The sequence below is a fragment of the Lactuca sativa genome, chromosome 2 (genome assembly GCF_002870075.4).
Source record: "Lactuca sativa cultivar Salinas chromosome 2, Lsat_Salinas_v11, whole genome shotgun sequence".
NCBI lineage: Eukaryota > Viridiplantae > Streptophyta > Magnoliopsida > Asterales > Asteraceae > Lactuca > Lactuca sativa.
In genome coordinates this window covers 198,145,588-198,199,234 of record NC_056624.2, presented here as the reverse complement: position 1 = coordinate 198,199,234, position 53,647 = coordinate 198,145,588, and the positions used below count along the sequence as shown (strand labels likewise).

General features: G+C 33.6%; 6 protein-coding genes and 1 long non-coding RNA gene across 15 annotated transcripts; 2 read left to right on the top strand and 5 right to left on the bottom strand.

Annotated features, from left to right (window-relative positions):
- Positions 1-6,664: 6,664 nt before the first annotated feature.
- On the bottom strand, positions 6,665-8,915 carry LOC111921745 (uncharacterized). Its single transcript, XM_023917322.3, has 5 exons — positions 8,641-8,915; positions 7,487-8,145; positions 7,305-7,404; positions 7,006-7,204; positions 6,665-6,909 (listed from the first exon to the last, which is right to left on the bottom strand). The coding sequence occupies exons 1-4, from the start codon at positions 8,788-8,790 to the stop codon at positions 7,010-7,012; spliced, it is 1,104 nt and encodes a 367-aa protein (XP_023773090.1). The 5' UTR covers positions 8,791-8,915; the 3' UTR covers positions 6,665-6,909; positions 7,006-7,009.
- A 10,227-nt stretch (positions 8,916-19,142) lies between these two features.
- Positions 19,143-22,338, top strand: LOC111921746 (protein PSK SIMULATOR 2). 3 transcript variants are annotated; one of them, XM_023917323.3, is made up of 2 exons: positions 19,143-19,294; positions 20,326-22,338. In XM_023917323.3, exon 2 carries the CDS (start codon positions 20,373-20,375, stop codon positions 22,098-22,100), a length of 1,728 nt encoding a protein of 575 aa, XP_023773091.1. In that variant the 5' UTR covers positions 19,143-19,294; positions 20,326-20,372; the 3' UTR covers positions 22,101-22,338. The 3 variants fall into 3 exon arrangements, with proteins under 3 accessions (XP_023773091.1, XP_052624588.1, XP_023773092.1); XM_052768628.1 differs by having other exon boundaries at positions 19,168-19,294; positions 19,486-22,338; XM_023917324.3 differs by lacking the exon at positions 19,143-19,294 and adding an exon at positions 19,311-19,807.
- A 1,360-nt stretch (positions 22,339-23,698) lies between these two features.
- On the bottom strand, positions 23,699-25,957 carry LOC111921747 (vacuolar protein sorting-associated protein 28 homolog 2). Of its 4 annotated transcripts, none has more exons than XM_023917329.3 (3): positions 25,733-25,957; positions 24,265-24,922; positions 23,699-23,919 (listed from the first exon to the last, which is right to left on the bottom strand). In XM_023917329.3, the coding sequence occupies exon 2, from the start codon at positions 24,903-24,905 to the stop codon at positions 24,276-24,278; it is 630 nt and encodes a 209-aa protein (XP_023773097.1). In that variant the 5' UTR covers positions 24,906-24,922; positions 25,733-25,957; the 3' UTR covers positions 23,699-23,919; positions 24,265-24,275. The 4 variants fall into 4 exon arrangements, with proteins under 4 accessions (XP_023773097.1, XP_023773095.1, XP_023773096.1 ...); XM_023917327.3 differs by having other exon boundaries at positions 25,737-25,957; XM_023917328.3 differs by having other exon boundaries at positions 24,265-24,905; positions 25,733-25,956.
- A 4,162-nt stretch (positions 25,958-30,119) lies between these two features.
- Positions 30,120-30,737, bottom strand: LOC111921732 (uncharacterized). The gene has a single exon (XM_023917310.1). The coding sequence runs from the start codon at positions 30,735-30,737 to the stop codon at positions 30,120-30,122; it is 618 nt and encodes a 205-aa protein (XP_023773078.1).
- Positions 30,738-31,369: 632 nt separating this feature from the next.
- LOC128132108 (uncharacterized) lies at positions 31,370-32,701 on the bottom strand. Its single transcript, XR_008230037.1, has 3 exons — positions 32,539-32,701; positions 32,114-32,182; positions 31,370-31,502 (listed from the first exon to the last, which is right to left on the bottom strand). It is a non-coding gene; the product is annotated as an uncharacterized LOC128132108 (long non-coding RNA).
- Positions 32,702-37,718: 5,017 nt separating this feature from the next.
- LOC111921748 (phosphatidylinositol-3-phosphatase myotubularin-1) lies at positions 37,719-43,066 on the top strand. Its single transcript, XM_023917330.3, has 19 exons — positions 37,719-38,009; positions 38,146-38,205; positions 38,591-38,662; positions 38,904-38,975; positions 39,059-39,128; positions 39,309-39,358; positions 39,444-39,733; positions 39,823-39,896; positions 39,992-40,055; positions 40,171-40,236; positions 40,566-40,665; positions 40,759-40,872; positions 40,961-41,130; positions 41,229-41,313; positions 41,388-41,633; positions 41,738-41,797; positions 41,881-41,945; positions 42,012-42,294; positions 42,369-43,066. The coding sequence occupies exons 1-19, from the start codon at positions 37,902-37,904 to the stop codon at positions 42,855-42,857; spliced, it is 2,538 nt and encodes an 845-aa protein (XP_023773098.2). The 5' UTR covers positions 37,719-37,901; the 3' UTR covers positions 42,858-43,066.
- A 3,876-nt stretch (positions 43,067-46,942) lies between these two features.
- Positions 46,943-53,246, bottom strand: LOC111921750 (trihelix transcription factor ASIL2-like). Of its 4 annotated transcripts, none has more exons than XR_006188425.2 (3): positions 51,642-53,246; positions 51,315-51,383; positions 46,943-48,109 (listed from the first exon to the last, which is right to left on the bottom strand). XR_006188425.2 is itself a non-coding variant. In XM_042899399.2 (2 exons), exon 1 carries the CDS (start codon positions 52,863-52,865, stop codon positions 51,648-51,650), a length of 1,218 nt encoding a protein of 405 aa, XP_042755333.1. In that variant the 5' UTR covers positions 52,866-53,246; the 3' UTR covers positions 50,674-51,383; positions 51,642-51,647. The 4 variants fall into 4 exon arrangements, 2 of the variants coding, with proteins under 2 accessions (XP_042755333.1, XP_042755332.1); XR_006188424.2 differs by having other exon boundaries at positions 51,315-51,365; XM_042899399.2 differs by lacking the exon at positions 46,943-48,109 and having other exon boundaries at positions 50,674-51,383.
- Positions 53,247-53,647: the final 401 nt, after the last annotated feature.

The following is a 53,647-nucleotide window of genomic DNA, read 5'->3' as shown; positions in this document are numbered from 1 at the left end:
TTTTCATTAGGTTTTGGTTTTCAACATTTTGATTTTGATTTTGTTCAATTTTGATTACAAGGTAACAATTTAATTTTGGTTTGGGTTTTGATTTGGTTTGATATTCATTAGCTTCATCCTCTGAAAATTATAGAAGCTAGCACCATTGTTGGAAGATGTCGGAGATGATGGTGGCTACAGGAGACAATCATGGTCATGATTGTTATCAGAGACGATGATGATGAAGATGGGATTTAATCGAAGGGGATGAAGAGTTTTTATTCCAGTTTCTGGTTTTTTTGTGCATATTTTAACATCACTTTTGCTTAACTGGGCTCTGATGTTACATATTTCTTTTGGAACTTTGGTTTTGTTCTTATTGTGGCCGGTGGAGGTGATCGGAGGTTAGTGGTAGTGGTGGCCGGAGGTTGTTTTCGGATGGCTGGACATAAGGAGGGGTAGGGTGGGGTGGGGGGTAAGGTATGGGGATGAGTTTTCATTTTAATATATTTCACTGTTTAAATAAATAACAAATTAATTTAAAAAATAGATGAGGGCAAAGTAGTATTTTTACATATGATAGGGACCAGACGTGCAATAAAAATATAAAATAGGGACGTTCCGAATTAAAAAAAAGTTGTTAAGGACCGAGCACGCAAATTACCTTAAACCATAAGGACCATCCGTGTAATTTACCTTACAAATTATTAAGTTGGTCATTATATATTATATTTTTGTTGTTATTAATCCGACGTCTTGAAAGAAAAGAATGTGGTTCGATTAGATTATTATGTACGAAAAGGAAAATCCACCAAAAATAATTGTTTTGAACAATAAAGACCATGCAACAGATGTGTCGGGAATTAAAATACGATGAAAATTTTAAACATAGTGAAATGATTAATAAACTGTATGTTATTGTTACATGCATATTGAATCGGACCACTATAATTTATTATATTTTCTATGACCATTTAATTCATATACCTTAACATACTATAATGGAGGAACCTATTGGTATGAAAGAATACTTTGTATGCCATAAAAAGCAATAAAAGTAAACCCTATAAATTTAGAATATATATATATATATATATATATATATATATATATATATATATATATATATATATATATATATATATATATATAAAATATAGCATTTAATTTCTTTAATATGACTCGTTCTTTTCCACTATGGTGGGAAAATGGAGGAACCTATAACTACAAGTCTCACAAACGTACACATAAAAACTTGAGTAAAAAGCCTTCATTTCGACACCTATGAAAAACTTTGGACCAAAAGTATTACACCCCGACAAACCCATACTTCAGTTTCACTTCAATTTCACTCTTCCTTGCATGTCGATCGATATATAGTTGACAAGAACCAAATCCAACCATACACATGAAACAAGAGATGACAAAAATAATCAATCATATACCGTTTTTTAAATATTTATTATAAAATAACCATATATTTTTGTTAAAACTAATTTTACAAAAAAAGAGTTTAGGTCATTTTAGTCATTAAAGTTTTCTAGGTCACAAAAATGAATCAATCATATATTTCCCACTAAATTCATTATCCGTTCTTTGGTTCTCAGTCCGCTATGGTCCAGGTCTAGATCGATGCTAATCCCTAATTTATTCTAAAATAATTGATATAACAAGTTTACTTGTAGAGAATATCAAAACAAAAGTATTTTTCAATAAATGATAATAAAAGAATAGAACGTCTTAAATGAAATTTTTAAACAAGGTCAATGACTAATGATAATTTTAATAAAATATTAAGACTAATGTTAAAGGGTATGGAAGTTTTTTTGTCAATAGTAAAATGATGTCATATAAACGTCACACAATCTTTTATAATTTTTGTCACACTTTGTCTATGAATGAGTGTGGTGGTTTTTTTACCAATGATATATTTAGTGGTATTTATGTTAAAAAGAAAAAAATAATTGCAATGACCAATAAGGAAATAAGAAAAGATTTACCATCGAGATTTGTTATCGGTGGAAGTTCACCTATGAGATTTACCACCGACAAGAAAAAAGGTTGGGGTGTGCCGGTGTGGTGTTCACCACCGATAAAAGTTCCACATAGACTTATGCCATCGGTAAAAGCCTCTCACACCATTAAGCCTAAAGTACAATACCTAGAGAAATTTGATAAAGAGTTATAACATTGGATTACGTCATTTTATGTTGATGTTTGCAATAACTACACTTACACCGGCTATAACCTGCGATAGTGACTAATAATTATAATAATAATAATAATAAAGACAAAACTATAAAAATAGTCCATGTAGTTAACCAAATGTCACAAACTTAGTCTCTGTTGATTTTTTTACGAACATGGTCCATGTGGTTTCCAAAACTTGTGTGAATGTCCATTTTTGATGACATTGTTACTGTTCATCCGTTAGTGTGATCGTATTTTGGTTTTTTCAAGTAGTAGGGACGGAGTTTGTACTAACGGTAAACATAGGGACCATTTATGTAAATTTTTTTTCCATATTTTATGTTTATGAGTTTATGGCTTTTTCACCATTTTACTTTTTAAAATATCACTTTGAACATTGAAAAATGTTACTTTCACCCTTCTATTTTCTGAATTTCCGTGTTTAATCTTGTATTATATATAATTTGATTGTCATTAATAACTTTTGTTCGTTAAGCTAAAAAAACTATTTTTGCGTGTTTACTTTTATATATTTGTCGGTATAATTCAAAGTGGTCAACGTTTCAACTTTAATTTAGAACTTTATTTCGTTATTTAAAAAAATACATAGTTTTTTTATAAATTTGTCGGTTTAAATTCAAGTTTGACTACATTTCGACTAGTTCTTTTTTTTTACGTCTTTGTGTTTAGATTTATGTATGTTTCCTGCGTATGAGATGAGTCACATATAATAACTTTCATTTGTTAATTTGAAAAAACACATTATATTCGAGTTTGTCTATGTTTCGACGTAATTTGTTTTTTATTTATACTTTTGTGCTTAATTTTATGTTCATTCATGCGTATCATCCGGGTCAAATATAATAAATTTCGGTCGTTAACTTAAAAAATATATTATATTCAAGTTTGTCTACATTCCGACGTAACTTTTTTTTTACATTTTTTTTACGTATTAGTATAGATTCTACTTCGTCTACATTTCAACATAATTTTCTTTTATGTTTTTGTTCTTATTTTTATGTACGTGTTTTTTTCATTCGTGTTTTTTAACGTCGAAACGTACCTTTTGTCAATACAATCGTCGAAATTCAACTTATAAAATTCAATGCTTATAATTACGTTTTTACCTATTATATGTGAACAACCTCATACGTACGAACATACATAAAAAAGGCACCAAAACATACAAATTTTTTGCATCGAAACATAAAAAAATTCAAATTTATATCGACACTTGCAAAAAAATAAGTAAGATTTTTTTAAGTTAAAAAATACGATTCGCGAACTCGAAGATAATACATTTAAGTTAACGAATGAAACTTATTATATGTGACTCGAATGATACGTAAGAATGTACATAAAGTTAAGCACAAAAATGTATAAAATAAATAAATTATGACGAAACATAGACAAAACTCTAATATAATATATATTTTTTTTAAATTAACAAACAAAAGTTATTACTCACTCCGTCCCAAAATTATTGTCCACAGACAAAAAACACACAGATTAAGAAAAACAATCATTAGTTTTGTCTTTTTGAGTAAAATGACCCTCTTGCCCTTTTCTAAAAACAATGGGAGATGTGTATTTGTAATTATTGATGTTTACTTTATTAAATGTTAAGGGTAATATGGTAAAAATGTATATCTACTTTTGGTAGTGGACAATAATTTTGGGACAAACTAAAATAGTAAGGTGGACAATAAAATTGGGACGGAGGGAGTATATATGATCCGTCTCATATGTAGGAAACATATATAAAGTTAAACACAAAAAGATTTACAAAAACTACGTCGAAACATAGACAAAGTCAAATTTAAACCGACAAGTTTATAAAAAAACCTTGTATTTTTTATAAAAAAAAAAAATATTAGCGAAAAAAGTTCTAAATTAAAGTCGAAACGTTGATCATCTTGAATTATTTCGACGAATATATAAAAATAAACATGTAAAAATAGTTTTTTTAGGTTAACGGACGTTATTAATAATTAATGGCAAACAAATTATATATAATATGAGGTTAAACACGAAATTTTTGAAAATAGAGGGGTGAAAATAACATTTTTAAAAGTTCAAAGTAATATTTTAAAAATTAAATAGTGGAAAAACCACAAACTCATAAATATAAAATATAGAAAAAATTACATGAATGGTCCTTATGGTTTACCCATAGTCATAAACTTAAGTCTGACAACTCTCGACATGACCTGCGACACGACACGAAATAAACGGGTTTGAGTTGAGTTTTTTAACCCGTCAACCCGTTTATTAAACATGTCATATATGAGTATTTCAAAAAATATACAGGTTGACCCGCCAACCTGTTTAGAAGTATACTAAAAAAAATTAGATATTTTTTAAATGTATTAAGTATTATACACTATATAGTTTATATTTTATACTAGGATAGGATACTTAATACCATTGACCATTTGACTTGTGGGTAACCATCAGTTGATTTGCATTGCAAAGCGTTTAGCGTTTGCCCTAATTAATCTCAGTATCTCACAAGAAGGGCGGCATGAATGATTGAATCATTATCAAACGACGTTAACGCCTACGATTAAATTTATTTATGTATGTATTAATATTTTAGTTTGAACATGTTTCCATGAATATTTTTAATTTTCATTTGGATATTTAAGACTTAAGTTTCTAAATTCAGATATATGTGCATCAAGAATTTATTCATGTTTAATTACCAAATTTATTTATGGAATCTGACCCACGAACACACGAACCCAAATCTGACTCACGAACCCGCCAACATGTGAACCTGTATAAATAAGTGGGTTGATGGGTCATATATGGGTTTATGTTCCAAACTCGTCAACATATGACCAGCCAATACATGACATGTATAATTAAATGGGTCGTGTTTGGATTGGTATATGTTGGCTCGCCTACCTGAACACGACACGATTGTCAGGCCTAAATAAACTCAATCCTTCGTACTTGAAAAGACCAAAATACACTCACACTAACGGATGAATAGTAACGGTGTCAGCAAAAGGGGTCATTCACACAAATTTTGGAAACTACAGGGACCATGTTTGGTAAAAAAATTGACAATGACTAAGTTTGTGACATTTGGTAAACCACATGGACCATTTTTATAGTTTTGCTCTAAAAAATAAAGAAAATTTTTCATTAATGGTCACTATGTTTTCCCAAAATATCAAGTTTAGTCCTTAACTTTTTTTTGTCTAGATAGTCCTTATGACTAATACCGTTTATTTTGGTCCGTTATGTTAGAACACATGCAATGCATGTGAGAGAAAAATTGTTTTGTACAAACCAAGGACCATTCATGAAGTTTTAAATAAAGAAAGAAAAAATATTCATAGATAGCTCATGTGGTTTTCCAAAATATCAAGTTTAGTCTCTAATTTTTTTGGTCTCATTTAATATTCGTATGCTTTCAATTTTTGTCTTTAACCTATATAAAAAGACTTATACTCTATTTACTTTCTTTTACATTTTCTTTTATTAAAACTATTTGAAAAAAGAAAATAGAAAAAAACATCGCACCGACCCAATACCCATCTACCCTTTGTCCCATTAGTAGCACAAGTCCATACCAACTTTTCCATCCTCGTCTCTCTCTCTCTCACAATGAACAACCACTCTCGGAGATCGTATCCAAGGTTAATGACTAACAGTAACTTTAATACAATATAATGACTAAAGTAAAAAACACCTAGAGAAATTCGATAACTAATTATAACATTTGATCACATCGTTTCATGTTGATGTCTGCAACACCATCACTTACACCGGCTAAATAACCGGAGAAATCACATCAACCATTTATGAAGATTTTTTATTTATCTATTTAAAACTTCATTAATATGGTCATTTGGTTTGTAAAACATGATTTTGCCCTCCCATGTCTCTGATTTAACGGACCAAAATAGACATTGCTAGCCATAACGACTCTTTATAAAAAGTTTTTAAACCATATAGACAATCATTGAAGCCAAAAAAAATGGTAGAAATTAAACTTAATATTCTAAAAAACCACAGGGTACCATTTATAAAGATTGTCAAAAATAAATATACAAATTTAATGATTAATGACAGCTTAAATAAAATATAACGACTAAACTAAAACACTTGAAAAAGTTGACAAACCCTTACAAAAATAATCACTATAAATATCTGCTTATCAAATAACAAAAAAACGAAAAAATAAATAAATAAATAAATAAAAGGGTGAGACTGATAATGAAATGGCTGGTTACTTTGAGATGCATGTTGAAAAATTAGTTATTTTGAGCATTTTAGTGATTAGCCCTGAAAAAAGCTCAAGCATAAGTGCATAACCAGAACACAGCAACTAAACTATTACCACTTTCCAGTGTTCTAATCGGCAATAAAACTACAAATACAACAGTGACGATTTTGCTTGTCTCACCTGCCTAATGCCTTCTTTTACATTTTAGCAAATATAAAACATTCAAGGTCAAAAATAAAAAAGGATACCCACATGTGAATAAAAAATGAGTAGTTTTGACTTTTGAGAACAATAAAACTCATTGTCCTGCAATTGTGTTACATCTTCTCTCCTAAAAATCACGTTCAATTTCCCTTTTAAAGTATCCTGAGACATTCTTGTGAGAATATCTTTATACACTAATATAAATATAATCACCATTCACCACCTCACCTTTGCTTAAATCATCCTCATCTGTATCTTCCAAATCAATCATACACACAAACCACAGGTTCATTCTCCTGTAACATGTTAGTAATTTTTAATTAGTAAAACTAAATGAACATGATTCAAGACCCAAAATTAAGATGCTATAATAAACAAATCAATGGAAGTACATTGCTATTTCTTGTTGATAAGGGATTCCTCTCGTGACAATCTGCACACTGGAGTTGGCAGAAGACTTGACACATCAGATGAATATGTGTCACTTAGGCAGAAAACCACAGTGTGTGGGTCAACAGAAATATGCTTTTGAATAGATTTGATGCTCTCAAGGTAAGCTCCTTCAGTAGAAGATCCCAATCCATCAATAATCTGTTGTATAATTGCAAAAATTAAAATTAAACCATTGATTAGTTTAATGTTATAAAAAAATAAACAGGTTGAATAATGAATAACAATATAGCAAGCATACCAGAGAACGAACTCCAGAAATATCTATGGCTTCCATGGAAACAAGCTCCACAAGTCTATCTGGTGTGCAAACAAGAAACTCCGGCTCACAAGTTTTTAATCTGTAACATGAACAGAGTTTCAGAAATAAATTCAATCCGAAAAATTAACAGTTTCAAGTTTTATAAAGTTAATGTAATTTACCCGTGAATTTGATGATCTATGGAAGCACCAGGATGTAGACTGACTGTGTGTATTCCAAATTCCTTTAATGGCTTGCATACAGAACGTACCTGTATTGCTTTCTGTTGTGAAGGTACAAGGAATAAAAGGTAAGGGGTGGTGAAAGATACGCCTTCTTTTTCCTTATTTGTAATGGTGTCAACAGCAGTTGATGCTATCCAAGCAACTTGTTCCATTGTACAACTTCCATTTGTTTCCAATACATGTTTGCCACTTGAATAACATCTCCAAAAATCAAAGCCCCATGAGTCAAAGAACAGAGGCTTTCCTGGTTCGAATGCTTCATTGTGATGCATCATATCTTGTATTGTTTTCAAACATGAGATTAAGAATTTTGAAGGGCAGCCTTCATCTTTTGAAATACGTGTGGTGCTAAGTTTCTTGGTGCTTTTTTTATCTGAATCTTTCTCGACCCTTGCCCTTTTCTGTTCCTGGTTTTTTCCATTTGATTGATCATCTTCTTTAGCCTTTCTTTTATTTCCTTTTTCTGACAAATTATCAACTCCCTTTGATGGCTCAACTTTCTTGGTCTTCTTTGTCTTGTCCTTTTTCTTAGAATCGAGATTTGTAGGTTTGTCTAGGAAAGGATCCTCAGGAGTAGGGAGGCTAAAACACATTCCCTGCATCATTGCAACAAAAAGGTGGTAAAAGTGAGGAAAATATCTTCCAGTTAGATCATACTGTTTTAATGTTCAGGTAACCAACGTGTCATATAGATCACAAATCAGAGCTCATGAAAACATAGAGGCAACTACATTTGCATTAAAACTGAGGTTTTAGATGAGGTACACGGTTGCTCGTCATACGTGCTTATATAGCACGCAATAGTGCTACGACTACAAGCTAAAAATTAACTCTTTCAGGTAATTCGGTTTGTTCTTTAAGTAGAAGCATACAGCATAAAATTAGTGTCATATACTGTTTTTCAGCAGGAAATTGATTTGAACTACATAGATGTTCATGTGCTTATGTAGGTCTAAGTAACATACTCCAACAAACAGAGATGAGCAACATAATCTTATAGATTTCCTGACACGGTTTAATTAAATACTCAAAATTATCCACAAAAATTTGATCAACCGTTAGAAATCTTAAGCAAAAACAACTAATTATACCTGACACATTCTGCGTTTGCCGGACTGACGACGCTTTTTTTGTGCGATGATGGCGGCGATGCGATTAGAAACCTTCGATGACTCGCTCCGCAATTTCTTCCTGATCGATTTGTTCTTCTTCTTTATCTTATAATCTTCTCCTGTTGGCATTGTTCAGAGCTAAAAACAAAAATCAATCGAGAAACTGGTTCTGAAAAACGAAGAGCTCGGAAGGGAAGGCGGTTGTGAGCAGTTCTGCTATGCGAGCTTGTAATGGTGCATTGTACTTGGTGGTAGTGGGTAGGTTTGTCATAAGACACGAATCCTATGGGCTGTTTTGATTATTCGTAGGCTTAGAGGGCTGGAATGTATAGTTGGGCCCTTTTATGGGCTTTAATATATCGGTTGACTTGCAAAGTTAGTTGAGATGTTTACTTATTCTAGTTATATTAGTCATTAGATTGCATGAAAGTAAATATAAGAAAACGAACAAGTTTAATCTGAGTGCCTACAAAAGGTCTACGGACTACGAATTGACATCTATTGACAAACATATTTCTAAAAAATGTGATTTATTATTTAGAGGAGTTGGGAACATTATGCCAAGAAATAAGGTGTTGTGGTATTTATTTTCATTAATTTTATGTTTGACATACTAGTTAAAAAATTAGTTAATAGTTAAAAAGTTAATTGTTTTATAAAAAACTAGTTGATAGCTATAAAACTAATTGATAGCTGAAAAGATAGATAATAAACTTTGCCGTTTAGTAAAACTAACTGATAAGCTAGCTAAAAAATATAAACTAACACAAAATGACATTTCAAATAATGTTTTCTATAAATAATTAAGGGATATATTTAAAAAATTTTAAAAATAAAATTAAAAAAGTTCGTCTAAGTAGTTTTTCAAAAGCTAGCTTATAAACTATATTTTGGTTTACCAAACATGATAACTTAAAAAAACTTGAAAAATAAGTTATCTTATCAATTAGTTATGGCGCGCCAAAAACAGTCTAAATAGTTTTGCCTATCGGTGAATGGATCACCTAAATTCTCTATGTTTATAGTCTTATACAATTATGTTATGTTTAATAAACTAGTTGGAAAACTATTTCTAGTTGAAAGGTTGGTATTCTTTGTAACACCTTTTGTATGACAACATGAGTCTATTTAAAAAGTCTTTACTAAAAAAATTCATTGTTTTAGTTTGTGAAAAATGGTCCCAGAGTTTAATTTAAATATTTTCAAGGTTAGAATGCCCCAAATATAAATTTCCAAACATTTAGTGTTTCATAAAAGCATTTCATGTGAGAGTGTCACAACATATATCAAAACAAAGGTTTAAAAAGTCATTACAAACCAAAGGTCTTCTAAATGTCCAAAGCTTATAAATCTTCTAAGCTTATGATAATATCCACGAACCTACAAAAACTTATCAATGTAGTGGGTTAGGCTATAGGGATCCTAATGAGTACAATCTCAAGGTTATACATTATATTGGTAGTGTATGAGTGAACACTTAACTCATACATAACTATACGAACTCGTACCTTGTAAAGTGATGGTTTGAAATGACGTTTTGAATATTAAATGCAATATGAATTGTTAACTTGTGAAATGTATTAATTATTGGGGATTGTAAGAATCAAGTACACAACTAATAGGTAGCACAAAAATCATAACTTGATATACTTAAGTGCACATGCTACCTAAAATCTATGTTTTATTATAGTAGCATACTTTGAAAAACATCATAGAAAGAATTACTGACCTCGTATTCTCATGTTTATGATCTTGTGTGTGCCACTTTGTTGCAAGATGAAGGATCCAGATAAAAACCCCTCTAATGGAATCAAACCCTCACACCAAATAGCAAAAGAAAGTATCCACAAATTAGGGTTATTCAAAAATCACCGACCCTATGAGAGAGGTTGTGATTTTCGGATATGGAGATTAATAGAGAAAGAGTATGGATGATTTTAGGGTGAGTAATAATTGGCTCTAGGGTTTACCATAGTAGTCTATTTATAAGTAACTGTTAGAATCTCAGATTAACACAAAGTTTATGGTTTATCCTTATCTGATTCAAATTTGTCTTATCCCTATCCAAGGAACACCAAAACCGTACATATGATGTCTTCCAGGAGGTTCTGGAATATTCCAATTAATCCCTATGATATATTCAACGTATTTTAATTAATTAAATCATTTTAATTAATTTACCAAAATAATTTCTAGTTAACTTATTAATTCCTTGATAAATCAACACATTATTAATATACATTTCCCTATTTTATTTGGGTCATGAGGCCAACACAAAATGACCCTGCTATTTTTAGAAATATTACCAAAATAGTTAATGACCTTGACACCATTTCCAGCATTAATGACTTAATATTAAATTGGTATGAGTAAGGAGTTAAGTGGAATGAATAAAAAATAAGTGGTTTTGAAATTTCATGAGAAACACACCGCGACTATGATAGGTTCGTGACGTGTCAAAGGAAAAATGTGTCATGACATGAACTCAAAGAACGTAATGCGTAAGGTGTGATTTAAGTTATGTCAGTTGAACAGTGACAATAACATATTTTTGAAGATCGCAACGCGAATGTCTGAGATATGCCACATTTTTTTAAAGTAGGTTGTTGAAAAACCTTTATTACTTTTGGTGTACAAATATCATGGTATGCAGTCACGCTAAAATCGGGTTTTACAAAAACTTTCATAACTTTATTAAAGCTTACAACTCTCTAGTTTTACCACGATACAACACAACTTTCATAATTTCATCATATTACGAACACTTTGAGTATTTATAGCTTTGAAAAATCATAAAGGACAAAACATAAGGAATATAGTTCCTAAACACTACAAAAAAATGACATTTAGGTGTTGTTTGTCTTTTTCTTAGAAAAAATGTCTACAGTCTGCAGACCACATATGCAGTCTGAAAGAAGAAGCCTATTTGTTTTTTAACATCTGTAGGCTGCTAAAATCTAAATAAAATGTTTTTTTTAACTTAAAAGATTTTTTAATACTTTTATGACTTTATTATTGGCGATTAACAAATCGAGATCAACTTTCATGTATTATTGTATAAAAAGTGAAAATAAAATTATACGGATATATATATATATATATATATATATATGTGCGTGTGTGTGTGTGTGTGATAAAAGCCAACAAATTTTGGTCACAAAGTTATTGTAATTAGGGATCAGAGAATTTGACACATAAATTGATAGAAATAAAATTCAATTTTAAATTGAATATTTTCATTTTACTTTTTCAATTAAATCAATTAAAACCCGACTATAAATGTTTTTCACAATAAAATGATGATATGTTGGATTAGGTGTCTAAGCCGATAACTAAATTAGTATAATCTTTAATTATTATCAAAGTCCTTTTAGATTTCCCCCAAACCTAGTAATGAATTGGAATGTTATTTGGAAAGAGAGACTTATTTATTAATTTATTATATAGTTAATAAATTAATTAGAAATAAAAATAAATGATTTATTAATATATTATGAGAATAATATATTAATTAGAAATAGTATTGTTTAATTAATAATTAATCAGAAATTAATTGGACTTAAATTTGGGCTTAATTGGATTAATTAAAAGTGGAAATACTAAAGTTGACAATGTTCAAAAGTTGAACATTGACCAATTCTAGAACATTCCTAGGAGGAGGGATGAAATTCTAGAATGTTATGGGGTTTCTAGATGGTTTCTAAAGCTTTTCTTGACTCTAAAGAAACTTGGATGCCTTAAGGGGAAAAGCAAAAGGGATTAAACTTATCTAAGGAAACTGTCTTGTCCTTAGCCTCCCTATCACTATATAAACCCTCTTGAGGGTTCATAATTTCGTTCATCCCTTCTACAAGAGGTGGACATGAAAATCCTTCATTATCTCCTCTCTCTCCTTTTTAGTCTCCAATTTGCTATGGTTTGGGTGTGAGTCATTAGAGGCACAGGACTTCTGGTGCTTGCTTTCTAAAGCTAGATCAAGAAGGAATAATTGTTTATTTACTACAATAAACATAAGGTAAGTATTTTATAATAACCTTTTACTTATTTTTGAAAATAGCAATGTACTTCTAGGTTTCTTAATATTCAATAGTTGTTTGAAAATCATAGTGAGAACATAGATCATTTAGGGTGAATGTGAACTTGGGGTTTATGTTTTTCTGCCAAAATAAGATTTTCGTAACATATAAAACCCATCATGATACTATATTAAATAATGTTTTATAAAATTTGGCACAAAATATAAGACAATATTAATATTTTTTTCTCATATCTATATAAACAGGTCCAACAACCATTATTATAATTAAATTTTTATTTCTAAAATTGTCACAAAGGTCATGCTTGTGTCGTCGAACTTATTTTCTTGAAGTATTGTAACTTTTTTTCCAAACTGTTTATCATAGATAAAGTTGGAATATATCTAAGTTAAAACAAATATATATATATATATATATATATATATATATATATATATATATATATATGTGTGTGTGTGTGTGTGTTTCTTGAAGGCTAGAATATGTTTGAAGTTGCTAGAAGACTCTGGTTCACATCTGCGCTGAGAAGATGACTCGCAGACCTTTTTTGCTCTGTAGTCTTCAAAAAATAAATAATTAATTAAATAGCCTGTGAAGGCAAATGTATGTGCATGGTATGTGCGGTGCAGACAGAAGATGCTAAAAAGATCTGCATACAAAAAAAATAAACAACACCTTAGTGGCACATATTATGTTTGTGCCACTGTTTGTCGCTCTGCTAAAATTTCATTTATGTACCACCCAAAATTTCTTTCCCACTTAGTTCAACTTCTCATTCCCCTTGTGTTTAATTTATATTCCCACCATATACCTCAAAACCCTTTTCTCTCTAAAACAACCCTACTTCGATGTATATACTCAACCAAAAGCGCAAATCGTTGTTTTTCTCACATATTCTTGAATTCAAGATTGAAGATTCAATCCCATATTTCCAATTAAAAGGCTAATATAGTTAATTTGCAGTTTTTCTCACATATTCTTGAATTCAAGATTGAAGATTCAATCCCATATTTCCAATTAAAAGGCTCTTTTGATGAAAAATATACATCAATTTAATATATGTTTTCATCTAGTCAAGAAGTTATAGCAATTTTGAAATGAGATCTGGAACATTTAACAGCCTAACCTAGCGGTAAGCAAGGTTGTAGAACTCGTTACTTGGTACTTGTTCAGCCGACTACCGATTAGGGAATACTCAGGGAGTACTCGGATTCGGTAATTCATGTAGAAATATTTTTAAAGAAATTATATATGTCAAAATCATAAGTTAAAATCATAAGTTGATTGAAATATATAACAAAATTAGATACATCTGAATACACAAAAACTGAAAAACACATAATGGTCTCATTTCGTGAATAATTACTGAAAATTTAAGATATACAGGTAGTAATAATCACATATGTGTGTTAAATAATAAATCATTAAGTAAATTATGCATATTAGTCACCGAGCTGGCCGATTTTTACAAAACTGTTTAGTTCAATAAGGGGCTAATCGGGGAGTACTCGGGATTCTGTAACTCGCATCGGCAAAGGGCCGAGTAGTGAGTACTCGGATGAGTAATCGGCAAACTCGGTGAAATTTACAACACTGGCGGTAAGATGTAATTTCTTTGCAATTCATATTTGAGTATGTTTATTTGTTGACATTATTTGTGTTGTTTTTATTGATTTTATAGCCTTCATAATCAATATTGTTTTTATAATTACTTTTCTTAGTCAAATTTTGATTGAATTGTTAAATTTTCTAAGGTATGTTCGACCTTAAGGGAGAAGATTGTAGATTTTATGAGTAGACATGATGTGAAAGCGATTAATCGAGTTTTTAGATGTATATTAATCTTTGTTTCTTTGTTTGTGTAAGGAATGTTGAAGCCGAACATATTGCTCCATATTGAAGAATCACTCTTAGGAATCATGATTTAAGAGTGAGGTTGATGTCTTCTTTTTTGTCGGTCGGTTACAACAACAAATAGCTTTCCTTAAGCTTTACAATTCATACTTGGATGTATATATGGTACTCATTAAATGTATTTTTGTTTTTATTAGCTTAATACCTATTAGATGCATTACCCGTTATGCTGGAGGGATATCTATCAATCGTCCGAGTAACTGTCCATGCGAGTTATCTCACTATATCGTGTATTATTATAATATATATCTATGTATGTTAAAACATAGGAGTTAATAGAACAGATCCGATAGTATAGCTTTTATGTGCTTGTATCAGTATAACTTAATGTGTAGTTTCTATGTATGGTTATGTATGTCAGGCGGGGCTTGCCATATAGTTTGTGCGGGGCGCGTTATGTATGTTGGGCAAAGCCATTAGGTAGTTTGGGCTGGGGGGCCCATTATGTACTTTGGGCGGGGCCCATTTGTATGCATGTATATGTATTGTGGTATATGGTATCTTGGGAAACTCACTAAGCATAGCGCTTACCCAGTTGTTATAAATGTTTTCAGGCACTTCATTGGTTCGTGAGAAGGGTAATGTTCGACTGTACACACACGCATTCGCAACATGTTTCCACTAAATGTAATTATACGCTAATATATCAATATCTAAAAATAAAAACTTTTGGTTGAAAATCGGGACGTTACAATTACATTAAAGTAAGCTTGAGTGTAATTTAACTTACAGAAATTTTCTAGACAAAAGTTCGAAAATTACACTGCCGAACTCCGGTCTGCTAGCTACTAGATGTGCTCTCAGGGGCCTCACATCTTCGCCAAAATACCCTAAATACTAAGAAAATTTGGGCTAATGTGGAGAGTATCGAGAGAGATTGTTTAGAGGATGTGTGAAGGAAGAGTGGGCAAGAGATCTGAATTTATAAGCTGATTTTGGGGAAGGCATGCCACGCATAGACAGGACGTGCGTTGCGCCCAAGCTTGGTCGGCAAGGGTACCTCTCAGAAATGGACACATGTCAATCAACTAATGAAGCGACGTGGCAAAATGAGTAGGTGAGGACATAACTTCAAAAATTCATATCTTAGTCATACGAGCTTCGTTTTTTATGTTCTATATATCCACGCGTAGGTATTTCCGAGTACTACAACTTTCATATGACCCCGTTGGCAAATTCTCAGCTGATCTTTATTTTAACAATTTGCAAAGATTACACTACTAATGACCATGTAAAATTCATAACTTTTACATACGGACTCCGTTTTTCGACTGTATTTATATCGTTGGGATCCTATTAACGAGATCTTCAACTCTCGTTTAGATTGTTTCGGATAACAATCAATCGATCTAAAATTCATTTTCTATGTCTGCACTGTTGCACTGAAACTTCAAAAAATCATAACTTTATCATACGAAGTCAGATCTGGACGTTCTCTATATGCATGCTCTCGGTTTTACGATTACTACAAATTTTGTGCTTAGATTCCTTAGAATAATAAGCAACCTATCTACAATTGACTTTTTACGGCACTCGTGGTCGTATCGGGTAGAACGTGAAACTTCAAACAACCATAACTTCTTCGTTCTAAGTCTGATTTGAGCGTTTCTTATATCTCTTGAACTCTCATCATAACTACTTCAACTTTCATCAAGATTATTCGACCTAATTATTATTCTATTTAAGATGCATATTTTATTTCTTATTTTATTATATAACTTTAAGCGTGTGTGTGTATATATATATATATATATATATATATATATATATATATATATATATATATATATATATATATATATATATATATAACTGCACATAGAACAATTAATACTCAATAATTCTCTTTATTTACTTCATATAAAGGTTACGATTGTTGACCATTACAAGTATATCATCTTATTAATGCTTAGCTAGAAAACTCGAACGTTACACCTACTATCACCCACCTCAGACCTACACCGACACAAACATACATAGCAACAACCCCACCCCGACAACGCCAACACTAACGCCACCCCATCCCTGTTTGAATACCAATGCCCACCACCACACATACACTTACACACACTTGTCCACTATCACAAGCTAGCACACATCGGTTTCAGCAGGTAAGAGTTTAATAAATGAAAGTTTTATCAGTTTTTAAAGTGGTAATAAATTATAGAAAATCATAAAAATGTATTTTGGTTATATACATACATTATTTTATATTTCTTTTAATAAATCTGCAAACCAAACAAAATACCAATTTCATTTCATGTTAGTCAAATACATTATCTAAATTTTAAAAGATTCCATTCACTAACCAAATACCACCTTAAAATTTGGAAACTTTTTACTTTTTCAGGTGAAAAACTTGAAACAAATATTCTTATAAGGTAGTATCTCGATCGTTTAATTGGATTTATAATAAGATGCAAAACTCAAAATCAATTTATTACATAAATCAATTTCTGTTATTTCTTTTATAATTTGTTACAATTTTTTAGGGGTCTTAGCAGATAAATAAAATAATAAAAAATAATAATAATACAATGGACCCACCAATGAGAAAAAGGTCTTGAAGACGTGAAAATGTGAAATTTGCTGGGTGTTTGGGGGAATCCGGTGAAAGGGACATAAATAAAAGATGGGCTGCGCCAAATTCCGGTGGCGGTAGGTTTGGGTGGGGCAGGGTATGGTTTTGTCCCGTCGGGGTGACGTGTAGCGCCGTCGTGGAAGGTTAAAATGGTAAATGTTAGTCAGGTCTCCGTGTGGTCCTTTACACGATAGTGAGGTGTTTTTGTGTTTGTATCTCATTTGCATTTATTATTTTAGTTGAAGTTGATATATACTACCATTTATTATTTTATTTCTCTCAGGTTTCATTTACATCCCTATACTTCCAAGTTTTACCAAAACTGTCTTCAATTTTAGTTTAGTTTCATACCTAATCATTATAAAACATTTTTAGATTTGTTTATTTGGTCATTGTAAATGATTCCTCTAAGCCATTTTCAAGAGTAACTTATGACCTTTAAAAAAATATATATTTATTTTCATAACAATAATAGATCAGTCGAATTATATAGCTGAAAACAAGATATGCAAAATAAGCAACTTTTTATAAACAACTTTTTTGATGCTATCAACGATATATATTACTCGTAGGTTCAAATGCAAATCAAATATAGCTTCCTCTTATTGTTATAATAGTTTAATACTATCATTTATCACACAATATTTTAGATGCAAAACAAATGTTTGAACAGTTACAATTTTAAAACCATATTCAAAAGGAATTGTGAACTACAACAATCATTTACACACATACATATATACATACTAACATCGGGATTCAAATATACGTTGACATGTAAAAAAAATTTGAACGAATAGAAATAGAATGTTAAATGAATTTGTAGCAACTAAAAATAAATTATTTCTATATGGTCAAATAGATATATTAATAATGGAAAACAAAAATAATAAAAATAATATACTCGTAAACAGAGACGACTCTACCAATTTGAAGACTCTAATCGAACTAAAATTTTGGAGCCCTTTGGCCTTTACTATTTGATTAATAATAACAATCACCAAAACAAATATAAATAAACAATCATAAACTAGAAGTAATAGATTATATAATGAAATACCCAGGAATAGAAGATAATGGGATAGTGAAAATTCAAATTCATTCCTTGTTGGTTTGTTATGTAATCAGATTATGGATTAATGGAACCTTAGGCCTTGATTCTATAATATAATCTAATCAAAAAAGATAAAAAGAGAACATGAGAAGTAACATGCACCAATAACAAATCTAAAGTACACTCAATAAATGTCTAATAACATAAAGATGATTCTAAAAGTAGAATATACAATAAAAAAAATAGTTCATAAAAATAAACCTAAACTATGTAGAGTTAAGCAATACCAATAAAGATGTTGATGAACTGATAATGATCGAAATTGAGAATCATACAAGGGCCAGAAGGCAGAACCGCAGAAGGTTGTTGGGCGTTGGTTGCATTTCAGTGTGCAGTCTACCACCAGGCACCGATTGAATTAGACAAACGAAATTGAGAACTAGAGAATGGAGAAGGAAAAATAGAGAAGGGATTTAAGGAAGAACAATAGAACAAAGGTTGTGCAAATTGATAGCGTTTTGTGAAAATTGAATCGTTGCCGGTTTTTCTTGTTGATTGTGGCATCAATCGTACATATTATTGCTCTTGTTGATTGTGCATAAAAGGCTGCATACTATCATCGATTTTAAAAACTGGAGGCCATTTACAATCAGGGGCTAAGCCCTTGCTTAATTTTTTACATGGTTAGGCTGGGCCTGCTCGTGAAACTATAATGTATGAATAATGCATATGTTTGTTTAAATTGTATATTTTGTTTTCTTTCGAACTATAAAGAATAAAGACATAATTGAAGAAAAGCAAGGGACTTTTTAAGGTAAATCAATTCGTTAGGGCATAAAAAGCACACTTGACAAATCAAAAAGGACACAAAGCAAATTCTTTTCAATTATACTTCTCCTTTTCAAGTTCACTCGGTTTCTTGACCATGTGACTACTGTGTCCATCATATGTTCTCTCTCTCTCTCTCTCTCTCTCTCTCTCTCTCTCATATCAAGACCTTGAAGTTGGTGCTATGAAGATTCCACTCTTCTTCTACTGATAGAATCGGTGGGTATTCTTTCTCCTCCTTTATTCTTCTGGCAAATGGATTCCACTTGATTCTTCGATATTTCATGATGTTTTATTTCAGCTTACTTTATACCTGTGTGTATTACCTCCTTGAATTGGTGGTCTAGGGTTTGGTTTTTATGTTGATTTACTGCTTCTAGTGGTTTGATTTAGTCTGTTGTTGATGTCAGTTGCGTTTGGGAGTGTAGATTCTAAATCGGAGTTTGGTTAGTCCGAACCTGAACTGAGTTTGCTTGGATTTGAGCTCGATTGTACGTTTCGAAGCTTAGAATCAGAACGGAAGTTCGTTTAGTTGAAAGATGAAACTGATTTTGATTGAATTTCGGCTCGGAGTCACTAAATCGGAGTTCCAAAGAATACTGTAGGCAGTCTTTGAGACGTAAAAGTCGAGATTGGAGTTCGTTTTGATCGAAATTAGAGAATTTCACTTCAATTTGATTCTATTTCACGGAATCGGTTTTCCAAAATGTAGAATTAGGTAGCGTTTAGCAGGTTAGAATCAGATTTAATATCGATTTAGCTCAAAATCAAGCTGATCTACTATTAACCTCCGATTCCCGGAAGGAATTGGAGTGCTCAAACCACCATCATAGACTCACAGTGGGGGAAACAATGAGATCAGTTTGCAAATTTTGTCTCGATTTTGCCTCTGAAATCTGCCTTCTGGTTGCAGTAGGGTTAATTTTTGCTGGTGGTTGGGCAAGTAGGTCATGTTTAATCAATCAACGCATGTGATAGTTTGTTTTAGATGTTTACTGTGATTGTAAATGAATGCTATAAATCTTATTCATCGTATTACCATCTTTGGCATAAATCGTTTGATGTAACTTTTCTTTGAAAAAAGGGAGGATCAATCGTGATATTTGTCATGGAAACAAGTCAAGTCATTGTCATTCCATTCCAGAAATGGGAGAATCCATGTTTGACTTTTCCGCTTCTCAAAGTAGTTATATTCGATTACACTTTAATCACTATCTTGTTGTTTGATTATCTTTTCATTTTAAATTCAGAATTAAGAGAACTGCTTGCTGGTGGACTCATCCGCTTCAAATAAGTGATGGTGGTTGAATCATGGTTTCGTGGTCTACTAAAGTCTTCAAGAAAACACGACCATGGTCAAGAAAAGGCCCAGATTGGAGTATTAGCTTTTGAAGTAGCAAGCTTACTATCAAAGCTAGTTCATCAATGGCATTCTCTTAGTGATAAACAAGTTGCAAAATTAAGGGAAGAAATTAATAACTCAGTGGGTATCAAGAAACTTGTATCAGAAAACGATGATTACATAGTAGATTTGATATGTGCAGAAATGCTACATAATTTGGACTGTGTTGCAAGAGTAGTCACACGGCTTGCAAAAAGATGCAATGATCCTCTTTTAAAATGCTTCGAGCATGCATACGATGATTTAATCAAGTCAGGTGTTGACCAGTACCAGTGGCAGTTGACCTGGAAAAAGATGAGCAAGAAAGTCAAAAAGATGGAGAAGTTTATTTTAATCAACGCTAATTTGTATCAAGAAATGGAAACCCTCACAGAGCTTGAACAAATTTTAAGGAGAATGAAGAGCAATGAAGAACAAGATAGCATAACTTTGGTGGAATATATGAAGAAATTAGCATGGAAACAGCAAGAAGTCAAACGGCTAAAAGAGTTATCTTTATGGAACAGGAGTCATGACTATGTGGTTGTCCTTCTCGCAAGATCCATCTTCACTATCTTCAATCGAATCGGGTTTGTTTTTGGAATAAACCACGTGTTACCTCTGGAATCTGATTCAGATTCCGATTCCGTTTCCGATCATATGTATAGAAGTCAATCAGTATCCACATTACTTCAATCTTCCATTCACCCATCCGAGAATCGCATCACTTTAGGAAGCATAATATCAAGATCCGGCCCGATATCAAGAACCAACAATCCAAACAATTTCTATTCCGGTCCACTTGGGAATTCAACCACGGTTTCCGGTCCCATCAAGCGCAAAAACATAACTTATTCCGGTCCTATAAAGTCAACATCAAAATCCGGCCCGCTAGCTCGCATGTCCAAAACCGGAATCAAACTATGGAATGGAAAGAGCCCGACACCACATCGTTTCAGCACCACCGGACCTTTCAAAGGCTGTATGCTCGCCGGAAACGGTTCTCCGGTGAAGCACTGTTATATAAATCCAAACGCCACCTGTTCCACGACCCCACAAACAATCAAAGAATCTGAAATGGAAATCCAATTACCAAACTGTGGCCCCAAACACAAAGTCTTTGAAGCTCCACCAGAAACACTTGGTGCTGCTGCTTTAGCTTTGCATTATGCTAATGTTATTATTGTTCTTGAGAAACTTGTGGCTTCCCCTCATTTGATTGGTCATGATGCGAGAGATGATTTGTATAATATGTTGCCAAAAAATGTTAGGAGTGCTCTTAGAGTGAGGTTAAAACCGTATGCCAAGAGCTTGGCATCGTCGGAATATGATATGGGTCTTGCGGAGGAATGGAATGAGGCGATATCGGGAACTCTGGAATGGTTGTCTCCGCTTGCACATAACATGATAAGATGGCAATCGGAAAGGAGTTTTGAACATCAGAATCTGCTTTCCAAGACGAATATGCTTCTTGTACAGACTCTTCATTATGCGAATCAGGAAAAGACGGAATTGACGATTACTGAGCTTCTTGTTGGGTTGAATTATATATGGAGGTTTGGGAGAGAAGTGAATGCAAAAGCTATGATGGAATGTGAGAGTGGTGGGTTGATTGATGAGTCTGTTGTGAACTCAGTGAGTTGATTAGCAAGCAGCGTGTTGAGCTTCATATCAATGATAAAGGGTGTTTCAAGATGCTCTGTTTCCTCAAGGCAATTGCTGATGATGACTGAGCGTTGAGGTTTTGGCATGGAATTTGGAATTGATGGATGGATGCCTGATTGTAGATGTATAGCTAATGGTGAAAACAATTTTAATGATGTGGATTTATTACCCTACCCTATAAGAGTTCTCCTTATAAAATATAAAATGTTTCGAGTGAGATTTCAAACTATCAAAGCCTTTTTTTTTTTTTTTTTTTTTCTTTTTTTGTACAAGTTACAAGTTCTTGAATACTGAAAGTAATGAAGAGTCTTTTCAAAAGCTTTTTGGGTGAATAAGTTTTGAAATCGCTTATTTCATATGGTGAAAGCTTTTTCGTCAACAAACATTTTTACTTTTTAGTTACAAGCTCTACCGAGTTTTTTCATTGTTTTTCGTATTCTTTTATTCCATTTACTTTAGTTTATTAAATACACAGACTACACATATTAACTGCCTTCCACGTAAGTTTGGCAAAATTGCCATAAGGACCCGCTTACATCATCTCTCCAAGATCGATCTATGTTGCTTCACGAAAAATAACATCCCTCTCAATATCGTCATGTTTCAGGAACCCATTCGGATCATACCTCGTATCCGACCATTCTCAACCTAACACTTCACCTCAGAATTACAATTAAAGAAACAATGGATCAAATAACCATCGTAGTGACTGTACACGTAGCAGTTTTGTGGACACGCTTGGGCTCGACCACCAGCCCAACCCGAAATGAACTAGTAATATTAGTGTTAGTGTGGGCTAATTATTCCAAATTACAAATATCCCTTTTGTAATGGTTTATTTTTTTTAATCAAACTTAGTAAAATTTATGATTAGCCTTATTACTAAATTATGTAATAGTATTTATATTTTTATATACGGCGTAGTGTTGGAAAAAGACCAAGTTGCAAAGTGCTCATGTGACATGTTTCTTACACTTTTTACCTATTTATTTTTCATTTATACTTTAGTTAATATAACGTTTCATTTCTATTACTTTTTGTTGTTACTATTAAATAATTATCACACTCCTGCCTTTATCTGGGAGTAGGGGTATCAAAATTAATGCAGGGCCCATTCCTCAAAAGGGTGCACTTTTCAGTTTTATAACGTTTTAAAGGTGGGGTTGTTTAGGGATAATAATTTGTATGGGTAACTAACTTTTATAACTTGTATGGGTAACCAAAAGTGAGATTTTTAGTTTTATCGTATATTGGCACCGCATAAATTGACCCAAATACTTTTTTCCTCGTTGTAACTTAATACACAATTGTAAAAAAAAGTATAGGTTGTTCTTAAATAAAAAGATTTGGTTTGTCATATATTTTTTAAAGACACTTGGTATTCATATACCAGCTAAATCATCCATGTTAAGTCTATTAAGTCGAAATTAAACATAAACATAGAAAGTTTTAACCAACTACCATTATGTATTTATAAATTAAAGTAATAACACTTTGTTCAGAATTTGTATAACTTTCATATGTCGTTACACGAAAAGACAGGTCCATAATCTTTACCCTAAGTTTCCCTGATTAAATACTAAATTTAACATCAAACAATGTTAAAAATCTTCAACAATTTACAAAACATCTTACCTTACAAACAATCGGATTAAAAAACATCCTTGGCAAAAAAAAAAAGCAGGAAAACAAACACATTATATTATATGGTTCTATATATACCAAAAGAATACTTACAAACACAACTAATTAAGCTTCTAGTCCCAAGTCTTCCAAATTCACACTAGACTTCATGCACCTATTGCCATGTAAAAATTGTAAGTTTTTCTAATTATTTATTGTGATAATTAAATGACCTGTCTTAATGACTTCAAATTAAAAGGGCAAATTGCAAGGAATAGCAATTGACTACTCTTTTTTACCAATATAGGCAATGTACTTATATTTTATAACCATAATACCAACATACTTATATTTCTTTACCCATAATAGCAATGTAATTTATTTTTTACTCATGGGTAAAAAAGAAAGTACATTGGTAAAAAGAGTGAAGTACACTGGTAATTCCTGCAATTTCATTTTTCAAACCAGCAAATAGATTATAGAATAATAAAAAAAAAAACCAAGGATTTTAGAAAGTTACATGAGTGAAAATCATGTCCCATCAGTAGGCAATGCAGCCATAAAAGAATTATAGGAAGACTCCAAGTCAAAATGCAATTGCCTGGACTGCTGTTCAGTCAACTCATCAGCCGCCCCCATTTTGGCCAACCTCCCAAGCCACTCCTTCATCTTGACCTTCCCTTCAAAATCCGGGGGCAAAATCGACAATTTGTTCAACGACCCCGACAAATCAGAAAGCAAAGGAAAAACTTGATCAACAGCCACCATATTCAACTTCAAAGAATCCATCGCAGTGATAAAATTCTGCACGCATTCCGCCACAAAAGCAGCCGAGGTTCCACCGGAGGCGGTGGTTGCCGCCCTGTGCTCCACCGTGGCGGGGACGCCGGACATTATGAGGCGGTTCATGGCGGCAGGGCAGTCCATTTTGTAAGTATTGTGGAATCTTTCGATACTGGGTACGGTGTCTTTTAGTGTTGATGAAAGTGTTTTGAAATGTGCAATGAGCTTTTGGCATTCGAGTTCGTATTCGGTTGATGGGATTATATCGCGAACGTATGCTTTTTCGAGTTTTTCTGTGGCTTTGATGATCGCATAAAGTTCAGCAAAATTTTCGTACATTTCTCTCTCACGTTTGTCATTCCATAGTTTCACTTCCATCTGTGGATAATTATTAACTGATTGGAAATTAGAAATATATTGGAAAAGTAGGCAAACTTCATATGAATAAGTGAAAAAGGAACAATGTAACTGAACTTAATTACTTGAACGTTACTTAAGCTTAAAACTGAGTAAGGTTGAATCTAATGTTCATCGTTATTTGCCAATTAGCATATGGAACTCAAGTAAGAGGAAATAGGGACATAGCGCTCAAGATAATGTTAGATAAACCATTTCTAGCATTCAATAATCAATAAAAGAGCTCCACAACCAAAAGACAAAAACACAAAATCAGTATCTGAATGTAAAATAAAGTGGAAGCATGTAAGGTACATGGAAATATATGCCTCAAACAAGAATACCAGTGTATGAGAAAGCATATGCAGAATTCTCACGAAAAGGGGTAAAAAAACTGAACGAAAAAGAACGTGGATGAGAAAGCATAATCAAGTAAAATCCTCACGAGCATCTTCGTAAACAACTAACATAAGATATACGAAACGACTACCGATTCTTAATTCCAACCGGAACCTAAGAAGTTTGCAGAAAGAAAATTGAGATGAATAAGATATCAAGTTCCCGATTAAAAACAGAAGGTGGGATTCAGTGAACCGGCAGAGCAGTTTGAAATTGTCAGCCAAAAGATCACCCCAAATCTTAGATGGAACTAGGGTTACAGAGTGGTAAAAAATCATCAGCAAATCACATATGAAACTAGGGTTTAATCATTGACCTTATGCAGTATTCATTATCGAACGAAGGAAGCTCAAAAATCAATGATGACGGACGGCCTTATACAAATCGAAGGAGAAAGACAGAGATGTTACCTACCTGATTGAAGGACGGAGAAAGATGAGGCGACCGGCGAACTGGTATTTTCTTAAGAATGTAATTCAGTTCCTTCGACGCACCCTTCTTGTATGATATATCAATGGTGAAACGTAGACTTTGATGAATGGAATCTAATTTTACAGTTTTGTCACTTCAACTAGTCGCGTAAAGCAATTCTGAATTCTAATTTTGCCGAAATTCGTCGAGATTTTATAGTTTGTGGGTGACAACGTTTCATAGAACACGGTTTACGGTAGGGAAGAGAATTAGAACCGGAAAACGGACCCGCAAACGAAGCGGAACCGTTGGAACCGGAATATATAGAACCGGTTCCGGTTTCAGGTTTAAAAAGTGTTTTTATCCGGGTTTCGGGTAATCCGAGTTTGGGTCCATCGGGTCCGGATAAACCGGGTCTAAAAACCGGAACCGGTGTTAGGAATCGGAACCATTTTTAGGGCCGGAACCGGTTTTTGTGAAATGTTTAAAATATGTATATCTTATTTGTTTCAACTCCGATTGACACGAAGTTTTTTTAACATGTAGTTTAGAGTTTGTACATGATTTTAGACTATAAATTTGTTATTTTTAGTTTTATATTCATTGAATTACAGTCCCCCAAAGTCGAGATATTAAAGTTGGAAGTTTTTAGTTTTTTAGTTTTTTTTGTATTCGGTAAAAGTTTTAAAACATGCATATCTAATTCATTTCAATTCGGATTGACATGTGGTTTTTTCCAACTTGTAGTTTATATTTTGTACATGAGTTTAGACTATAATTTTGTCATGTTTGGTTTAATATTTAATGATTTACAGTTCTTCGAAGTCGAGGTATCAAAATTGAAAATTTTCAATTTTTCAGCTATTTGTTTTTGTACTTTGTATTCTGTGAAAATGTTAACACATGCATATCTCATTCGTTTAAAGTCGGATTGATATGCGGTTTTTTCCAGAGTGTATTTTAGAGTTTGTACATGATTTTAGACTATAATTTTATTAATTTCGGTTTCATATTCAATGAGTTACAGTCCCCCAAAGTCGGGATATCAATATGAAAATTTTCAAAGTTCAACCCACTAAGTAGTAAGTAATTACCAAAAAAATCCGGTTTTCCCGGGTTTTTCGGTTCTAAACCCACTTTATTCGGTTCCAACCTACCCACTTTGATGTTTCCGGGTTTTCCGGTTCAAGATCCACTTTACCCGGTACCGTACCTGGAACCGAACCGGAACCGGTTCCTATATACCGGTTCGGTTTCCAGTTCTAAAAAATCTCGTTAACCGGTTCCAGGTTTTTCTGGTCCGGGTCCATCCGGTCCGGGTTTGGACCCACTTTCATCCCTAGTTTATGACATCAATAACTGATATATTTTGGTTGATAATCTTTTTAGTCATTTGTGATGGGTTAGGATTGGGAAATTTGGGTGAAAGTAATATATCATTGTAAGACCTTCCGGACCGAGAACAACAGTCGTACACACCATCCTGACCCTCTGTGGTTGCTCGTTGTCATGAAGGATTGTGGTCACCACCACATTTCACCACGAACGTTTCCTATCTGCCTTCTTTCTCCTTCTCTCTATCTGTCTTGTTTCTCGCTTTGACCACGATATTCCCTCATGCACACCATCCCGGTTGCAAGGGGAAGAATGGTGGTGGTGACGTGGAGGTGGAAGAAGGTAGTGGTCGTGAAGACTATTGCGGATGACATAAAAGTATACAGATCACAGACATATCGCTGGTCTAGGTGGCAAGAGACCATGAGCACGAACACAATCTCGATGTCTCATTTTGGCTTGTGGTCATTTTCCATTCTGGTCTAGATAATGATGGACCACAACAATCAAAACTCTTCATTTTTTGACTCATGCCTTGACCATTCTAACGGTTACTTTGGGTTCTTTATTTAATCTTTACCTATATAAATACCACTACAAACCATTTTATTTTTCATATAATTCTTCTCTCATTTTGTTCACATTCACACATTTGTATTGTTCTAAAATTCAAAAACCATGGCTCCCAAAAGATGAATTCGTCAGAAGAGAAAGAAGAGAAGTTAACACAAACATGAGTGTCGGTTTCGAAAGAAGGAGATAGTCTAATCTTTAGAGATTTTTAGGTAAAAAATTTCAAGCGTTTTTTATGGTTTAATGGGTTGTCCAAGTCGAAGTTTTGATGAAAGATGTTAATAGTGGCGCAATATGAGGGTAAAATGTTGCGAGTTCGATGGAACTTACAACTTTGTTATAAACAATGTACAAGAAAGCGATATCGATCCGGTTAATGTGATCATGGATCAATATGAAAACACAAACCATAAACCTTTTACACATCTCAAAGCTTGGCTAAAGTTGAAGAATTCCCCAAAATGGCAAAACATTGTTTAAAAAAATAAGTTTAAGGGTAGTTATCTGTGTAACACTATGTTTCGGGTCGTTTCTTAATTCAGGGTTGTGGATTGAAATTTGATCATAAAAAGGCTTTAGGCTTTGAGAAAATAAAGTTGGACCTTACTGAATGTTGATAATGTTGGTGGTGAGATCTAATCCCTTGATTATATGTTGGAACCGAAGGGTAAAAAGGGAAAGTTATAGATCAGACTTATTTTATGGATTGTGGTTTTAGTTTGGTATGTGATAAGCCAAAAGTAACTTCATATGATTGTGGGGCTCTTCAATTCCTTTATGTGCATATAAAGAACGCCGAAAACATAGTTTAAACGAAGACGTTGTGGTTGTTTGAAGTTGAGCTGGAAAACGGGAGCCTTGCACTACGCGGGGCGTACTCTAAGTACGCAAGGCGTAGTGGGGGCGTGCTTTTAGTATGTTACACAGGGTGTAACTATGCAAATTAAAAACCCTAATTTCGGGTTTTGGGCCCCATTTAAGGAATTTAACCCCTTGGGATCCTCCTTATCATCAGCCTCCATCCTCTTGATCCTACAACTAAAAACCCTAGCTATCTTGTGAGGATTTGAAGCATTTGAGTGTTCCTTGTGTGTTTTGAGAAGAAGAAGATCATTGAAGGTGTGCTTAGGGAGTCCAAAGCTTATAGATCCAATCTTTACTCTTCTTCAACATCCTCCAGGAGGTATAAAGCTTGCACTATTGATGATTCATTAGATAGATCTAGCTTGTTATAGGTTTTATGAGCTTTTTGTCCTTTGATATCGGGTCTAGTGAGTATGAGTTACTCCATACCTCATGAGTGGCATTTTCTAGCAGTTCAGAGCTTGTAGAGTGATAAAATAGGAGCTTGGTCTCTCCCATCTTTCCATTCATGAGTAGTTGGGCATTAGAATTCGTTTTGGACTTGAGATTTGGTATTATCATCTTTTAAGCCATTCAAAGGCATAAAGTTAGGAACTTTATCACTCTAGACGTTTATTAGGACCAAATCTAAGCAATAGATGGTTGGTCTTTATGGATTAAGAGCTAAACATGGAAATGACTTATCAGTGAAGTATGCGGGGCGTACTCTCACTACGTATGGCGTACCACTATGCATGGCGTACTTTGAGTACGCATGGCGTAAGTCAACTGGTTGTTGATCGTTAACTTTTTGACCAGTTTGACATGTGGTCAAATGTGAGGGGTTGAGGACTAGGGGCAAAATGGTCTTTTGCTCAAATGGAGATTAGCATTGGCTTTTGGACCCTTAAGTAGAGTATTACCTTAGTTACTAATTAGGGATTGGTTTGTAGATATGTTTAGTGGGAGAGACTTTAGCACCAACAGCTTGTGTATGAGATATATTTGTTTACCGATCAAGGTGAGTCTCCTCACTATACTCGTGGGTTGAAGGCACCAATGTCGGCCGATTGGATTATGTTATGTAGGAAGACCAGGTGGTGGCCCCTAGCAATTGTATGCAAAACTAGGATCCAAACCCTGACAGTTATATGTAGGATGCTAGTTGTCTTTATGATACCTACATGGAAGACCAGGAGGCGGCTCTTGGCACTTGTTTGTAAGACCTTGGTTTTAGCCCCCAACTTGGAAAGAAAAGACCATGATACAGATCATGGCATGATAGTGATTGTAAGTCTATGGTTGGTACGTAACGTTATCTATTCTTGAAAACGATAACAACATTTATTTGAGTTTTCCATACTCATTAGTCTATATAGGATAATCTTAATTATTTATATCCCTCCCTCAAGTACCCTAAACAAGAAGCTCCAAACTCTCTCCCTCTTGTTGCTTCATCAAGTGCCATAAAATATGCCTTCCCTCTTGCCTTTGGCGAAGCATTCAGCCTTGCAGTTCCCTCCTTCTTCGGGCAGTCTTGCTTGAAGTGTCATTCTTCACCACATTTGAAGCAAACTTCCTTCTTGGCCATGAATTCATTAGAATAGTGACTTGTTTTCCCACACTTGTAACAATTCACTCCTTCAATGCATTCTCTAGTGCTTCTTTTTGCACTTTCACACCACCTCGTCGTGTCTGAGGACTTACCCTTCTGATCGGGTCCTGAGGATGCCTCCTACCCTTTTGATCGGGTCTTAAGGATTCCTCCAACTTCCTCTTCTCTCCAACCTCCGCCTTCTCCAGAGTGGTTGCGATCTTCACCGTTCGACCAAAGTCCTCTAGTAATCCGTTAGCAAACCTCTCAATATTGAAGAGTTCAGTGGGCACCAAGTAGGGAAATAGCTTCATCTTCTTTGTGAATGCAATGACGTACTTAGTGACGCTCAATTTTACCTTTTTCAAGTTCTGAAACTCGTTGTTCATCTCCAATAGGTCTGTTTTTGAGCAGTACTGTCTCTTCAACTGCTCCAAGAATTTCTCCCACAACATCTTGATAGCCTCTCCTTTGGGCATCGTATTAGTTAATAACTTCCACCAACTCAACACCCCAATCTTTAGTTTCCTTACAATGAAGATCGTCTTCTGTCTATCGCTGCAGTCGCAACTATCAAACACCATTTCTATCTCAGAGATCCAATCTATAACTTCTACTGGTGTTGGGCTTCCTGAAAGACTCGGTGGTTTGGCATTCATGATGTCCTTATACTTACAACCGCCATTTCCACCTCCTCCATTAGGGTGGTTTCTCCCTACTACCTAGGGTTCAACACGACTAACAGTTCCACAAGAGTTTCCTTCTTTCGATGGCTCCTATTCAAACTCACGATGCACAACCGCTACAATAGGCTCTCTCCCATTCTCCCTGATCAACTGCCTCATTTCCTCTTTTTGCTTAGCTAATAGAGAGTTAAGCATTTCCATTGTTACAAGTTCAACTACTGGCACTGCTTCAGGCACACGCTCAGTTGCTCGGGGATCAGGCTGACGACTCTCGTTATCATTTCCTAGTCCACTACGTATCCTCACCATGACGTTCTATACATCGAAGCAGGCGTTCAATGTATAGTGACGAGAATATAGATAGGGAAGATATATGTATAAACCTCCTTATTACTTTGAAAAGTTACATGTCAGTTCTAATACCGTAATCAAACGTTTAGTGTGACATCTCCAAAATCACGGCCAGAAAAGACCGGTTTGTTTATGCTTTGTTTAAAAATCAGAGTTACATTTTAAATGAAAGTGTTGCGGAATTTGTCCGAAAACAAAAATATGATAAAGATTTATCAAAAGCATTTCCATAGAAATGTATTTCATTAAAAGACTCGGGATGTCATGTTCGTACAGATCAAAAGCATAAACAGTACAATATAAGCCTTACTACATTATTTCATATCTACAGGCCTATATCCGTAATCCCTCGTCCAAAACATCACACCTATGCTCATGCGCCACTACCTATAATACATAAAACTGAGTGGGTCAGGCTTGGGAGCCTGGTGAGCACATAGGGTTTTCAACCCACAATAAATAAGTTTATTAATTTCATCGATCAACAATAACCCGATTACCCGTTCCCGTTATCCTCACTTTACGTCCCTAAACACCTATCATAAGGGACCTAGCCTAAGGATCATCATCGGGACGGACACTACTGCTAAGGGGACTCCTCAGCAATAAATGTCCTAAAGGCAACCATGTGGGGGATGGAGTACACCGGTGAACATATCGTTCACAAACACCTACAGGTTGCGAGCCTGCTAGTGTTCCACTGGACTGTCTAGAAGAGTCCGTGGTCGTCATCCATACTCCGCTAGATGACAGAATCAACAACATCAACATCGAGGCCTCTCATCATTTTATCACACATCACCTATTGCATCTGCCCATGTTTTACCCCAACATTTTCGTAGATATAAAATACATATACAGTTTAAATCATTGAAAACATGTATAACAACGTTCATCTAGCATAGATAGCAAGTATTCAGATAATATGCACACATAGCACGTAATTTATATAAAATACTTCATATCTATGTGTAAGTTGAAAGTAACTATGCACTCACTTGTTAAGGTGATGATTCCAAAATCGGGCAGCGCTTGCTTTTAACGATTCTATTTTCCTTCGACGAAACCTAACATTATTATCGCTAAATTTTAGTCTAATATTTACCGTGACCAACTATTAGTCTTAGTATTATTATTATTATATAAGCGTTAAACAATATTTTCCAACCACTATGTACAGACAGGGGCCAGACATAAAACACCGGAGGGCAGGACCATTTTGGCATATAGCACTTCTGAAATCCAACAACCCTATGCGGCCCTTTAAACCAGATTCCCCGTACCGCGAGTAGTTAAAAAAAAATATTATAACGACACTTATATAAGTTATAATAATAGCTCAAATATTTATTATAAGTTCATAATAACAATACTAATTTTAAATATAAGCTATATTAAAATAAGGTAAGCATAACTTACTTACAAGGGGGTTTTAGCTAGGAGTCGGGCTCTGCAGGGGCAGAACTTCGTCGCTGAATCTTTCTAAGAAAGATTCGTGCAGCGCTTCAGCGCTCACCTTACTATACTAAGCTACAGAAAGAGAAGTCGAATCACGAGAGACCGAAATGCTCGGGGGATAAGGAGAGAAAGACTCTTGAATCAAGAGAATGGTGCAAGAAATATGAGAGCCCAAGGCTCTTATTTATACTAATTGAATTTTCAAAAACTACCCTCCATAATTACTTAATGACCTTTTAGTTATATAAACAACTAAACACCCCTCTATAATACTATTATAAATGGATTTAATGATATTTGTACTAAACTAATGTCGAAAGAACTTAACATTAGTCTTATAATGACCGCATCGTCGATACCTTTCTAATGATATATACATATGTATATATATGTGTACGTATACATGATTTATACTTCATTTTAATACGTAAATATGCTATTATAATTTGTAACTCATTCATACGAACTCCGTTTTTGACGTTCTTTATATCCACGCGTAGGTGAAGACGTACTCTACAACTTTCGTTTAGACTCCGTCGGCTAATTTTGACTTATTTTTAAAGTTATATTTTTAACAAGCCGGGACAGGATTGGTCTGTTTAAAATCTCATAACTTCTTCATACGAAGTCAGATTTGGGCGTTCTTTTTATCGATGTTCTTAGTTTAACATATTCTACGACTTTCGTTTAGATCACTAAGGCTAAATCTCGCTCTATCGTAAATTCAATATTCACGCTTCCCGGTATCGTGCCGGTTCTGTCGTGAAACTTCGACGGGTCATAACTTCTTCGTTATAACTCGGATTTTGGCATTCCTTATATGCACGGAAACCTTGAGACATATTCTACAACTTTATGTAGAGATATCGGGATTATTTCACACTTTAATTTTGACGCTCATTTTTATTCTTTATTAATTATACATTTATAATTAAATAATAAACACATATAATTCACATAATACTCAAATATTTCATCTTTATTACTTCAAAAAGAGTTACACGAGTTGACCTAGACTATTACATTGACAAAAATGCTTAGCCCTGAAACCCGGGTGTTACATTTAGAAATATGAACACATAAAATTTCTAGATCCGGTCGGCAATAAACCATAGATCCGAACATCCTAAGGCATCTAAAGGCATCCTATAGCATCCTAAGGTAGATTATAGCTATAGCATGTATAAATCATTTAGCACATAGAAGTAAATTAGGCATATGTCCAAAAGTAAGCTAGTGCTCGTGTCTATTCAGGTATACTACTTAAAATATACTAGACACTTATCTTACGATCATTGCTTAGCATTCTAAGTTTAAGTGTAGAAACAAATCTTTACTCCTAGTTCGCTTAAACTAATGCTTTGATACCAACTATGACGCCCCCATTTTCATGGCCATAAAAGATTAGTTTATGATTATTTTAAAATCAGATTTTTAATATACAAGTGCGGAAATTGTCCCATAAAATATTCCTGAAGGAATGTTTTTCATTGATTTATTAAAAACTCAGGGTATCATCATCGATAAACATAAGCATAAACGAAGACTTACAACATCTCTTTATACTAATGGTTTACATCTCCTTAAATCTCTCATTGGATACATATATCATCATATATGTAATTACATGTGATACAATCAACTGAATGAGTCGCATTAGGAAACCTGGTGAGTACATAGGTGTTGTTTGTTTTTCTGAGGTAAAATGTCTGCAGTTTGCGGACCACATCTGTAGACCTCTACAACAGAAGAAGTGGACCAAACGTCTGCAGTTTGAAAAAAGAAGACTGTTTGTTTTTTAACATCTACAGACTAGTAAAATAAACTAAAATCTAAGTAAACTGATTTTTTTAAACTACAAAGTGATTTTTTAATATATTTATGACTTTGTTACAAATAATTAACAAATCTAAATCAACTTTTATGTATTATTGTATAAAAAGTGAAAATAAAAATGATACAAATTAACGTATATATTTGATAACCAACAATTTTGGTCGCAAAGTTATGACTAAACATTGTAATTAGGAATCAAAGAATTTGATATATAAATGAACGGAAATAAACTTTGATTTTTTTCAATTAAATCATTTAAAAACGTGTCATAAATATTTTTTCTAAAAAATTGACGATGCTTTATTAAATAATGTTTTATAAAATTTGGCACAAAAAAAATATAAGAATACATTATTTTTTTTCATATTTATATAAATAATTTCAACGACCATTATTTTAATAAACTTTTATTTATAAATTTGTCAAAATATCATGTTTGTGTCGTCAATTTTTTTTTGAAGTATTGATTTTTTTTTTCAAATTGTTTATCACTAATAAAGTTGGAATAAATATAAATTCAAAAAAACTAAAAAAAATAAAGTATATGTGTTTTTTTAAGCTAGAAGATGTCTGAAGATGTTAGAAGACTCTAGTCCACATCTGCGCCAAGAAGAGGACACGCAAACATTTTTAGGTCTGCAGTCTTCAAAAAAACAAACAGTATGCGAAGATTAATGTATGCGCGTGGTTTGCATCGCGCAGACAGAAGAGGGCAGGAAGATATGCCGACAAAAAACAAACACCACCTTACTCTCTTACTCTCATACTCTCTCTCTCTCACACACACACACACACACACCTATAGGATTTATCTAGAGTGTTCTACCCTAAGGATTACTAACAAATTTGCTTACCGGATTAGCATTATATGTCAAAATGGAATAATAGAGTACTCAAATGAATTCCACAATCCATACTCTCAGTTTGTGTGATTTCATAAACACCTGCAGAATGTAACTCTACTAGTGTTCCACTGGACTGTCTAGAATAGTGTGTGGTCGTCATCAATACTCTGCTTGATGACTAATATCAAATCTCTTATCTCTTTCTACCCGTCCTACCCAATACATTATGAGTACGATAAAAATACATATATGATATTTTAGAAAAAAAATCATTTTCTCATATAACACAGATATCAAGAACTCAGATAATAAACACATATAGCGTTTAGGCAACTTAAATACTTGATATCAGCATATAAGCTAAAAGTAACTATGCACTCAGCTGATAAGGTGAACGAGTCGAAATTCGGACAACACTTCGCTTCTAGCAACTGACCTTTTCTTTGGCGTGACTTAGTATCACTAAAACTAAGTCTAAGTCTACAATTCTACGACTGAAAATAGTCTAGACCTATCAATCATTCCAAATGAATATTCATAGTTCTATAAGGATCAGTCAGGCATGACAATTGGGAGACATGATCATTTCGATGTATAGCTTTTCTGAAATCCAACAACCAAGCCAACGTGCCCATTCATGACACCTCTCCTGTAAGTAGATTAATCAGTATAATGACTTGGAATTACTGATAAATCTTATTTATAGGTTCATAATAACGACTTATGACTATAAATATAAGTTACACTAAAAATGCTAGAGTGTAGCTTAATTTACAGAGGATTTAGCGAAATATTAGGAATCATGCAGGCAAGACTCTGATCCGGGAACTTCTATTCACCGGCTATCTGACACCGCAGGGCTTATACTTGATAGCTACTACTACTTCAGAATTGTAGGGCTTCACCAAAGCCTAGACCTAAGGGAAAATAGGGCCAAAATCGAAGGGAAGAGAATGAGGTCGAGCACCTCTATTTATAGGTCATATGTGCACCGCGCCTGGCGTGCACGTCGTGCACACCTGAGACGTTGCTCCTTCTATTTTTCTGCCACGTGTCGCAAATATGGCGGTCCACGCCCCACCTTCTAGAAGGTGTGCGCCGTGCAACCCACCTGCGCGTGACGCTTCTCGGAAAACTTCAGAAAATCATATCTCCTTCATACAAACTCCGTTTTCGACGTTCTTTGTATCCACGTGTACCTATCAACGAAATCTACAACTTTCATTTAGACTATGTCGACTAATTTTGACTTTATTTTTAAAGTTATACTTTTAACATGCTTAGACTGTTAAAGTTTGTTAAAAATTCATAACTTTCTCATATGATATTCGTTCGACTGTCTTTAAAGAGATGGAATCATATGGACGAGATCTTCAACTCTCATTTAGATTGTTTTTCCAAACAATCAACCGATCTCTACTTCAGTTTTTGAGTCGTATACTAATGTGTTGAAACTTCGAAGAAGTATAACTTCATAATACGAAGTCAGATTTTAGTGTTTTTTATATGTGTGGAATCATTGTCACACATACTATAACTTGTTTAAGATTATTTACCCTAAACAATCGTCTACAAAAAAGTCATTATTATGGCTTATAACAACTTATTTATTCAGCCCGAATTTGCGGGTGTTACTATTACTATTCGGAAAATGAGGATTAGTTTATAGGTCTGAGAGCCCACATCCACAAACTTCTAGTGGAAGTCAACTAGGGTACCAAATCGAAATGATTCAATCCCACTTGAGAGCTTCAAGATAACCCTGAAAAATGTCTCAGATGTACCACAATAGATTGACTACAAAAGGGATTGTGGGGTGTTTTTGTGTTGGTTTCTGGAGGCGTTGATCACCAGGAAATCGATTTTTATAGAGGGTAAAACTGGTCCATGGGATTTGGGTTATTGAAAACGACTAGCGAATTTTTTTTTGGGCACAAGGACAAAAATAATTTAAACACCGTATTTGTAATACCACTTACGGACACATCATTTATTTAGTTTATGTATTTATTAGTTGTTTGTTTATTTTAATTGCATTTTATATTTGATAAAACCAAAAGATATACATCTTATAAAAGCAAAACTTTTACATTATATAAAACCAAAACTTACACTAAAAGAGAAATTACATGTTACAGGTATAAAAAAAATAAAAAATAAATAAACAAATAAAATAAAAATTAGGTAACTATATTCCGGAACCATGGTCCGGAACCGTACTCCGGAATTTCAGAGAGCTCTCCAAAACAGGTATTCCGGAGAATACGATTGTTTTAAAAAAAAATGGTTTTTATGTGAAAAAAGTCATTTATAAAGGTTAGATTTCTTAATTTCCGTAATAAGTGTGTATATATTAAATAATTGGCATTTTTATATTAGTTTATTAGTTAGTTATGTTTAATTAGTTAAGCTATAAAGTTTTTACAAAATTAATGTGATTGAAGATGATCGTTACAGGCTTGCAGCATGTATTACCGACTTACGCGTTGCCTCATGCCTGGTTAACCAAAATCTGTGATTATGTTTCTAACCGTGAAACGAGCAGAGTGACAAAGCACGTAAATCGTTATTTCTCTTCCATCCTCCGTCACATGCATCCCTCGTAAAGAAATTAGCAGCCACCACCACCGCCGGAGTTTCGCCGTGAATGGCGACGTCGAGTGCACGAAGGATTTCTCTCGGTCAAGCGGAAAGTGGACTCATTGAATCCGAAACGATTGAAGGCCTGGGACCCGTTGAGTGGACCAAGATCGACGTAAATACTCTCCACCCTTCCTCTCTTCCTCCTAGGCTTTGGGTTTAGATCCTATATTCAGTTTCAATTCCTCAATAGATATACGATTTTGTGTTCGGATTTTACAATTGATTGGTTTAATTTGTGGAGTTTACAGGAGCCTGTTTCTCATGGATTATCCGAGTTTTTGCTCAAAGCTGAGAGTGTTATGGCTGAGGCAAGCTTTCTCTAGAACTTTATATTTCAATTGATCAATTCATGTGTGTTTTCCTTTCGATTATAGGGGCCTTTCTTACATTTTACACTTCAATTTTGATGTGAAGCCTAGCATATTTCCATTGAAACCTTGTTATCAGCGCCTATTTAAACCAACTTCATTCTATTTATTGTATTTGACAACCTACTATAAAGTTAATGCAGTAAGCAATTTGCTCTAAAAATCTTAAATCTTCATATTGAGCTTGGTTAATCTCTTTCTCCTTCTCTACAATGTTTAAACTGCGTTCTGGTGGTGTACACTTGCTTTCCTGTTGTCATGATATGCTAATTTCATTTCATTTAAAAGCTTTGTCTGATATTTGTGTGTTTTAATTTGCTGTTAGGGGCATGGTGTTCTTGTTAACACGGATGAAGCAGGTACCATTTTTGTGACCAATTTCCGTCTTGTTTTTCTGGTAAGTTATCCATCTATTGATCTTTTTGGTTACTGAATCATGCCATAGTACAAACCAACTATAGTTTCCAATTGCAGAGCCTATATATTTGATAATGAAAATGTACATTGTTCAATGTTCTTCGAAAGTTTGTTCTAGATATCTAGTAGCAAATCAAATGGCTTAATTCAATATCCATCTCAACACCAAGCTTTATCAATTTCTCCTATATCTGACACGCATTTCTGTTATATTCTTTAAGAGTGAAGAATCCAGGGAAGTTACTGCACTTGGAACAATACCATTGGCCACCATTGAAAAGTTCAACAAGATTGTAAGTTTTTGTTACAGAATAATTTTGTTATTTCTTTCCAGAATATTATAATAAAATATTTCCTTCTCAATCTAATTTTGTAGGTTGTAAAGCAACAATCAGGTATTCGGCAGACAGAGAAGACTCCTACACGTAGGCTTCTTCAGGTCACTGGTATGGTATTATTCTTCATGTTATTTTGGGTTTGGGAATATATATATATATATATATATATATATATATATATATATATATATATATATATATATATATATATATATCATACAATTAACTGAAATTCTTTCCGTACACAGATTTTAACCAAATACTTAGCCAACTTCATTGCTTTTGTAGGCAAAGATATGAGAATCATCTTATTCTCTTTTCGTCCTCGGACTAAGCAGGTCATTTATGATCATCATCATACTTATAAATTTTTGCCTTTTTTACTTTATTATCTCATTGATTTAGGTTTTACTTAATTTACAGAGACGTGCTGTTTTTAATGCATTGCTGAGGTGGACAAGGCCTGCAAGTATCTGGGATCTGTATGCATTTTCTTGTGGTCCTTGTAGATACAGTGATACCAATCCTAAAGTGCGATTAGTGAATGAGTATTATCGCCTTCTTGGCTTGGGGTCACTTTGTTCATCAATTGGACACATTGAAGATGGTTTGTTTAAATTATCTAATGATTGGTGGAGGATTAGTGATGTGAATGCAAGTTATAACATGTGTCCAACTTACCCTTTTGCTTTGTTAGTTCCAAAAGCCATCAGGTGTGAGAGAAGCATCTTCTTTTTTGGTTTTAGTTATCTGAAGAATATTATGAATCATGATACCCTGCCACTTGTGTTGCTCATTTCAGAGATAAAGATTTGTTGAAAGCTTGTACATTTCGTGCACGCTGTAGACTACCTGTAATATCATGGTGTGATACACGTAAGCACTCCACTGTTTATGTTTCTTTTAAAATTTTAAACATGCAAGTTTATTGCAACATACTTGCATTTATTTCAATGATAATATATATGTAGGCACTGGAGCTGTTCTTGCTCGATCATCACAACCATTAGTTGGTCTTATGATGAATATGAGGAGGTAGGTAACCTAGGCTAACCCCATATTCCTGGAGTTTTTGGCTGGTGTAAAGTTCCTTCAATATGTTATAATTGGGTACAATTTATTAATGATGACATATATCTATATAATGCAGCAATGCTGATGAGAATCTAGTAGGTGCTCTTTGTACTCGATTTTCAAGTGGAAAAGAAGGAAGGAGGTAATGCTTATTGTGATTTTTGCTATATATCTAAGTTAGGGGCTGTTTCTTTTCGACTTAATAAGCTTAATAGGTTAAGCACTTTATCTATACAAATATACATGGTTGTTTCTTTTTGACTTAATCCGGACAAAATGACTTAATTGGTTAAGCCAACAAAACATGGCTTAATGTATTCAGACACCAACCCTTTACTTATCTGCTCAACTCCTCTCACGTCAAAATTGATGAATATTGTTAAAATTGATTAATGTTGTAAAAGTAGTTTGCTGGAATGTAAGGGTAAAATGGTCCACTAAAATGAATACCATGGGGTTTACTTTTGGTAGGAAGTTATACATAGCGGATGCAAGACCCCGAAAAAATGCTCTAGCAAATGGGGCTATGGGTGGGGGCTCAGAGTCATCTTCAAATTATTTCCAGTCTGAGGTGTGTTGCTAAACCTACTACAATATAACATGTTCCAGTTGCATAATATATTTGTAAATTCTAACATGAACACATTTATATATTTATGTTCAGATTGTATTCTTTGGTATAGACAACATCCATGCTATGAGAGAGAGTCTGGTTCGACTAAGAGACTACTTGGATACACATGGAACCACATCATCAGATGGAATGTCATCATTCTTGGTATATATATATATATATAATTGACTGGTTTGTATTAATTGATTTGATGGGTGGGGTTTGGTAAATGATTTAGTTGTGATTTGAACAGAGAAACGGTGGATGGACATGGGGTGTGGGGAATCTGAGTAGTATGTCCGCTTCAGTGTCCACACTTGGTGATAGTGGTTGGTTACAACATATCCAAAATGTATTAGCGGGTTCTGCTTGGATTGCTGCTCGTGTTGCATTAGAGTCTGCATCAATGCTTGTTCATTGCAGGTAGGTAGGTAGATAAACTGTAAACTTTACTAAAACCAAAGGGATATTTATGATCAATTTGTAACATAAGTTCTACTAATATATTATATGCTCTACAGTGATGGATGGGACAGAACAACCCAGCTAGTTGCACTTGCAAGTTTATTACTTGATCCGTATTACCGCACCATAAATGGATTTCAGGTGCATACATTTATTTAATATTTTAATTACTAAAAGTTTCCAATTATTTAGGGTACCTTTATATGTGCATTCAGGCTCTTGTTGAAAAAGATTGGCTTGCATTTGGGCATCCATTTTCAGATCGAGCTGGAATGCCTCCTAGTTTATCTGGGACTGGAACCATGCCTTTAGAATTGTCCAGGCATTCTTCAACTCCAAACATTTCATCATCATCATCATCCCTTCGCCAGCTGTCTGTATCCTTATCAACCACATCTCAACCTCCAGTCGCCTCCTCCAACACACAGCATTCAAACAATTATTCTCCGATATTTCTTCAAGTAACTTTTGCTTTTCCTACAATTAATGTCTGGTTTCTTCTTCGATCTTAAAAGCATCTCATCCATGCTGATTATATTTATGTGTATTGATTTCTACTTCACAGTGGATTGATTGTGTCTCTCAGTTATTACGGATGTACCCTTTTGCATTTGAGTTTTCATCTGTAAGTAAAGTATTAAGTATATCCTTTCATTAGATTGACTACATATATGTCACATGATGATGATTATGTATGTTATCGTGCAGGCTTTTTTGGTTGATTTACTGGACTGTGTGCTCTCATGTCGATTTGGGAACTTCTTGTGCAATAAGTGCGTATGTATTTATTTTATAAGGAATATTATAAAGTTTTAACAAACAGTTATTGATAATTTCAGCGAGAATGAAAGAGAAAGGGCTGGTGTTTTTGAGGCATCTGCGTGCTTGTGGATGCATTTGGCTGATATGCGAGGAGCTTCAGAGGGGACTTCTCACGTACACTACAACCTCTTCTACAATCCATCTAAACATGATGGTCCATTATTACCACCGGCCGCAGCCTTGGCTCCGACTTTATGGCCTCAATTTCATCTCCGGTGGTCATGTCCTGCAGAAGCTCAATCCGGCGAGATTGAAGCCAAATGCAGAAGCATGATGGATAAGTACTCTGAACTGCAAAAGGTAATCAATCTCTTTTATTAACGATTTCATATAATGAATATTACGGAGTATTATTTATCGTCAACGATGGACAGGCCAAGGATTTAGCGGAGAGGAACGCCAGAGAAATAACGACGACGGTGGAGTCTTTGACTGCTGATCTAATTAACGAGAGCCAGGTCAGCAACTCCACCTTAGCCTTGGCGAGAAAAGCGAGCATGGAAAATTCAAGCATAAAGCGAGCAATCGAATCACTCGGATGTAGAGTTCATGTTTCAGCCGCCGACGACATTGAAGACTATCCTGCATCTTCTCCGACAGAAACTGTGTCTGTAGGTAGTGGAGACGATGGAAAGACGGATATGTCTGTCTCCATTGCCGTAGCGGAAGATAACGACCATCTTCCAGGGAACCCTAGCAATCGGATTTGTGAACTGTGCCCGCTATGGACACCAGACGGAGGTTGTCGGTGGCCGGACGCCGGTTGTGCTCGAGTTAGGAGCCAGTTTGTGGGTTTGAAAGCTAATTATGATGCTTTTGATCGGCTATCGATCAATGATGGCTACTTTCAACCCGAATCATAAAAATTGTTTGCACTTGTCACACCAAAAGAATGCAACAAAGGTGATTAATTTTGTAGCTATATTTTAGTCGGAATACGTGACATAGATGTATATCCTTCCATTTTTTGAATCAACACTGTTCTCTTCACATATCACAATGTATAAAAAAACTAATCAAATGTCAACTCTGATATGTATATCGTCTAAAACAGAGTTTGTTTATTCTTTAATATGAATTTGATTCGTTTGTTAAATACACCGTTACCGTAAAAGGCTGTATTTAGTATTTGCCACATGTTCTCTGATTTGGTCGAATATTAGTAATGTGACATGGGAGCAATAAATATTCCTAGGCGATCTTGTTTATTAAAGCGTGCAAAGATTCCTGTAAATGAATGCCAGGAAGTTAGCTTATTTATTAAACTAATTTTAATTAAACGAACAAACAACGAATAAAGGTTTCATTCTTTCATTTACGTTTAGAATCATTCAATTAGATTCGTTTATGTTTGGTTTTTATGTCCGTGTTAAACTTTGTTTGGCAAGCCACTGTATTGTTGTTTCTTGGAACACGCACCATTCATTCATGTTTAAAAAAAAATGATGTGCCAACTTTTTGGGCAATTGTACGTCTTCCCTTTTTGCTTTTTGAATGGTTGTGATTTTGTGGGTATCTCAATAGAAAAACTAAGCAAATTCTATAAGTACTTTTTAAATTGTTTTTGATAGTGTAATAATGTGTGTATCTATATGAGTTTTATAGTGTAACAATTTATATGAGTACGTATAATAGCACCCAAAATCTACAATATGTTGACAACTTTATTAGAAAATTTACATTACAAAAAAAAATTCAAAGAGTAGGACAGACTGCCCTTGCAACCAATTGGGTGAGTTTTTGCCCCATAAAACCTCTATGGATTTGTTTGGGAATTTGAACAAAACATGATGAATAATGATTAGTAACTTATATATCGATGTTAGATCACACTTACAAATAATAATTGATCACTTTTGAAAAAAAAAAAAAAAATTCAAACTTCACATAATATTGCCTATAATACCAACAACTACTTATCTAAAATTCATATCACAAGCGTGTCTGAATTTTCTATAAATATGGTATAACATTTAAGTTTCTTACTATATATATTTTATCTTGTTGAACCATTGATATCATCTTTTAACACAAACATATCAATTTCAAGTCTTCAAATCTTGTCAAGATCTAGTAGATCGGGTGCAAAAATCAGGATGTTCTCTTATTATCGTCACTAGAAGGACCAAAGCACAACCGAGTGGATTCTTGACAAAAACTCACACTTACATAGTTATGTGTGATCACGACAATTATGGATCATGAACCAGCAAGACAGTTTATACTTGGATCCATAAAAAACTACTCAAACTTTTACATTAAAAATTTCAAGTTATATTTTATCAACACATACATGTGCAAAAGAAATGATATATCAATAATGGCTCGAAGGCAAGACCTTATCAATTGGAAATAAAGTCATCTTTCAATCACCCATATTTCCCCCAAAAAAAAAGGTATTTAATGTTACCATTTAAGTTATTAAAAACATTTTCAATTAATAAGATCTTGCCTTTCGGCCATTTTTATGATACGAATTTATAAAACACTAGGTGTGAGACCTGTATAATACACGGGTTTATTAAAAATAAAAATTTAGTATCAATAATTAAACATTAAATATTTTATAAAATAATATTTTTACATAAAATAAGGTAATCTTTTGTAACATTTATAAAAGAAATTTAATATTCTTTAGACCATTTATGAGACTTTATTCTCAAAATTAATAGAATGATTCTCTTTCTTTATAAAATTCATTAGAATTTTATGGAATTTTATTTTAATAAAAATGGAAATTGCCAAAAAATGACAAGTGGAAAATAATAGTTCTAAAACTCCCACAAAATTACATGTAGCAAAACTCTTGAAAATTTGACAAATGACAAAAAAAACATTTATTTATTATAGAGAATTGGGCTTGTGGGTTAATCTCACCACACCATGTAGTGACAATGATGTGGTAGTAAGGATGTACGATAACACCACACCACGAGGTAAGGCTCTGCGAGATGCTCCACCGCAAGAAGCAAATTCATTGCATGCATATACTATTGCTTCATATTTATTTAGAAAAAGTAAAAGAAATATAAGACGACCATTTCTAAGTTTAGAATAATAGTGATGGGAAAATAACATGGCATTTTCGTAACTGATGAGAGTTTGATGAGATCATACTTTTTGACCTTAGAAAAAGTATTCAATGCCTCCTATTTCGTTTTTACTTAAAAATGTTTTCAATAAATAAAATCTTTCTCTCTCTCATAAAAAAATCAGTAAAATTCAGATTTTATTTTAATAGAAGTAAACACACACACATACCTATATATATATATATATATATATATATATATATATATATATATATATATATATATATATATATATATATATATATATATATACACACTAGATGTTGGCGATAAATAGCTTTTTTGGCGAATAGTTTTCTTACGGGAAAATAATTGTTAGATTTTGTTATTAGTTATTATGTAATAAGAAAGATTACCACTTTTAATTAAAATATTTATGTTTAGAACTTATATTTATATTGTATGTTTATACATTTGATGTAAATCATCCCTAATAAATGAAAATAATTTTGCCAATATGTCACTCTCTCATTAACTTGAACACATGTCATTTTTTGGTATTTTTGAATATATGTTTTTTTCCATGTGTCATTTTCTAATTATTTGTCTTTTCTTAATTAACACGTCATATTTACATCTCAATTAATAATTACCTTAATTGAAAATAACCATTAAATTACAATATTACAACTCATATACTATTGAATATGTTTCCTTTTAAATTCAAATTTTAAATTTTAAATTTCAAATTTAAATAATTTTTTGTTTAAACCTTCATATTTTTTTTCATCCAACTCGTATAATATACGGGTCTCACAACTAGTTAATTATTATCGGTAAATAGTTTAACAAATATAAATTAACTTATATTGATGGATTTAATATTTTGAAATTATTTTTTTGCTCCAATCTAATTTTTTAATAACCTTCCTTAATTCAAGTCTTCAAAATTTTAGCAAATATTAATAGTTTTATTATGTATAATTGATTTGTATAAAAAGTTTTGTATTTTGTACCTCTTAAAATTCAAGATTTGTACAAAAAACTTTATTTATATATATATATATATATATATATATATATATATATATATATATATATATATATATATATATATATATATATATATATATATATATATATATATATATATATATATATATATATATATATATATATATATCAAACAAATTGTCTACAAACATATTGATGTAAACTTTTATCTTTTAAAAGAAAAAATAGTGATACTAATTATAAAAAAATATTTTGTATTCTAAGAAGATTAAAAATATTTCTATTTTTATAATCCTAATATAAAGTGAATTTAAATAATAATATTGTTTATTCAATTTACGTTACTAATACTATTATTTTTAAAATTAATATATATATATATATATATATATATATATATATATATAAAATGCGTAATATACAATTTTAATTTATAAGGGTTATTAAATAAATATTTGTAACGTTCTAAATAACATTAGGTGTGACTTGACGGTTTAGACTTTTATGAGTCATGATGAGTCACATTGTGTGTGTGTGTGTGTGTGTGTATATATATATATATATATATATATATATATATATATATATATATATATGACTTAAAACGACATTTGATAAAGTGTGCCGTCAAATATAAGTTTTGGAGCTATGACGAGCTTTTTAGAACCTTGATGATTTGTCATTTGTCAATTGTTACTTTAAACATACGTGTAAATTAGTCATTTATTCATATTTAGATGATATACTGATCTAAAAACAAAATATTAACATTATTTTATCCACACAAATATCACTATTCATTCCGTACAATTCACCAATTTGTTAATTTCGTAGTTAATGTTTAAACCAAGACTTGAGGGGTATTCGCACTGTAGCACAACAAAATTTGGCGAATTTACACGTTTCGTCACTCAAATATTTTTTTATGCTCAATTGGTCATTAAAATTAAGTTTTCACTGCCAATTATACAATTATGTTACCAGATATCGGGAAATATCGGTTATTTTGTAATGTGGCATTTTAAATTAAATCCTATATGTTTTTTGGGGCCCAAACCTCACACTCACAGTGTGCCTCCTTTGCGTCTTCGTTCTTAATCAACCAACATGCACCAAAAATCACAACTCCTCTTGAAATCGGATTGTAGGAGCCTTCAAGGCAGAGATTACGAACACCCACTTCTTTTAGATCTATCGCAACCTCCTTCTCTCGTTTCTCCCCTCCGCTAAACCCAAACCTCCTTGCAAAGTCTCTTTTTCGATACCCATTCTTCCCCTGTGAGTGAGATACTCATTCTTCCCCTGTGAGTGAGATAGTGATGTGGCATTTTAAACTAAATCCTATATGTTTTTTTAGGGACCAAACCTCACACTCACAGCGTGCCTCCTTCTTCCCTTGAGTGAGATCGAAGCAGGTTACTGAGTAAGGGCGAAAATGAAACCCGATGATTGCCGCCACCTGATGAGTTTGTACCAGGTTACCGAGTCACGACGTTGACCGTACCTAAATCCATCGGAAGCCCTAGATGACGCATCAACTGCAACAAAAGTATTTGCCTTTTCCATAATAGAACACAAATCATGCACTCAAAATTGTTAAGCAGCTTCTGTCTGCAGTTGCAATCTCAGATTTTCAATCTTTGCCCCAGCTTCAACATTGCATTACGACTCTTTTTCTCACTTCTGCTCTTCTTTGAACTCTCGTTACCACAAAACAAAAACCCAAACAAACCTTTCAACAAACAATTTATAACAAAAACCACAAATTGTTCTTAGATCAAAAGACGATATTCAAAGTATTATCATGGGAAAAGAAGCACAAAATTGAACTGTAATATAACAAGATTCGAGATTCAAAGTTCAGGTAGGCTTCGATTTCCATTTCACATACTTCGATTTCCATTTCACATACCGAGGTTAAGGGCAAAACGTCGAATTGATTTTAGATTCGACCTTCACATTTTTGCAAAGAGCGTCGGAGGTGAAGCGTTGCAAGGAGGAGGTGTCGTCAGAGACGTCGCCAAAGTTGGGGTGTCGGAGGAGGCGGAGAGCGACAACGGGAATGTAGTCTAAGAGTAGGGTTTCACAATATTTATTCATAAGTTCAGGAAAAAGGAAAAAAAGCCACATATTTAGATTTGATTTTTAATTTTGGGAAAAAAAAAGTCATCTAGATAAAGGCTAACCTGTAAGCTAGATAAAATTTCGTTCAATCCTTTTAATTAGAAGGTAATTTTTTACTTTAATGACCAACTGAACACAAAATATTAAGTGACTAAATATGTAAATTCGTCAAACTTTATTGTGCTAGAGTACCAAAAACCCATGACTTAATGAGATAAGTTGGAAGAACTATGTTTATTCATTCATTCTCCCCCCAAGCTTATTTTTACCACATAGTTCTCATCCTACCCTTTTACATCACCCCCTACCCAAATCTTTTTTTTTTTCCGATGTCTTCCAATTACCAAGTATCCAAAAAAGAACATGTATTCCTATTTTGTATAATAAACACATACAAGCCCTCTTTACCTAATCTGCATACATTTACTAATGTGTTCGGGTAAATATTCTCACCTATAAAATCATCAGGATCAAGTCCATTATTGAGTGAAAAAAAAATTGATGTTTAATTTGTAGGTTCTATTTGTTCTTTTGAAGGTTTCTTTCTTGCTATCCCCACCCGAATCTAATATCTCAAGCACGATTTATTTTTAGTGTCCAGTGTATTATAAAGAAAAAACATATATTATTATTGTTGGAGGTCTCCTTATTTTAGTTTTTTACATTAGTAATATAGAAACAACGACCTATACTTTTGAATGAACGGTTAGGTTGCGTTGTTTATTTTTCAGAGCTTTTTCAATTTTTTCGGATCCTTTCGTATGCACCTATTAGAAGATTTGGGCTACCTCCTCTCTTTCCGATCTCATTTAGATAATAAGTCATTCCGTTTATTAGATAGTGAGTGGGTAAGACAGGTGCTTGGTTTTGTCTCCGAACGTGGGCGTAGAAGTATTAGAGTCTTAACAAAAAAAAAAAAAAAAAAAAAGCAAATGATTAAGGTTTTTTTTTCCTTTATCTGATTATGGTGATCATTGAATTATTAGGGATAATGACTTAAAAGAATAATATTCTTTTTTATTTATACATATTTGGTCATTGATTATTTTTTGTTCACATTTAACTTGTTTTTTTGTCATATTCCATCCTTATAACTGGCTACGCCAAAAAAATGATTTAATAGTGTCATATATTTTTTTTTAAGTTTGTATACATTTAATCTTTTCTTTTACACATTTAGTTCTTATGACAGATTTCTTCATATTTTGCTCTAGACATGATACATAAGACAATCATTAACGAGGTATTCTGATAAGTGGCTTTTATTCACTTATATCAGTAACTTAATTCACAAATCGGTCAAATAATATTGGTGCTCTAGTTTTCTGTTTTCTTCAAGCAGAATATGTTTTCGTTTTCGCTTTCATCTATCTTTATAGCAGACAACGAGATTCTTTGTCTTGGAAATACAAATTCGAGTTAAAATGAAGCAATCACAAAGAATTTCGTTATCTGCTATGGAGATAGATGAAACTTTTTGCTAGTAAGTTCTTTTGTCTTAAAAGTGCAATTTCTTTTAAAATCTTCCTTAATTATTTTTGTATTGGAAGTGCAAAGTCGAATTAGGAGAAAAAAATCACAAAAAATCTAGTTGTCTATTATGGAGATAGATAACTAAAGTCGACGACATCATCTGTTGGAGAAAAACAAAAATCACAAAAAATCTAGTTGTCTATTATGGAGATAGATAACTAAAGTCGACGACATCATCTGTTGGAGAAAAACTAGAGCATCATCATTATTTTTGACTGATTCGTAAATTAAGTCACTGATATAAGTAAAAGACGAGTCATGTATAAGAACATCTCATTAATAATTGCTTCATGTAAGATGTCGTGAGTAAAATTTGAAAAAACCGGTCATAAAGATTAAATGTGTACAAAAACATTAATTACTAAATATATACATTTTTTCCGCATAACCTACAATAACAATAACAAGCTATAAGGACTAAATATAAACAAAAAAACAAATTAAATTGTCAAACATAGGCAAAATAAAATACTCTCCGACCAAATATATACAAATCAAAAAGTATAATTTTTTAAGCCATTATCCATATTATTGCAAAACTTTTAAGCCATTATCCATATTATTGCAAAACGTTTTCTTACGACCAAAGGCTTATAGCCTACTAGTAGTATTAGGTGGATTCAGAACGACTTGAACATTAGATTATGTTTGTCGTTCCCAAAAAAAAAACCTAATATATCATTCAAAGAAATTGTTCTCAAGTTTCATTTTTTAATTTTTTATATTTAAATAATTGTTATGTCAATTTTTAACAGATCAGTACGTTCACTCTAAAAAACGAAACAAGATTTATGAGCAACACTTTATCATGCAAAGATATTGTTCTCAAGTTTTATTTTAATTTTTTTATATCTAAATTATTGTTATGTCAACTTTTAACAGAAATATAAAATAATCACTTATTCATATAAAATACATTCAGTCCAAGAAAAGAAACAAGATTTATACGAGCAACAATTTATCCACACACATGTCATTATCCATTCGGTATACTTTATCAATTCGGTCTTAAAAAAAAGAGTTCAATACAACATCTGTATTTGGATTTAAACCTAAAAAAACAGAGTTCGATACAACATCTCTTTGAATTTAAACCTAGGACTTCTAAATCCAGTATTCGTATAAATCTTTATTATGCATTTAGTACCCCTTTTTAAGGGTTCATTAAAAGAAACTATCTTAGTTGCAGAAATACAAAATCGGATACTTTCTGCAACCATGATGGGTATTTTTTTTTTTAAATTAAGGTCAAATATTAATATTCAAGTTTTCTATATATAATATTTTTGTAACTATGATGGTTATTTCTGAAAGCTAAAGCACAATTGTTATAGAAGTTGGTTAATACCTCTCAAGAGTTGTTGCTTATAAAAAACCTAATCAATTTTGACTTGCCAAAAAGCTAGGTATCACTTAAGTAACATTCTAACATATGCTTCATTTCATACCATCAATATTTGCCATTCTGAACACTTTTAATTAGAGAGAGCTGGAGTTAAAAGAAGTAAGAAAAAGGTTGCAACTTTTTTTACTTGAAAAAATCTAAGCAAACTGAGAGATCACATGCAATCTTACTTTGCATGTGCAATAACAATTAAAAGCAGTAAAATAACTAACCTTTCTTGAACCTTCAAGATGACCTTCCTAAATCTTGATGAGCCTTTCAGCCTGGAAAACCAAGCATACCTGAGAACATTATGATCATGAAATTTCCAAGATCTTAAAAGAACACCAATTTCGTTCTAAGCTGCTACTCAAAGAGTATCAATCTTGTTTATGCATTGAATGATGTACCTACCTCCAAATCTTTGACATAGAAGGGAAAATTTAAAACAAGCAAATTCAATTACATACATCTCCCTAAACACCCCTGACCTCTACTAGAGGGGCAACATTAACATTTACCCCTTTTAATTAATAAGCCAATTGATTCTGAATACATACCTTAATTTAGTTATTGCTATCATCACTATGATTGTTGTTGTTGCTGTTTATAGTATTATGGTTACTACTGTTGTGATGATTATGAGTGTTATTATGATTATGACTATGATGATGATTGGTGGTGTTGTTCCCAACACCTTTCCTACTGTGCTTCAGCTGTGACAGCTCTAACTGTGTCTTCATGAAGAACTGCATCCTTTGCAATTCAAGCTCCTTTGCAAATTTCATGCTTTGCTTCTGCATCTCCACCATCTGCTGCAACTTGGAGCTCTCAGCCTGCTCATAAGCTTCCCCAAATTTCATTATCGCCCTGGTCAATTCTCTAACGGAATCTCCCCAATTCTTCTCTCTCCCTCCTACTCCTCGCCCTCTGTCCTGTTGTTGCTGCCTCGTGGTGGAGTTGGAGTTTGCATTGAATGGAAGTGGAACTCTTGGGCGTTTTTGCTCGTAGGAATCTGATTCAGGCGAATCTGGAGACGCCTCTGGTTCTGATTCAGATGAGTCTGAATAGGCAGGAGGGGGGCGTAGACGCTTACGCTGCTGTTGAAGTTGTTGTTGTTGTTGCTGCTGCTGCTGAAGTAGCTGTTGTTGTCGCTCTTGTTGCTGCTTTAGCCGCAGACTTTGAACAGGTGCCGATCTAACACCGACCGGAATCCCCATCGGAACAGCTCTTAAAGGCGGAGTAGTCAACAATGATGAACCGCTCTTCGCGGTGGCCGTAGGGCCGATGAGCTGGTCCAACCGATCATAGAAACTCCACGTACTAGGCCCCCCGCCAGACGCAATTTTGGCCTTCTCAAGCTTATACTTCTTCTTCACCGTGTCGATCCGATTCTTGCACTGAATATCCGTTTTCGGAGCCTTCAAATAATCCTCCCGACTACTAACTATATCCGCAACCTCTTTCCAGTGCTTCTGCTTCAAATTCCCCCTGCTCAGCTCCAGGTACCGCTCTCCCCACGCGTCAATCAATACAGCGGTTGCACCTTCGCTCCAACAATCCTCCCGACCTCCTCCACCTCCTCCTCCTCCACCACCACCACCGCCACCTCCACCGCCGCCGCCGACGGTCCTCGGCTGCTGTATCGGTAGCGCTAACGTCAAGGTATTCTGAGGAGGCGCAGCGGTAGCCACCGTGACGGTTATCCGGCGATTAGAACGCGGCGAACTCGGAGATCCAGATCCTGCGGATGGATGTGACTGGATTTCTTCGTCGTCTTCCATGTGTTTTCCCTGAAAGCTAACAAATCGTGTGGCCGGCGGACGATATCACCGATCTAAAAGATTTTTAGAGAGAGAGAAAGGAAGGGAAAGTTTGTTGTAGAGAGAGAAGGGAAGGTAGGGTTTTTAGAAAGAGAGAGAGGGTAGTTGACCGGCGTTTTTTACGATAGAGATATATAAATTTATCGGTTGACGGAGAAAAACGGAGAGAGGGGAGGATAAGTTGACGGAGAAGTCGGCCGTCAAGGGAACGGGTTAGGAAGGACACGTGGAATCCCATTTAGACGAAACCCGACACACCGGACGTGATTGCCACTTTGCCGGCTCCGGCTCCGGCTCGGCTCCCTCGTTTCGGCCGTTTTTGTTTTTTCTCATCGTTTTGCTTTTGCATTTAATTTCAGTCTTTAACCTAAACTCCCTCCCTCATACGTCTTCGTCCTGTAAAATGACATTTTTCTCCTTCTCATTATTTCTCTCCTTTTCAATCCCACGTGTTGTGATCGTTCGCAGTCGTTGATGATTGATATTACATTTTGTATTAATCACCATAAAAATTAGATAAATTTGTAAAAATGGGTTTTCATTGCGATTATGGTTCAAATGGTTGTTAAAAGTTATATATTTGTCCCTTTTTTAACAAGTTTTATTGTGATTTTGGTTTCTTTTCCGTTAAATTTAATTAGTCGGCCGTTAACTTCATCAAAATGACAATTGATCATTTTTATAGTTTTGTCTTTTACCATACCATTTTATATTCTTTTCAATTTCAATGAAGTATTATATAT

Coding starts and splice junctions, on each gene's coding strand:
- LOC111921747 (XM_023917329.3), bottom strand. CDS start 24,905: ATGGAAGTGAAACTATGGAATGACAAACGTGAGAGAGAAATGTACGAA.
- LOC111921732 (XM_023917310.1), bottom strand. CDS start 30,737: ATGAATGCCAAACCACCGAGTCTTTCAGGAAGCCCAACACCAGTAGAA.
- LOC111921748 (XM_023917330.3), top strand. CDS start 37,902: ATGGCGACGTCGAGTGCACGAAGGATTTCTCTCGGTCAAGCGGAAAGT. Junction 38,206..38,590: donor CTGAGAGTGTTATGGCTGAG/GCAAGCTTTCTC, acceptor ATTTGCTGTTAG/GGGCATGGTGTTCTTGTTAA. Junction 41,131..41,228: donor TCAATGCTTGTTCATTGCAG/GTAGGTAGGTAG, acceptor TATGCTCTACAG/TGATGGATGGGACAGAACAA.
- LOC111921750 (XM_042899399.2), bottom strand. CDS start 52,865: ATGGAAGACGACGAAGAAATCCAGTCACATCCATCCGCAGGATCTGGA.
- LOC111921746 (XM_023917323.3), top strand. CDS start 20,373: ATGGTGGTTGAATCATGGTTTCGTGGTCTACTAAAGTCTTCAAGAAAA.
- LOC111921745 (XM_023917322.3), bottom strand. CDS start 8,790: ATGCCAACAGGAGAAGATTATAAGATAAAGAAGAAGAACAAATCGATC. Junction 8,146..8,640: donor GCAAACGCAGAATGTGTCAG/GTATAATTAGTT, acceptor GCAATGATGCAG/GGAATGTGTTTTAGCCTCCC. Junction 7,205..7,304: donor TTTCTGGAGTTCGTTCTCTG/GTATGCTTGCTA, acceptor ATTATACAACAG/ATTATTGATGGATTGGGATC.